We start from the raw sequence: 72,089 nt of genomic DNA, 5'->3' as shown, positions 1-72,089 counted from the left end.
ACATGCATTGATTGAAAACGCTTTTGTCCTGCAAACTTATTTTTAACGATTATCTTTGGTTTTAAGTCGTCCTGCGTGACGCAACTTTTGATTAAAGGTTTTTACGCTTCCGCATTTAAATTACTCGTAAACGTTTTCATGGTTTGAAACTTTATTTTATGGTTTGATTATAACTGATGATTCCGATCCTTCCAGTTCACACCCTCCGACGGTAAAACTCCGTTAGTGGATTTTGAGGGTGTGACATACACACAAAGCGTTTGGGACGTTGAAGAATGAACGTAAGAATTCATGGAATGAGATGAACGGTAACGCTATCGACACAAGCATTAGCCATATCCTATCCCTACAAAGACAGAACCCTAACACGGTCAAGCACATGTAGCGTTTAGAACATGGAAGGTAATGGTAAACTGCTAATAACGTTGATCAAGTGTTATTAATCGTTTACTTTACCCGCCCACCCTAAGCACCCCCTGCCCCTAACCATATTAGTATCCTATCTAACACTTAAACAAGTACGCACATATTAGCTTATAAAAATGAATAAACAAATATAAAATTTACCTCTTAGTGTGCAGCTACTCGCGGTTGGCATTCCTAGTCTTTTCTTCTACAGTTCGAGTCCAAGCATTCGGGAATGCTCGGATCCCTCGAACCAGGGCTCTGATACCAACTTGTAAGACCCCGAATCCCGGGAATCCCACAGTTGGTAATCATGTCAAAAAATTATAAAAATTTAAAACCAAGAAAAATTTCATTTTATTTAAAAGCGATTCAGAGTAAATAACAGCGGAATAATAAGTGTCAAGATTCCCAAAAGATTAACAAAATTTTAACCCAAAGCAACTCTTTTTGTTTGAAAACCAGTTCAGAGTATAAAATCAGCGGAGTCATAAGTATCAAACAAGTTCCCAAAAACCGGGAAATATGCCCAAAACAAAATTCAAATGCGTTGAATAATAACTTAAAAAAAATAAACAGTCTTCATTATTAATTTTCCCGACTAGCTATGCCTTCAACCGACTGAGTAGTATCGAGCACGTTCAAGCGGTAAGCATCCTCCTCATAACCTGAAAACTCACACTAACATGCACACAAAGTCAGCTTAAGCTGAGTGAGTTCAAGTTTTAGCAAAGTTTTTGTGTGAACATGTCCAAAGTGTTGGACAAATGATTCTGTATTTCAAACCTAAATTTTGAAATGGTTGAAGTGTTTTCGAGCATGAACCTATGTTTAACACTATTTCTGTTACTTATCGAGCACACTGAAGTGATGTGAAATTTAATGTAAGTCATTCGAGCATAGATCATGCACTTCGAGCACTGTGAAAGGTACTCTAAGTTATTCGAGCACAGATTCACTTGCTGAAATAAGAAGTTACTTCACGAGCATATACTCTGTCTTGATAAATATCTCAAGTGTTTTCGATCATGCATGTACTTCACGAGCATATATGTTGCTATGATAAATCTGTTAGATGTTTCTAAGTGTTGTCGAGCATGCATATACTCTACGAGCATAGGTGTTCACAGGAAAATCTGTTAAGAATGTTCGAGTAAGAGTTGAGTTGATGTTTTGAATGTGTCTGGAGTATGAATGATTGACTGACTGATTATTTCTTATGTACTTCGAGCACGAGCGTTGAGGGTTATGATTGAAAATATTTTTAAGTACCTTCGAGCATGCTACATATCACGAGCACGCTAGTCTGAATTACATTGAAGGTGACCACTCTAGAGTATGACCCAATGCTCAAGCATGTGTAATGATTCCTTTTAATTAACATTTGGCTAAGGTATCGAGCACGAGTATATTCGAGCAAACTATCTCGAGTATACTGGTCTTGCGCCAACTCAAATGAACATAAGTACATCGAGCAAGAATTGGGATAAGTCTTCGAGTACAGTGGGAGACAGCTGTTCATTTGGCTGTATGCTCGAGCAAGGGAGGTACATTTAATTTGAATTAAATGACAACTGTAGTGCACTAGACGACAAATCCGGACGATACTGACCAAACGTTAGGTATAAAAGGGGGACATAGAAACTTTTTCACTCATTTCATTTCCCTCTTTCATCCTAATCAGAAAACTCTCTTCCTCGTGTATCCCCTGCTCACTCCAAAATCTTATCTCTGCTCCATACTTTTTCGAACATAGCCATTAGCTTTGTTTCGACCTTGGTAAGATATCGATTATCATTGTCGTATCCCCAAGTTTTGAAATTAGGGTTTCTATTGAATGTTTATTGATTAATTTCTTGTTTTTTGCAGGTTCGCAAACTACTACGGAACAGGTTATCAAAGACGCCATTCTTCTTTAACTACTCACCGCTATCAATTGTGCATTTATGGGTACTGATTATTTTCTTATTTTGCAGAACTGATGACAATGAGGTTTGAATCTAGGCACAATATGTGCGCACTGTTGGAAGTAAATGATGACAATAGAGAGTTGGAGTTAATCATCAATTTCCTCAACAACTCCAACTTGCGAGTGGCATTGACAGAAAGCCCAACCATATACAGGAATCACATCACAGACTTCTAGAATTCTGCTACTTATGTTAATGACATCAATGGGAAGAGAATTGAAGCCTCTGTTTTAAATCAAGACATTGAAATGACTGAGGCATCAGTGAGAGAGGCACTACAACTAAATGACAATCATGAGGTGTTGTCTTTGTACTCGGTCCCAAGACCTATGAGAATATTTCAAGAAACTATGGGATTCAAGGAGGTGTGAGTGAGGGACAGTTTTAGAAGGGAAGCTTTCCCCTGATTTACAGATTCTTGATACATCTTGTTATCCAGTCCCTATCTACAAGAAGAGGAACTTGGACTTTATTGAGCAGGGAGCTGGCTACCATGACCGTAGCCATCTTATATCAGCAACCATTCAATTTTTCGAGATTTATTTTTAATGGTTTGGTGTCTAATGCTGAAAAGGGGGTAAATCAGAGATTTCTTATGTACCCAAGAATCCTTCAAATACTCATTAATAGGTCTTTGCAGAATCTGCAATTAACAAGGGAAGTCCTTAGACTGCAAGACCCAAATATTTGTCAAAGGATCAAGGAAGCAAGGAGTAAATTTAATGATAATGTAGACTGGGATATTCTCCCTTGGTTGCTTGTTCCGGATATAGGAGTAGTTGATGTACCTCTCACACCTGGCCACAATGAAGATAATGAAGAAGTAGGTGAAGATGATGAAGGACCTGATGATGATGATGATGATGATCAGGATGATGGAAATGACTATACTGGTGCTAATAATGAACTCATTGTTGAACCAATTGCACATGAGGCTAAGAATGTTGATGTTATGGAACACAATGATGAAGTAAATGAACCAGCTCATCAAGTTGTTGGTAATGAAGTTGTTGATTTTGCAGGCCCTGCACCAGTTATTGATAGCCCCGTTAATGAACCAACTCATGATAACATTCCCTCATCTCCAGCCACCACAGAACCAATATACTCAAGTCTTGAACCCATACACCATACAACATTCCCAACACCACCAATCTCACCTATCCATGAACCTTTTCATTTCTCACCACCCGTATCACCACCTGTTCAATCTCTTCAACAAACACATATTCATACACCACCGACCTCCCCTGTTCATGAACCTATTCAAGATACACATTTCTCTCATTTTATGTCATCCCCTGAAACCTCTTCACCAGAACCACAATCTGAATCTGACTTTCCACCCACACAGGAAACACCAAATACAAGCCCAAATATGTATACACTTATAAATGAAAATGCTGAGTTGGAGCTTGAGAATGTGATGTTGAAAGAGAGAAATGCCTTTCTTGAGCAGAAGAACATGGCCCTCGAGCAAGCTCTGCAGCACGCATTAATCCGGATTCAAACCCTGGAGCAGGCTGAGGTTGAGAAGACCTCAGATGCACCAAAACAGAGGGAGAATATAACTCAACAAGCAGATGCTCTTAAATTCCTAAATGAACAATATGCTGAGGCTAGTGAAGAAGAAACTGAAGTGGGGACATCCAATGCTCTTGAAAAGATTAATGAAGAATATATTGAAGACGCTTTGGATGAGGAGGAGTCAGAGAAGGAAGAAGAAACTCAAGAGCAGATTATAAAAAGACAACAGAAGGGAAAAGGGATCGCACTCACTGATGAAGATCTACATCCCAAATCTGTACACAAAATGCAATCTGGAGATGATATGCTATAAAGGGATGATGTGGTGGATCCAGACATCGCTAAAGTTGAGTCTGTTCAAACTGTAATCAAACTTATCAATCAAGAAAGAGATAATGTGGTATTTGGAGAAGATGAAGATGAGGTTCCTCAAGAAGTGCTAGAGGCACTGATTAAGATGAAAAAGAAGGAAGAAGAAGAAGAAGAGAGGCTGAAAAAGCTAGCTGATGAGGCCATAGGGGCTGCTATGGAGTCGTTGGAAAAGAAACAATTTGAAGAACAAACTCCAATAGCACAAACCGTAGATGAGCCCGAGCCTGAGACAGAGCCTGAAAATGAAACTGAATTTGATCTGGGCGTCAGAGATGAACCAAAAAGGAATGAAGGACCAAAAAAGTTGTGGAACACATATGTGAAATTCATTGCCCAACTGGTCATGCTCAGAACTCATTATGATATCTTGTTGAATCCAGATGAGCATGCACCGGAAACTGTGGCAGCGGCAAGAAGGGCTCAAGCAGCTGAACGTGAAGAATAATGGAAAGCCAGTCAGCTGCTATTGACAGACAAACCAGAGCCCAGGATTGATGAAGTCATTGACAAAGAAATCCATATTACTGAGCCAAGAATTGAAGAAATATTTGATGATGAACCTATAAATGTGAGTGAAGAGCCAACAATAACTGAGCCAGAGCCTGAAGTTAGGGGGTCTTCGAAAAGAAAAGAAAAGAAACATCTGAAATTGAGACCCACAAAGTTAAAAGACAAAAATCTGTGAAAGTTTACAAAATAAGGGAAACACAACCAAAGTTGTTGAAAGGCCTCAGATAATTCAAGCTGAAGAACCCATGATTGGAGCCCTTCACAACTTGGATGAGCATGTGGAAACTGATGAAGAAGAAGAGCGAACAAAGAAGAATGATGACAAAGAAAAGGAGGATATAGCCTACCTCATGAGCCTCAAATATAACTTAAAATACCTTCAGAGGATGTCTAAAGAAAATATTACACAAGAGGCTGAAGGCTGGAGGAAGAGAAAATCCCAAAGAGAGTTTTTGTTGAAAGCTGGACACATACCTGCATTTCTGAATCTACAATCATTTGACACATTCAACCGAATGTACAAAAATACTCTTGTGGATGATGTTGCAAATTTCATAGAAAAGGTGAGCAAGAAAAGGGATGAAGGAAAGAAAGTTTTTGAAGAGTCTAAGAGGTACAAGGGAAGAACTGAAAAGGAAGCCAGAGATGAAAGAGAATATGAGTCATTAAAGAGCAAACATAAAGACATCAAGTTTTTGCAATTACATGGTTACAACTACAACTCTTTGATTGATCTGTCTCTTGAAGAATTAAAGAAGAAAGTGCAATTGGTTAAAGACTCTCATAAAGATTGGAAATGCACTGAAGATTGTATAAGAGAGAAAGAGTTGAGAATGAGATTGGAAAAGGAAAGACAGGAAGAAGAAAGCAGAAGTGATAGAATGGTTAAAGATCCTCAGAGAGTGCAAACATTGAAAGATATTGTGATGGAGAAGGGAATGACAGAAGATGAATTTGATAGCATGCCTCATGATCAACTACATGAAATATATCATAGAGAGCAAAGGCTATATCTAGAAACTAAAAGGAAATTGTTGGACGCCAAGTTGAAACAGCAAGAAGAAGAAAGGGCAAACATGATCAGCACACTCTGAAAAAGAGGTGCAAATGTAGGGAGATTAATTATGCAAACTGATGAAACCATCAGAAAATGGTTTGAAGAATCAGAGATAGAGAAAGCAAAGAAGAATCCTCTAATAAGAACAAGCAAAACTACTATAAGGTCAGAGATTGTGAGGCCTGAATCTACAAAGAACTTGAATCTGCTCACACATCTTTATTTTGATAAAAGATCAAAGACCTTAAGAATAATAACTGAAGACAATGAAGAGAGCTTAATAATCTTCAAAGATGACTTGAGAAATTTTTCAAAGGAACAACTGCAAAGAATGGCTCAGCTGGACCTTCATGATAATCAACAGAGAAGTCAACTTGTAGGACAACAAAGACATGACCTCTCAAAGTTCCTAAAAGAACAATCTGAAAGAGGATTTCCGTTTCCAAAACAAATAAGGAGAGAAGCCCACAGTGAATCTAAGAGAGAAAGGAGAAGAAAGAGAATAAATGAAGTGCACATTTTAGAACTCTCCTTGTGGAACTCAAGGAAGGGTAAGACTCATCAGGCAAGCAGCTCCAATTGAAAAAGGAGAACTTTGAAGGAGTGCTTGGCCATGAGAAGAAAGATGATGGAGCCAAACTCTCAAGTGCAACAAAATGGCAGAATAGCCCATCTCACCTACAACCGAAACAGAGATTCTGTATCACTGAGAAATGCTTTAGGAGGAACTATTGTAGTGGTTTAGTACGATGAAGATCTACACTTCATACACATCCAAGATTTACAAGATATTATCAATGCAGAGTTTCCTCTTGATTCTGAAGATGGAGTAGAGTTGGATATGTTCAAAGAAAAGGCTGTCTTGGTAAAACTCAAAAAGGAGAAAGCTGTTGAAAGGAGCCTGGGAAGAAGATAGCAGGATGGAGCTAATGGACATTTAAATTTATTCCTATTTATCTTTGCTTTATTAGTCATTATGTATTTTGTTTTTTATTTTGAACAATGTTTGAATTTGATGTGTAATGCCTAAATGGCAGAATTCCCTTATGTAATGTAATGAAATTTGCACTTAGATTGACTATCATAGGTGTTTGATACATGTGTAACTGTATGCGGGTATGTTTTGGTGCATCTGATCTTGTTCCGATCTAAGGGGAGATTGTTGAGTCAAACATCTACAAAGGAAGATTGGAATCTTCTCAACCTCCTCAAGAAATCGGATAAGTATGGAATACGAGAAAGCCTAGATCATCGAGCATGGTTTACTACCTCGAGCATGGTTTTTCAGTATATTCTTCTAAGTGTTGAAGGCTTCGAGCAAGCTACACTTCTCCGAGCAAGATTGTTCTTCTATCGAGTACGGATTGCCAATTTAGCAAACGACTTGATCATTCAAGTTTTAGCCAAGTGATCCAAGCGCAAGTTGTTCGAGCACATTGGTGACGAGCATGGATGCAATAAGAAGATGTCAAATGTTCAAAGTATAGACTTCGATCATGGTTCAGTTCCAAGCAAGCTTCACATCCGAGCATGCTAAAGATTGCTAAATAAGTCAAGGCAGAACTGAAGACATCAAGAAGAATAGGTTTGCTTGAAGGACAAATTCGAGCAAAGCAAGGATTAGTCAAGAAGGATGAAGCATGCTAGAGAAGAATAATTTCTATCATAAATTATTCTAAGTAACGTGTGCTCGAAGTCACTCATCGAGCATGCACTGCATAACAAGTCTGCTCGAGCAAGATAGATATCATGCTCGAAGACTACTACACTTGTATTTTACTTTGTCACTCATTATGTAATAAATACGGAATTCTAGAAGGAATGTCAAGGCTATAAATAGAGTCCTAGGTTTCCATTTTATGCACGATGGATAAGAACGGATTACGAGGACACAAACATTCCAACGAATATTCTCTTTTGTCTCCTAGTACAGCCGTCGCCGCTAACACGAAACCCTAGACATTCATTTCACTGTTTCATTGAATGATGTATTAAATGCAGTGAATCTTTGTCTTTGATATTGTTCTTACCGACTATATTTTATTGTTTCGTTGTTACTATCTAGTACCTTCGTTCAATCCGTTGAATAGTCTGATTCCGTCGGAATATTCAATAGGCCTTTTGGTTATTAGATCTGTGTGCTCTTGTCAGCCTACTTAAGATTTGCACCAGATGTTGAACACAAAATAATAATATAACCGAAATACAACATAAAGTGAAAGCACTTTAATAATAATTCAAATGGATAAATAGATGGCATCTAGACATCAAATCTTAACGTGTTATTATCTTCAACACTTTTATCATCGGACAGGAATCATCTCAATGATATCATTTTAGGTTATGTATTGATAAATTCTCTCAAATAGAACTCCATTCACACATATCCTCATTCTAATATTAAAACTATACTCTTCAAAAAATATGTTCAAAATAGCCTCAAGTTGTTATAATTACTACATTAAAGTCATGAAAGTTGAACAGTTAATTTTGTTCACACAACACGAAGTTGTTTTCACTATAGCATATCCTTGAAAACGTTATCTTAGTTTAACATGAACTACTTTTAGCATGGGTAGCAAACCATTTTGAATTATCTAAAATATGCAAAACTTTGTTAAAAAAAATCATTCTAAAACATTTCTTTAGTTTTGCAATATATTATATTAATAATAACAATAAGGGTTTATAACATCAAAAATCAAAACCTAAAATATCAAATGGTTTCATACGGTTTAGATTTAATACCCATATACTAAAATGGTTTCTAGCACGCAAGTATATATATATATAATAACGCACACGTTATAACTTGAACGCTTACACAAAATGTTTTCCAAGGATGGAGTCTATAAAAGAAACCATTTCTAATTTTTTCTAACGCACATGCTAGATAATTGAATGTTTACATAAAACATTTCTGGTTAGTATGGTTTATAAAATAAAAATCTTCTAAAAAACATGTTAGAACTTAAACGATTCTAACACGCACGTTAGAGGAAAACTATACACACATGAAACATTACACGTTGAGACAAAACCTTTAAATTGTTCGTTTTTCTAATGTATAGCCCAAAAGTCGCTCCATTAACGCCGAGGTAATGCTTGAATTATTAGTGTCTTAATGGGAAGAATATGAATAGAGACATGTGATAGCTTTTGTGCATTATTTCATCAAAATACACATGTACGTCTCACTACACTATTTTCTAACACGCCCATTAGAAAATGAACGTTTACACAAAACATTTTAAACACATATGTTTATATAATAAATCGTATCTTACACGTATGTTAGATATTTAAACATATGTTGTATACCAATACACCCGGTCTAACCCACAAGTTAGAAAAATAACCGATTACAAAATTGGTTTTAAACGGATGTTTGTTTTGTTAATCACCGTTTCTAACACAATTTTTAGAAAACAGACGATTACAAAAATCATTTTAAAATGAAAGGTTTAGTAAGAAACATTTCTAACACATTTGTTAGACAATAAAACCTCAACGGTTATCCGAAAACCGTTTCTAACACTGCTGTTAGAATACTAACGATTACAAAAATCGTTTTTTAAACCGAACAGTCGTATCTAACATTTTATTATGTAACACAATATTTTTTAGATATAAGATTGTACTCCAATCTTTTAAAATATCTAAAAACGATTTTGTACTACAAATCATATTTCCCAAAAATATTTCTAAAGTTTCATGAAAAATACTTTTTATATCAATTCTTTCGTGAACCCAAAATCCTTATAAATAAGGTTTTAAAATTGTAGCAACAATCTCACAAAATATGTTTTAAGATTGTAGGACATGGGTCACATTTTAATTAAAATAAAATAAAAACCGCTAATGATACTCTCGTTAGTAATGAGAAATATTCTAGTACGACACCGTTTACAAAATTGAATCAAGTGAATATAAAATACAATTTTTCATATTCTAAAATTGATTCAAACCGGTATCTCTAGAGGGTACTTTAACGTATGGATGAGCAAAAATCTGTATGGTACCGATTTGGTACCGTCGGTACCGAATCGGTACCAAGGTTTTGAGTTTTCGGGACCGGTACGGCACCGGTATTTCCCGAATTTTACCTTAAATACCGGTACCGGTACCAAAAATTTGCGATTTTCGGGATTGGCATTTTCGGTACTGGTACCGGTACCGACCTCATCCCTACTTTAACGGGTCTTCAAATAATATATTCGTCTTGAGTTATTATCACATTATCACATTTGGTCTTCAACTAAACTCATATGGCGTATTCTTGAACAATCTTTTATATAGTCTTCAACGAAATTCGCATCTTCTTGTATGACGAGTGCTTGAGTCATGCCTTAAAACAGATTTCGGGGCTGAGGATTCGTGTTCAACACGGGGCCCTTAAAACAGATTTCGGGCCTCTACTAAAGAGCTCGACTGTCTCCCAGGGTACAACAGCCGCAGCAGTATGTACTACTGGGGAAGGCCACGCGCTCGATGTTACACCGGATAGTTTAGTGTGTTAGAACTTGGAAATATGAAGATGAAGTTTAGAGAGTACTCATATCCAATAGTTCTTATAAAGAAATATACTAATATTTCTTTTTGATGATCATCCTTGTTATTTAAAACTTCTCTTATCTTTTTCTTCTCTTTTAACCAAGGCACAAAGCCTCAAATTTATATATAAACATTAGAACTCATGAAGAGTTCTTGGCTTTATAGGGAAGGGTGTGAGGACTTGGTTGCTAAAGTTTTGGAGGATTGTGTGTTTTCTAGATTTTCAGATATGGTTTTATTAAAGAATCTCAAGAAACTTCGAGACAGTCTCAAGAAGTGGATAAAGGATACCAAAGTTAAGGAAGGTGAAGAATTTGCTAAATGAAAGCGGAAAGTGAGGAGTGTGAGTTGCTTATGGAGAAAAGAGAGCTAGAGGAGGATGAGGTTTGGGTGTGGGAAGAATGTATAAAGGGAATTAAGGAGGTTGAACTTCTTAAGTCTAAAGATATTAAGCAGAAATCACGGGTGAAATGGGCGAATTTTGGTGATGATAACACGGCATACTTCCATAGTGTGGTTAATGGAAGGAAGGCTAGGAATTCTATATCGGGATTGGAGGTGGAAGGGGAGTGGGTTTCTAAACCTACTCAGGTAAAGAAACATGTTTTGTGTTTTTTCAGGGAGCATTTTAGAGAGAAGATTTCAGTTCGTCTGTGCCTTGAGTGTGAAGTTATTAAGTCTATTCCGGATGTGGTCAAAGATGGTTTGGTTGCTCCCTTCTCAAGACAAGAAATTAAGGAGGCGGTTTTTGAATGTGGTTCGAACAAAGCTCCGGGCCCGGATGGGTTTAATTTCTTGTTCATGAAGAGGTTTTGGAGATTCTTGGAAGATGATTTTTTTAACATTCTCACGATTTTTCATGACTCAGGAGTTATTAGTCGCAGTTGTGGTTTTTCGTTTATTACTTTGATTCCCAAGGTTAAAAACCCGTTGGGTCTCAAAGATTATAGACCGATTACTCTCATAGGGATTATTAGCAAGGTGGTGTCTAAAATCCTTGCTAATCGGCTGAAAAAATCTTGGGGTTAGTGATTTCTGAGACCTAGTCAGCTTTCCTTCAAGACCGATTTATTTTGGATGGGACCATCATTGTTAACGAGTTAATGGATTGATTGAAAAAACATCACAAGAAGGTTTTTCTATTGAAGATAGACTTCGAGAAGGCGTATGATAATGTTAATTCGAATTTCTTGATTCTATTTTGTTACAGATGGGATTTCCGGTGAAATGGTGCAAGTGGATCAAAGGGATTTTGGAGTCAGCTAGGTCGGCGGTTTTGGTCAATGGTTCTCCCACGTTTGAATTCAAGTGAAAGGGACTTCGGCAAGGAGATCCTATTTCTCCGTTCCTTTTTTTTATCGTGATGGAGGCTTTATCTTGTATGTTAAACAGAGCTAAAGAGATTGGTAGGCTGCACGGTATTCATATTCCGAACCTTGAGCATAATATTAATCACTTATTTTACACTGATGATGCTTTGATTTTGGGATAATGGTCTCGAGAGAATTTGGAGAAGACGGCTTGAGTTTTTAGATTTTTTTACTTGTGCTCGGGTCTTAAAATTAATCTTCACAAATCGAACCTATTCGGTATTGAAACGAGTAATCAAGAAGTTGACGATATGTTGGGTATTTTGAGGTGTAGAAGAGGCGTTACTCCGTTTACATATTTGGTTATTAAAGTGGGCGCGAGCATGAGCCGCATTAATAATTGGAACTCGGTGATGGAAGTGGTGGAATCCCGACTAGCATCTTGGAAGTCGAAGATACTATCTATTGGGGGTAGAGTTAAACTCATAAAATCGGTGCTCGAAAATCTCCCTATATATGCCGGGGACGGAAAATGTATAAGATTTTGGTGCTATCCGTGGCTGAATGAGCAACCGTTACGGTACGTCTTCCCTCACCTTTTTAGGTTAGAATCCGATAAATGGGTTTGTGTGTATGAAAGAATTAACAAACACAATGGTGTTACTGTGTTGAATTGGGATTGCCGTTAACTGCCTAACTCCCCATTTGAGGTTTCAAAGTTGTTCAATTTATTAGATAAAATTTATGATTATAAGTGGGGTGAGGGCAAAGACATCTGGAAATGGACAGGTGATGGGTCAGGTTTATTCTCGGTTTCGGCAGTGAGGAAACTAATAGTCAACAGCCGTAATTATCAACCTTTTTTTAAGCTTAAATGGGAGAACTGGATTCTGGTTGTTGGGTTTTAACAAGATTATCAACGTCATAAAACACCAATTTTATTAAAAACGCAGCGGAAATTAGTTTTAAATCTTGTTAGTTTATAGTGTATAAAACCAATTTTATACATGCAAAACCCAATCTCGGATCCATATACGAAATACATACTATCTAACACATGCATGTCACCATAAGTTCATGCATGTTAAGATTACCTTTCAAGTAATCACAACCGGGTGAATGAGAGGATGGTAGGAAGGCAAGAACTTCAAAGAGTATTCCCTCAAGCTTGCATACCCCAAGCTCCCGACAATACCCCTTTAGCTAGGATTTTCACACTTGAAAAACTCTCTTGCTTCCCTTGGTTCCCTCTTGGCCGAAAAAATGAGAGAAAAAAATAGAGGAGTGTTTTTTATTACTTGTGTTAATCTTGTGAGAGAAAGAGTGTTTTTTTTTGTCTTTCAAAAAACACCTCCCATGTCCACCAATAGAACCCTTTGCATGCACCCACTTACGTGAACATAATAACAAAATATGAAAAGGGAGAGAGGGGGGCAGCCACCCTCCTTCCTTTCTTGTTTTTATTATTTTGCACTTTCCAAATATATATAATATATATATATATATATATATATATATATATATATATATATATATATATATATGTTTAATAACTATAACACATTTTGGGTAACATGCTAGGAAATCATTTTCACATATTGTTATTTAACCACCTTAAATAACACTATGGAATGTTCTCTCTCAAAATATAAATCATCCATATGATTTATTCATTTCACAAGTACATTTTTATTTAGAAACCTTTTCCAAATAATATAAGTGTCAATATTTATTTACTTATGATCATATCATATATAAACAAATATAATTGGTGTTTGTCTAGCTTGTTATTGGGTATGACCCGACTTGGATCATAACGTACTAGCCACATCAATTATACTATGTGTCTTGGGCAGACCGAGTCCAACAATCTCCCACGTGCACAAGATACATAGAAGATTGATGAAACTAGCAAATACCGCCTAACTACGGTTTACTACCCCTAATACGCATGACGAAGTACCATTCAATAACATCATCCCCTTCAAGTCCCTTACTTGAAATAATTTAGGTGAATCTATCATTTATCCTTTTGCCACAGATGTCATGTCAAATCCAGAGACACAGAGTGATCATTCTCTGTTGATTTAACTTAGCAGGCCTTAGACATCTTACTCTCAATGAATAAAAGGGACAAATCCCCTTTAGACTACATATGTCTCTCACAATCACCTTGTACCATACTTGATCTTAGCCTTATGTACTGTCATGTTTCAGAGCAGCAAAGAACTAAGTCAAAGTATAATATTTGGTGAATATCAAGACCCAATATATATCTCAGGTCGGAGGATACTATGATGTTCGCCTTTACTCAAATTTACTTATGATCAATCACAAAGATTCCATGTAGTAACATTTGAGAGCGGGTCAGTCCAATATTTATATCCCATAAATATCTATGAACCTTGGTAGCAACCTTTTGCTCTATATTCATACCTTATGAATATCCACCAATCCAAGTTCATAGTAGCCTTACCTTCATGTTTGTTCCCACAAATATGAACGACTACGGATATTTAGAATAAGTAACTTATTCATGGATTTAAACATGCTAAAATGGAACATAACTCAAAATGTCATAATCATAAACCATAATCATATGAATGAGTCAAAATAACAATTGTTCCTATAACCAAATATAAAATTCGATCATACCCAATCACTAGAATATCGAAGTCCTAAGGCACAAGTGTGACCTTCATGCTTTGGCCTTTCAAGGAGCTTCGTGAGTGGATCCGCAATGTTTTGATCGGTGTGAACTTGGCAAATACATATCTTTCCCTTTTCAAATTCATCCTTTATGTAGTTGAACCTCCGCTCAATGTGCCTCGTCCTTTGATGTGCACGAGGTTCCTTGATTTGAGCAATCGCACCCTCGTTGTCACAAAAGATCTCTAGAGGGTCCTGAATGGTACGGACCACCCCTAGATCGGCAATGAATTTCCTTATCCACGCAGCTTCTTGAGCTGCCAATGAGGCGGCGATGTATTCCGATTCTGTGGTGGACAATGCTACCACATCTTGTTTCGAGCTCTTCCAATCGACTGCCCCACCATTAATAATGAAAACATATCTTGATTGTGATTGAGAATCATCTCAATCGGTTTGGAAACTCGCATCCGTGTAACCCTTTACAACGAGTTCCTCCTCACCCGAACCGTATATTAGAAACATGTCCTTAGTCCTTCTAAGGTATTTCAATATACTCTTAACCGCCATCCAATGGCTACTTCCCGGATTATGTTGGAATCTACTTGTCATGCTTAAAGCGCATGACACATCCGGTCTAGTGCATACCATTTCATACATGATGGATCCAATAGCCGATGCATATGGGATTCCATTAATTTTCTCTTGCTCATCCTTTGAGCTTGGACATTGAGATGCACTCAATATCGTTCCTCTTTGAATAGGTACCAAACCTCTCTTAGAGTTCTCCATCTTGAACCTTTTCAAGATTTTGTCAATGTATGCACTTTGGTTTAAACCTATCAACCGCCTTGATCTATCCCTATAGATCTTTATTCCCAAAATATAGGCGGCTTCACGAAGATCTTTGATGGGAAAACAACTTCCAAGCCATGTTTTACACCTTCCATGGTTGGAATGTCATTTCCAAATAGTAGTATGTCATCAACATACAATACTAAGAAAGTGATAATGCTCCCACTAGCTTTCTTATACACACAAGCTTCATCACCATTCTTGATGAATCCAAATTTCTTAACTTTTTCATCAAATCGATAATTCCAACTTCTAGATGCTTGCTTCAATCCATAGATTGATTTCTTTAACTTGCATACTTTATTAGGATGTTGTGGATCGACAAAACCTACGGGTTGAACCATATAGACATCTTCCTCAAGATGCCTATTTAGAAAAGTGGTTTTGACATCCATTTGCCATATCTCATAGTCATAATGTGCGGTTTTGGCAAACAATATCCTAATAGACTTTAGCATTGCTACTGGAGAGAAAGTTTCATCATAGTCAACCCCTTGAGTTTGAGTGAAACCTTTTGCTACAAGTCTTGCTTTATAAGTATCCAAGTTTCCGTGCATATCGGTTTTCTTCTTGAAAACCCACTTACTTCCAACCGGTTTGGAATTAAGAGGTGGTACAACCAAATCCCATACTTGGTTGTCATGCATGGATTGCATCTCAACGTTCATGGCTTCAAGCCATTTGTCACAATCGGATTGTGACATTGCATCACGGTATGTGGTGGTTTCATCTGAATCTACCACATAGCATCCATCCATGAAAAATCCATATCTTTCGGGTGGATGACTAATTCTACCGGATTTGCGAACGTTTTGTGTATCTTGATCAACTATGATCATTCTCAACAACCTCTTGTTGATTGCTAGTATCAACCAAATGTTTATCGGCTTGTGGTTCTCGATCCTCCTCGAGTTCCACCATTCTATTAGTACCTTCCATAAGGAACTTAGTTTCCAAGAACTCGGCCTTTCGAGCAACGAACACCTTTTGTTTGGTTGGGTTGTAGAAATAATATCCCATAGAATCTTTGGGATATCCTACAAAGATACACTTAGTGGATCGACTTTCAAGTTTGTTTTGGATGTTGTTCTTGACATAAGCCTCACAACCCCTTACCTTTAAATATGATAACGATGGAGCCCTTCCATTCCATATTCAAAAGGTGTCTTGTCCACTTTCTTGGTTGGGGCCATATTTAGAATACGGGCCACGGAGAGCAAAGCAAAACCCTAAAATGATAGAGGCAATGGACTTCTAGCCATCATAGATCGAACCATATCCAATAGAGTTCGATTCCTCCTTTCGGACACACCATTGTGTTGTGGTGTTCTGGGTGGAGTAAGTTGTGAGATAATCCCACAACTTCTAAGATGATCTCGAAAAGCATCACTTAGGTATTCACCTCTTCTATCCGAACGAAGTACCTTGATTGTTTTATTGAGTTGATTTTGTACTTCATTTTGGAAGATTTTGAACATTTCAAAAGCTTCATCTTTGTGTCTTAACAAGTACACATACCCATAACGACTATAATCGTCAATGAAGGTAATGAAGTATCTTTCACCATTCCTTGTCATTGCCTTAAAAGGACTACATACATCCAAATGTATGATACCTAATAAGTCTTTTTCCCTTTCGTTTGTTCCACTAAAGGGGTCCTCGGTCATCTTTCCTAACATTTAAGACTTGCATTTGTCAAATGAATCATCACTTGGTTCCAAAAGACTATTCTTTTGAAGTGTATGTATGCGATCTTTGTTTATATAACCAAGGCGACAATGCCAAAGATAAGTCTTCCTCAAATCCATTTTGAGTTTCTTGGTGCTTGATTGGTACAACGTGTTATCATAAGATGTGTTATCATGAACTAATTCATAAATGCCATTAGACGGCATTGCTTTAAAATAAAAGACATTATCCATGAAAACACAAATACAATCATCCATAAATTTAAAATCATAACCATATTGTCTTAGAAGTGAAAAGGAGATAATATTCCTAGTCAAACTAGGAGCATACAAAACATCATTTAAAATAACTTCCTAACCATTTGGAAGCTTCAAAGTGTAGTCTCCTCGGGCTTCGACAACAACCTTTGCTCTGTTTCCCATGAAGAGACTAATATCTCCCTTCTTGAATTCATCATTTCCTTTGAACCCCTGCAACAAATTGCAAATATGAGTCCCACATCCGGTATCCAATACCCATGTGTTAGAGGAAATAATATTAAGATCAACATGAATCATGAAAGTTGTACCCGAGGTTTGCCCCGCATCCCTCTTAGCTTTCAACTCTTTTAGATTGGTTGGACAATTCCTCATCCAATGTCCTATCTCCCCACATCCAAATCATGGATCCTCCGCACTAACCTTTAGCTTCTTTGGTTTGGGTGGTTCCACTTTTGCCTTTCTCTTGAACTTGCCCTTGACTTGTCCCTTACCTTTGGCAACCTTTTCCTTGGGTTCCGGGTGATGCCTCTTCCTATTTCCACCTTCATTGATCGTGAGAATGGGTAAAACCTTCTTACCTATTCCCGTCTCGGCCGTCTTGAGCATTGCGTGAAGCTCACCAATGCTTTTGTCCCATCATTCATATTGTAATTCATTACAAAGGTCTCAAATTTCTTGGTTAGCCCATTTAGGATCAAATCCGTGGCTAACTCCTTTGAGACGGGACAATTAAGGGGCTCGAGACGATCAATGTGGCTTTTCATCTTAAGCACATAGGAGGAAAGGGATTGGGTTTCTTCCATACGACAAGCATGAAGCGCTCGAACCGTTTCGAAGCGTTCCACCCTAGCTTGTGTAAGGAACATTTCCTTAAGTTGGGTGATCATATCGTATGCCCCTTGAAGTTCAAAATCCTTTTGAATCTCGGGAATCATAGTTCCCAACATGAGGCAAGAAACTTGCACCGAATCCTCATTGTGCTTAACCCAATCGTTATGGTCTTGGACATCGTCAACGCTAGGTTCATCGAGAATAGGCTTTTCTATTACGTAGTATTTATTTTCTTGCTTGAGAACGATTCTCAAGTTACGATACCAATCCATAAAGTTGTTATAGTTGAGACGATCCTTATCGAGAATAGATCTTAGTGATAGGTTATTAACGGGTGGGATAATAACGTTAGGTGGATTGTTGATTGCGGCCATCTACAAATATAAAAAAGCTCAATTTTAGTATTTTCGATATCAATAATTAATTTTTATTGTTAATACCCTTTATGTCTCCTAGACAATTAATGATTAAAATCTAGAACCCAACGTTACATTCAAATAGTAGTTAGGTGACCTTTATCCTACTATTTAAATTAACAAGCTAGTCAACGTTTGATGATTGCAACCCTTTTGCAACTTCTAGTTTTATGGGATCGGTTAAACATCTTATGTTTAGTTGGCATGTTTAATCCCATCAACACCATTGTACGCCATGCTTCGGTGACCCTATTCACATGGTTTCCAATTTAGGTCGTCCTACTTATACACACATGTGAGTTTACACATACAAGTGGTTAGGTGACCTTTATCCCACAAATATGGCAAACCCACCTCAAACTCACAAGTTTCCTCCAACATGGTTAGGTGACCTTTATCCCATATTGAGTTCCCAAGTGATTCGAGTGTTGTATAAAAGGATGGTGTTAGACTTATTTTATACAAGGGATTTCGTTTTCTAAATTCTAGATTGGAAAACCTTTTATGTACCTTCCATTTGCATGCATTCAAATGTATGGTACTTAGTTGAAAAACCCATTTTCAAAGTTCCTATTAATAAAACCACCCATTTTATTATGAAACCATTAGACTTTAATAAAACCAATTTTTTATTACCTAACGATTTCTAAGGAACCAATTTTATGCTAGTTGTTGATTTTAAGTTGTTAGCAAACCACATTGCAATAACACAAACAAAAGTAAATCAACCAAACAAGCATAAAATAAACAACCACATGTTCATAACCATAGCCTCCTATTATTGACCACACTTGTTAATTGAAGACAAGTGTGCCAAAAGGTCTCTCCTAAGGGACCCAAAAGGACATAAGCTTGTGCCGGTGAACTCCCACTTGATCCCGCATCCAAATGCTTCAAGGGCTCATTCCGTGTTGTGGTTTCATCCACTTTACTTGGGCTTCATTCCTTGCATCTTCTTTTACAAAATATATCCTAATACATTTTTCTAGTAAAAGAAATGCAACTAACCTATTTATTATTACAAACCAAATGAATTAAATAAATAGATTACAAACCCAAATTAAATATTACAACCAAATCGAATGAACAAATAACCACTTGAATGAAAAACACATCAACACAAACATTTAACCAAACACAAGGCCATGGCTAGGTTATGAACATCCATTACACATCCATATATGCAATAACACAATAAACAAAAATGGTTTCCCTTTGACCCTAAGACTTTCGGCCAAATCAAGACCAAACCCAAAGTTTCGGGTTTTTGTCCAAACAAAATAAACAATCATCCAAATGAGTTAATTTATCAAGATTACCACATGCATGTAAAGTATAATCTTGAAAAACCAAGGGGTAACCAAAACCCCTAAAATTTTCGCCAAATGGTAAACCCCACTATAAACCCGAAAATTTTTGGGTCTAAAGAAGCATGCATCCGTATAAGCGGCTCTTGATGCCATTGTTGGGTTTAAGATTATCAAAGTCATAAAACACCAATTTTATGAAAAACGCAGCGGAAATTAGTTTTAAATCTTGTTAGTTTATAGTGTATAAAACCAATTTTATACATGAAAAACCCAATCTCGGATCCATATACGAAATACATACTATCAAACACATACATGTCACCATAAGGTCATGCATGTTAAGATTACCTTTCAGGTAATCACAACCAGGTGAAGGAGAGGATGGTAGGAAGGCAAGAACTTCAAAGAGTAGTCCCTCAAGCTTGCATACCCCAAGCTCCCGACAATACACTTTTAGCTAGGATTTTCACACTTGAAAAACTCTCTTGCTTCCCTTGGTTCCCTCTTGGCCAAAAAAAATGAGAGAAAAAAAGAGATGAGTGTTTTTTGTTACTTGTGTTAATCTTGTGAGAGAAAGAGTGTTTTTGTTGTCTTTCAAAAAAACACCTTCCATGTCCACCAATAGAACTCTTTGCATGCACCCCCTTACTTGAACATAATAATAAAATATGAAAAGGGAGAGAGAGGGGGGGGGCGGCCACCCTCCTTCCTCTCTTGTTTTTTTTTTTTTTTTGCACTTTCCAAATATATATACATACATACATATATATATAATATATATATATATATATATTATAACTATAACACATTTTAGGTAACATGCTAGGAAATCATTTTCGCATATTGTTATTTAACAACCTTAAATAACACTATGGAATGTTCTCTCTCAAAATATAAATCATCCATGTGATTTATTCATTTCACAAGTACATTTTTATTTAGAAACCCTTTACAAATAACATAAGTGTTAATATTTATTTACTTATGATCATATCATATATAAACAAATATAATTTGTGTTTGTCTAGCTTGTTATTGTGTATGACCCGACTTGGATCATAACGTACTAGCCACATCAATTATACTATGTGTCTTGGGCAGACCGAGTCCAACACCGGTTAAGTGTGGCATTTTGGCGTGGCTCGCAGAGCAAGATAGGATTCCTACGAAAGATGCTCTTACTAAAAGAGAGATGGTTTTTTTGGATGACTCTTGCCCGTTTTGCGAGTCGAACCAGGAATCTTCGAGCCACATCTTTACTGGATGTATTTTTCGCAGCAGAGGTTTGGTCTAGGATTTCAGGTTGGTGTCGGTTGAATCTTATTTTCGCTTTTGACGTCCGTTATCTTCTTATGCTTGTTAAAGGCTTTAAAATGGGGAAGTATGAGAAACAGTGATGCATGGCATCATTTTAACGACCCTTTGGTGCATATGGATTGCTAGAAACGAGCGGATCTTTCAAAGGAAAACTATCAAAGCTATCGAGGTGATGACCAAGATCAACTCGACTTCTTATTTTTGGATTAAAAATAGGTTGAGACATAAACATTTAGATTGGAATGGTTGGTGTATGTATCCTATTGGTTTGATGTAACTTGGTTTCCCTTGTGGTCCTTGCTTTGAGGACTAGCAAGTGCCGTTTTTGTGGTTGAATGAAATTTACCTTTCAAAAAAAAATCTCACTTATGTACATTAATTGTAACTTAATTCTCATTATGGACATAATTAAGAATAGTTTCACAAGATGTACATGAAGAGTCTTGCATTGATCTCACATTCAATACAATATTTTCCAACACTTATAACATTTCTGCCTATGGCTGTTATTAATTATATGTTTGTAAAAGGTTAATTAATCCTTTGAAAACTAATGGCACCTCGCCCTTGTGTTTGCGCACTGAACGGTCCGTAGCTTTGCTATCTCATGTAAATCCTACGACGCATTTCATGGCTTTATATGTTATAATTATTATGCATTCTTGGTGAGACTAAGAGATCATTTTCTTTAGGTTTGCGTACCACTGATTTAAAAAAAAGTATAAGACGCATAGTTAAGCCTACCTAATAAGAAAGATTAGTTTGTTTTCAAATTTGTTTGATTATGGGGTTCTTCGGTAATGATTTTTGATTGCTCCAACTCCAAATACCAATTTCGGAATAATACGTGAAAGGCACAAGTGTTTTACTATGTTGGTTCCATTATTTGGAGGTAGTTATGTAGAGGGCTGGTTCAAGCCTTTTTATATACAACATAGTATATGTTATGTTCGGCTCGGTGCAAGCCTTTAATGAAAATATATCTATTAGCTCACCTACTCTTTTATACAATATACTTTTAATTTGCGTCATTAGCTAGTTTATATATAAAAAGCTTCAATATGTCTATAAACTTTCCAAGTTTTATGCGATACCCTCGACTAGGATCTAAGCTATGAATTGAAACAACATAAGCATAACTCTTACCTTAAAATGGGTATAACGTTTAAGGACGAACGAGGAGTATTTCAACTATATGTAGGGTGTTGGGGTATGAAACGTCGAAACTCTAGAGTGGCGTTGAGACTCCAACTCGGTGACACAAACTTCGAGAAAGTGAGAGTGGTTTGGTGTTCGGGATGTCACAAATGAACAGCCCATGACCACTATTTATAATTGTTCACTCACACCCTCGGTCGGACCGTCGCTCGCCACCACTCATTCTTGTGATGACATATGTCCTTTCAAGTTGACATGTGGTGACACATGTCATTCCATTTGATTAGTCATTGGAGACGTGTCGCTTTATGAGCGTTTTATTTTTTTATTTTAGCTAAATGACTAATGGGTCCCTCAGCTTCCTAAATTGTCAAAATTGGTATGAAATTTTTAAGATGTTACACCTTATTAAGAACCCCGTAAGATCAAAATTGGTTCATGTTTCTTTTGTTTGGTGGTTGGGCATGTGCTAATTTGGTGCATGTTTCTTTTGTTTGGTGGTTATAACTGGCGGTTTCTAGCGCCTTGCTAGAGTTTTAATAAACTTCGTTGGTCTTTTAAAAAAAATTAAAATCAGGAACATAGTGTGTAAGGGCGACCAATCTTTGTTACCGGATCAAGTGACTTCCGTATTTGTTGTTTTGACTTAATTAAAAAAATATACGATTAAAGTGATTAATCTGACCTCTCTTGAATCAATTGACCAAATGCAAAACTATGTTGATGTGTCCATATGTTGCATACCTTTTTATGACTTCTTTTTACATGAGAACCCTATGTAATTACTGTCCGTCGTCATTCTTCTAACCCACATTTTTATTTATTCTCAAAACCCCTCTCTCTTTAAACGGATATCTTCATTTAACTTCTACCCTAAATCGATTTTGAGGTTGTGTTTCTTGCTTGTTTGAGTTGTTGGAAAAGCTCACCAAATCGTCTTTGGCCATAATCTCGCTTTATCCCTTCTGTGCTTGATATTGTTGATTACTGGACATTTCACATGGGTTCAAATGTGGCTTTTAGTTACAGCTTAATTAGTCTCACTATAATTAGTTACTGTTGGCCTGTTAACTTTGTTGGTTACTTCATTTGTTACATAACTAACAGTCTTGGCTAGCTATATTATCAGATTATATATAGAGTTCTTAACTGTTAATAGTTAGCAACAAAGATTATAATGAGATCTATCCCGAAAGATGTTAACTTTTTTGCACACTTTACATGGAGATCTTACACGGATTCATATTTATAATATATTTAAAAAGCTACTGTAGCAAAAAGTACATCTTCTCATATAGATTGTGCAATGCAGCATTATTTTGCCATGTGTCTTACACGTGGCTATCATTAGGGTTTGTGAAATGGTGAATTATTTTTCTTCGTTCGTCCTGTTTTCAACAAAAAAAAAACTCCTAATTAGTCCAAGTTTGTGATTTAACATTAGTAGCTAATTTCAATCATCACCGGAAACTTTATATCTCAGGTATACCCGACTATTTAGGCTATGGCTCCTTTTATCGCAGCTTTTTTTAGCTTATTAATCTTCTAATTGCATGCGTCTATCATGGGTTTTGTATAATCAGAACCTATTGAGCTAAATTTAAGTTAATGGAATGGTAATTTGATGTTTATTAGGTCTTGACAGTTCCCCTAAGGTTTTGGTTAGCTTAAAACACAGATTTAATATATGAGGTAAATCTGGTGACACAACAAAGTAGCAATGCTGTCATACACATTATAAAAGAAAACAAATATGAACACAAAAGAACAACCGAGCCTTTAGTACTCATTGGTTATGTATGTTTGTTGGTACTCATTTATAAGCTTAGTTTACCTATCGTTGAAGCCATATGCTGCCAGGAATAAGCTAATACGTTTTTGAAGTCGCATGTGTTTGCCGGTTGTTCACTTTTTGATGAAATCAAATAGCCCATGTCTTCATTTGTGCATTCTCCGTTTGCTCTAGGTTTGTACTCTGCATCTGTTCTTTGTTTCAGATTAGGTATCTAGGTATCGCTTATGTTCTATGTTTCAGATTGGGTCTCACATTTCCTTAATTGTTGCATTTATTTGAAATTTTCGATTTGCAGCTTTGGTTGGGCGTCTCGGATTCTTGATCTAGCTCTGTGTTACGCTTTATGATAGGTTACTTCTAAAATCAGGATATGTAAAGTGTGCTTTGTGTTTAATAATTTGCAAAAACACGGTTTCTTGGTTGAATGTGAAATGGATACACCTTTTTGAATCATGTACCGCCATAAGCTCAATGGAAACTCCTCTGTTATTATGCATTGCACCTGTGAAGGTCTGTTCGGTTTCATATACTGTCATTTGAATTTTATTTGGAATAGAATCTATAATAACTTAACCAAGTTGAACTTTTTTTTCAGTTCGAATATGAATATGCAAATTAAAGCAATCCAACTACAACGGTTCCTTTATCTTGTCTTTTGTTTTTGTGTTTGTAAGTTAATTAATTATAACCTTATTAATTTCCAAGTGTCTTCGCAGGTACATCCATTCAGCACTTCAGCAGCAAGATCTCAAACTAAATCAGTCCCATGTCATTTTAGTAATTATATGAAGAGTTGGGTAAATGTTCTCTTTTTTTATGTGCATTCGAACATGTATTGCGTTTAACTCGGATTGATGTTTGTTGTTCACCATTTTATGTTTTCATTCAAAACTTTGTCATGTTGACTTTATGTGCATTCGAACATGTATTGCGTTTAACTCGCTCAGTCGCAACACACGGGTTACTTTACCAAAGATATGGTTGTTCGAATTGAATAATCTTATCATCATGTCTAATACATACAACACGGGATTGACTTGGCTCGCTGCAACGCGCGGATACGATTACTAGTTCATATCATAAGGAAAGATTACACACAATTAATCTTTTTTCAGAGTATAGTGAACATGTTCATGCTACCTTCAAAATAGGTGATCCAAAAACATGTCAAATAACATATAAAAGTAGACATAACATTGAAAAGCAATAAGCATTCTCTTATAGGTTTCTTAATTTGATTCGTATTGTAGTTTGTTTATTTTAATACCACTTTCTACATTATACCTGCATGATAGTACTTGATTACAAGAATCAAGATGATGTGCTATTATAATACAACCGAAACTAAAAGTTAAGAATGTATCGGGTGCGGTTACATATCTACTTCAAAAAGCGGGGCCGGGGCCAGCTGCCTTAAACGTCTAAGGCGGCGTCTTCGTGAATAAAGGCCGACAAAGTACAAGCTGAATGAGAGGGCAATAGCAGAACAATCAAATAAGTCTATGGCATCAAGGTACCGCCCTGCACACAATCATATAAGTATAAACAGCAGCAATAGATCATTGTTGTTGTGAGAATGAAACAGCTTACTTACATCTGGGTAGAAAGTCAAAAGGACTAAGTGTATAAAGAGCACCAAGAAGCACCTGCAAACCACCAAATTGAAGTAACCATAAACAATTAATTAAGAAGTGATTAAGAAGTGCTTACTGCAACCAAACGCAGTCTGCTAAGGTAAGCAACAGGGCGATCAGGATCCATCATTGCTTGAATCAACCTCTTGACAAACAAGGGCAGTTGAAGAACTTGCTGTTAACAAATCACATGATTACTTAAAAAGTCACATAAAAAAAAAAAGAAAAAAAAAAACCTACGAGAATGAAGCCGCGGGGGCCACCAAGAAACAAGCAATTGTACTGGTTAACATTGTTGATAATGTGACGTATCCCTTGATCATGATGCTGGTGGTGATATAGAGTAGATTGAGGAGTCAGCTTTGTAATGGGCCTAGAACACATAGGGCAGTTGCAGGGCTTGAAGGCTGCAACATGATTCCAGTACTCAAGGATACAAGCGCCTGTACAAGTTTCCAAATGTTAGGAAGAAAGAAAAGGGAACTGGAAGTGAAGATACCGACCGCAGTACCAGTGGCCGCAAGGGCCTTGGAAAGGAGCGGAGAAGGAGCCGAAGCAGATAGGGCAACAGTCGTCTGCCGGAGGGGAAGGTGACTGTCTTCCGGATTCTTCTTCCATCTCAGCTTGGTTTTGTGTTAAGGTTTCAACCGACACAAGAAGAGTGAGTGAGACTTATCTATTTCTATTTCTTTTGTTTGGTACGATTCACGGCGGATCCTCAAAATGTCTACTTTGTCCCTCGATTCGATTCGATTCGATTCGATTCGATTCTTTCTGCCTGTTTCGTTTACGGACAAAATATCATACCATATTAAAACAACCACCCTACTTTTATCCGTTTCTTATTAAACTCAACAAATAATAATAAGGGTAAAGTTAATATTCAAATGACAACAAAAATGAGAAGGGTGAGAATGAATCTAACTCATTGATCTTAGATTTGAATGATGGAGATTAATTTAAGAAAATAAATTGATGAAAAAGACGTAAAGGTAATAACCCACGTTCGTTGAATTTCTTTTTTCACATGCAAAGCACATGTCAATTCTGTCACACCCCAAAAACCTTAATTTAACAGCGGAAGACTTAGTCAACTAATTTTGACGATGACAGATGCCGTTTAGCCATCAGTATTTAAGCACAATATATTAACATATAAGTTGGTCTTTAATTCATTACAAAATGTCATAAATACACGTGTCAAAGTACACGTTTTGTTTAAAATAGAAATCCAGCACTCAAGTATTTCACAATTGTTTTTCCCACATCATCCTCACGAAGCATTCGCTTTTCATTACCTAAAAACACGTTTAAAATAATTTTGTCAACACAAAAGTTGGTGAATTCTCAATTTAAAAACCATGATGTAACAGCTTTCGGCTTTTACATCAATTATTTCTTCATTTTAAACAATGGGAATATCATCAATAACTTTTGTATTTCACTTCACATTTATTTGATTGAAACAAAGGTTTTCTTTGTTTAATTATTCACATAAATACCACTTCGTCCATACGGACCAAAGTCAATGCATTACCTTGCCTTTACTTGGCCAAGGTCTACTTTTATTTTACACACAAAAGTTATTTAAATTTTCACACCGGTCATCGCTTTACCACGAGAGACCACATGGTCCCCCTTTCACTATAAAAGCGAAAGTGCATAAAATTCAACATTTTATTTAACAAGTGTGATAGTTATAAACTAGCTAAAAATATAACAAATGTATGACTCCCTTAAATCTATAATCAAAGCGTACAACAATCGAAATATTTATCACTTACCCCACTGGCACGACCGGTGATGATAGGGCGTCACCCCGATAGATCTATCAATATTTCTAGGCCTGTTTAACAATTAATGATTATAAGGCAGTGGAAAATGATCTCGATTTATGCCCCTCGGCAGCCCAACCATATCAGTTGAATTTAAAGTCATTCCAATACCACAGTTGTCAAAATAAAACACGTTTTGATCCAAACGTGTTTTCCCCCAAAACATTTATAAAATCATTTAATTACGTTAAAATAGTGGGGATTTATGAGAAACTCACCTTTGTCTCAGCACAATTAACACATACGAGATGATACACAACCAGTTGATGCAAGATCTTAACAACAGTCATCCAATGATAACTAGATTTCCTATGTTTAATACAAAATATATTAACACATAACACATACACAAGTAGCAACGTATCCTAACTTAACTCGTTTATCCTCACGTGTCTTATTTATCATAATTGTAATGATTAAATTACAAAGTTCTATCGTTTTAGAAAATCGTAACCGACCTGGATGTTTCAAATTATCATATAATTATAAACATAGTTCCAAACCATTTTTATATAAGCAATACATTTCTCGAAACTAAAAATGGATGTTATTTAATAAAAAGTATATATATTTATTGTAGAATTATAATACCCTTTTATTAACCGGTTATCTGAATAATTTATATGGTCCAAATATCGTATACATATATATATATATCATAAATTTATACGAAATTGTCCAAGTCTCGATTATGTCGTTTTTAACACTCGATGTTAGCTAACGGTTTTCTAATTAATTATGAACAATCTTTTCATTGTCCAAGTTCTTTCCGGTAACGATATTTATAATAATCTCTCGTTATATAACTTTTTCAACACTTAAAGATATAAAATATATACCTCCTCGCGTACAGTTCGAGTCTAGAAATCTGCTCAACACCCGCATGCAATGCGATCCGGATACACCAACGCGTTCGTTTTTGGGTCACGAACATTTTTCCGGTCTCGGATCGTCCGTACGACACCTCAAAACCTACATGCAACCCGTTTTAATAAACTATTTTCGTTATGAAATCTGACCAGTAACTTACAAAGTTTATAACTCACCATCCAGACATCTGATCATCGATTCCTTTGGTGGAATAAAATATATATGTGTTAGGAAGGTTCACCAAAAATTTCAACCCGATCCGACGGTTGGATCTTCGGGAATCTGCATTTCTTTAAAGCTACGTTTTCAATATCCGCCCAGCGAACTGAGTCCGAAAACGAGCCTATAAACCCAACTTAAACTTCTCCGATCCTCATCTCCACCATTCAAATTGATTATCTATGGGTTATGAACCCTTTGTAAACAAAATCAAGATGATCGGACCGTTAGATCTTCGGTTATGGAGTGATCTTTACAGACATGCAAAAGTTATACAATCTGTCCAGATTTTAAAATGCGTTTTTAACAAACTTAAGCTCAAAATTAGGACGATCGAAGCTTACCATCGTGTTCGGGACGTCGAAAAATGGTTCCGGGTAGAAGACGGGCTTCGGCCGCCACCGGACCACCGCGCCAGACCACCACCGGCCACCGGGCACCACCTCCAGACCGCCGCCGGCCTCCGGCCACCTTGCCGGAATTCTCTAACCTCTCTTTACCCTCTCTCTCTCTCTCTAATAATGCAGAAGTGTGATGTAAAATGAATGGAAGAGTGAGGGAAGCCCACTTATATAGGTGCGGTTTTAAACGAGTTTCACGATCGCGTTTCGGTCTCTCGCTTTCACGATCCCACTACTTTAAGTGGTGTTGTATTTTCTGAATACATTTCGTCAAAATATTTATCCCGTCCCCAACTTAAATTTGTCTCGTTAACTTATTATTTCTATTAATAAGTTATTATCGATCGTTTTCCGGTGTCGGTGTCGGTTCTGTGTTACTCCAAACTTATGGTCTCCATTCGATTTATTTTATCCACATAATAAACCTTAAAATATGACGACGGTATTAATTTTTGCAAACTTACCGGTATGGGTGCTTTAACGACCGTGTTCGAAAATACTAATTTGCATTTTCCCGCTTCGTTATAACTCAGAATTGAGTCACGTTTTCGCCTTCGGTCTCGATTTTCAATCCTCTACACTATTCAGTTGGATCCACCCATGGATATTTTCTCGAATATCGGGTTGAATATTCGCACGTTTAACCGAAAACATTCGTTTCTTCTAACTTATCACCAAAATTTCCTTATTCGGTTTGCCTTCTCACGTGCATTCCTTTATATATATGACCTTCATTCTTAGAATAAAATAATATTTTAACTTGTGGTCTTAATTTCTTACTTAACCCGGTCTAAACATGTCTTAATCTCGATTAAGGAATATAATAATACTTTTTATTTTAGCGGGTGTCACAAATTCCTCCCACCATTTTAAAACGTTCATAACTTTTTCATGCAACATTATTTTTTTTTTTAAATTTCACCATAATAACAAGCGTTTTTTTATCTTTAATATGAGTACCATATTGTTATATAAAAATAAAAAAAAATTAGTGGATTTTTTATATTGTGTTATTGGTTGTTTATTATGATTTTTAAGTGGGTTTTTCTATGCATTGTGTTATAGATTTTGGTCATTGTGTTATCAATTGATACTCATATTAAAGATAGCAATTAAAACAAAGATTACGTCATTGTGTCTTTTTGTTTGCCATTGTGTCTTTGTGTTCACCGTTTGTCTTTCTACTTGTTATTGTGTTTTACGTTTCAGGTCATTGTGTTATATGTATTCACCATTGTGTATTACGTTTAATGTAATTGTGTAATATGTATTCATCATTGTGTTTTATGTATTAGATAATTTATTGTTATTTTATCATTATATTTGCGTATTATTATTACACAATCATATTATTAGCATTTAAAAAAAACACAATAATGATTTGAAAGACACAATGACAAAAAAAAACACAATAACAAACAGAAAGACACAACGACGAAAAGACACAATAACGAAAAGACACAATGACGTAATTTTTTTTAATTTTTATATAACAAAGTCATACTCATATTAAAGATAAAAAAAACGCTTGTTATTATGGTGAAATTTTTAAAAAAAAATAATGTTGCATGAAAAAGTTATGGACATTTTAAAATAATGGGGGAATTGACATGTGACTTGCATGTGGAGAGAGAAAATATGTACTATTACTTTTATACCCTTTTACCTTTGGTCCCCACTTGACACATGTCAATCAACTATAGCTTCTCACACTTCTCATTTTAGTTGACTTTTGTAGAATAACTCAACCCATAATAATAATAATAATAATATAATCAAAATGCCCATTTTCATAATAGTAATAATAATAATAATATAATCAAAATGCCCATTTTCACGATCGACTTCAACCTTTTCTCCATTTGACTATGCTACCCTCAAAATGTCCACATGCTATATCATCGGAGCCGATCTTATTTGTTGTCGGACGACAATCTTTTAACCCAACCATTAATTGTCTTGTCACTTGTGTATCACATAGACTCGAATCGCCAGAAAATTTAACAGATGTATCGGTTTCTCATAGTTTCTGTTTGCCCATCGTATTTTCTGTTGGCCTCCCGAAGAAATTAAAACTCTAGCGCCCTCAGCGTTATATATGGTCGGATTTCCCTATCGAACCCGACAGTCTTCACAGATGGGACTAACAACAACTAAGAAATGGTGCAAGCTTTTGTGGTATTGGCACGTGGTGTGCTCTAAGTGGTTAAAAAAAATCGTCTGAAAACAAATAAGAAACAGTCCGACGGTATAGATAATGGACAGTTGAGGAATTGTAAAAGCCTATAAACAAAACTTTGATGAGGGCAAAGAAAATGGGCATTTTCAAAATTTTCGCTAAAAATAATCGTTTATTCTAATACGTTATAACAATTTACGTCGCTTACTTTAACGAGCGTTAAATTTTTATGTTAACTTCAGTCTATGCAATTATGCATTACATGTGACTTTGTGATAACGGTTTTTGTCATTTTTATTCTTAAAGTTACTATTTGTAGGATCGATAACCCGAATCTAAGATTTGTTAAATAACTCAAACATGTACAGAAGATTAATAAATAAAACCCTTGAATTGATATGGAATTAAAATAATCCAATAAGTCCCCCATTTTTTCTATAACCCTTAAAAATGTCTTTCTATTTATACTTTAGATTAATTACAATCAAGTCTCTAGTGTTTAAGTAACGAAAATGAAGCAAAGAAACCTAATCAAACGATAACTGATTGATGATAGAGAAATTCAAATTTGTACAATCAAAGGAGCATTTGTCCAGCGTTTGTTTTGTTTTGCACTAGACATTTTAACACTGCTGTTACATATGATTGGATTTTGTTGATAGTTAAATTACAAGTATTATTATTATTATATTATTTTGTAAGGGAAAAAATGAAAATAACAGAGTTGAGAAGGGCTGTAACGGTTCATTCGGCCGTACGTACACCTGACCTGAGCCATCGCCGATGTGGCCCACTCTCATTTGACATTTCATCGCTGGTCTTCGCTTCCGACTATGATCATAAGGCACCTCTACCTCTACGCGCATTTTCTTTCTTACTTTATCACGAAATCTAGCTCCACTTTATATGTTGCTCATGCTTATCCACAATTCAACTTCCTATCGTGTTAGAAGATTACATGCATAGCTCAATATTAGGGGGTGGATGATGCTGCTTTATTATCAAATGGTGGGATGGATTTATCATTAAACTTAAAACGATTACAACAAAGTGGCAGACAAACAGGCAATAAAGTATGCAGGTCTCCTTATCGTGTATGGTTGTTAGCTTGTTTACACTTATCCTTACTTGATGTGTATTTGCTTCTGTTCTGCAGAGAATATTATTGTAGAAAAGACTAGTGTTTTGTCAACTTCAACTCCAAGGTCTTGCACTTTAAGCAAGCTATTGACCATAACTATTGGTTTCAATTTTCCATTGGTATGCGTTGTTTTATGTGTTTTTCTGATATCATTTTTCTTGTCTTTGATGTACCGGTGAACACGGACTCAGATGATCTACCACTGTGGGCTATGGACTTATCAAACTCTTCATTTTAAGTTTTTTAATTAAAAGTAGGTTACTTATTGTCCTTTTTTACTGGTTTTGTTTGCGTGTTACATTCTGACAGGAATAGTGATAGTAAGCATATGCTGTTCACACATAAAAATATAACTGTAGAGCACAACAAAGATCAGCTGGTTTGAATATTCCAATTGTACAATCCCTATAATGGATGTCATCGTCACCTTGTTTTTACATTAGTGCTTTCTTTCTATTGCAGATCATTCATGTTGGAAGCTGGGAGAAAATTAGACTTGACATTTTCAGTGATATGGAGTGAAACTGACATCGCTTTTGGTCAACGTTTTGATATTTACCTGGACTGTCATTTTTTTGAGCATCAGGTGAACTTTTTTGGTATCAATTTCAATTTGGGTTATGCAATGTTATATCTCTAAAGGGTCAAATGCGTTAAACTAAGATTTAACCAACACAAAAACTGGTAAAATTGATCAAGCATGTCAAACAACTCAAAAGTCATCCGTGATGCATTCAATTGCATATTAACAAATAAGTTTAGATCTTTATTGTGATAATATGGTTTGGCAATCATGTTTAATACATAAATCTTTTAATAAATTTAAAAAGAACTAATTAAAATTAAATAGGTTCCCGGGCCAACCCAACCAGATTGATTTCAACCCTTAGTAACAGTTACCCCTTTGACCCTAATTTGGCACATTTCAATCCAACTGTGTATTCACTAATTGATATATGATTATAATGTCATTAATTGTTACTCATGCAGATTCATTGGTTCTCCATATTCAATTCATTTGTGATGGTTATCTTTCTTACTGGGCTGGTTTCAATGATCCTGATGAATACTCTTAGAAACAACTATGCCAACTACGCCCGTGAAGATGATGATCTTGAAATTCTGGTAAGACGTTTGGAAGTCACTATTTGTTAATTTTAGTTATCCGGTTAAGAATTATTGTATTACCTTTTCTTTTGCAGGAAAGAGATGTAAGTGAAGAATCTGGTTGGAAACTTGTTCATGGGGATGTTTTTCAACCACCTCGCAATATGGTGTTGCTATCAGCACTTGTTGGCACAGGTGCCCAAATGGCATTATTGATACTTCTTGTCATTTTGCTTAAAATTGTTTGAATGCTGTATGTCGGGTACGTAGTCACGTTAGTAAAGGTGGCATTTTCGACCCATTTTCTTGTGAATGAATCGATTTAGTAAAGGAGTCATTTTCGATCCCGCCTCACAGCTTCACCTTTCCCATTTTTATGCTTTGGGATCGGTTTTTCTCTTAACACGATTGCCATATTTTACGGGTCTCTAGCAACTATTCCATTCGGCACAATGGTGGCTGTGTTCGTAACATGGGCTTTCATATCTTTCCCTCTTGCTCTTCTCGGTACGGTTGTGGGACACAACTGGAGTGGGGCTCCAAATAACCCGTGTCATGTGAAAACAATTCCTCGCCCGATTCCCGAAAAGAAGTGGTATCTTACACCGTTCGTGGTTTCTATAATGGGAAGATTGCTACCTTTTGGTAGTATTTTTATTGAGACGTACTTTGTGTTCACATCCTTCTGGAATTACAAGGTAAAACATCTATGTTGTTAAATACACGCTTGTAAATGAACCCAACGAATACAAACAACTAACAAACGGGGTTTTCTTGTTCATGTTTGTTTGCTAAGAAAATGAGCAAGTTCGTGTTCGTTTGTTAACAGAATAAATGAATGGTTCACGAAAGTAGACGAACGCACATAACTGAACATGGATGAATGGACATTACTGCTAGAATTAGTTAAAGTAATGTGAAGAACCATGTGTTGGATCTAAAAGGTTGTTAAAACTTGACTAAGTTGTAATGGGCCCACAAAATGTTAAATAAATATATTAAGGACGAAAACGAACGAGCTTAAACAAATGTAAATTAATGAACATAAACAAACGAACAAGAACGAATATAAATGAAAGAACATAAACGAAAGAGACATGTCTTCATGTTCGTTCATTTATTAAATAAACGAGCTTCTTGGTGATTGGTTCACAAACTGTGCGCTGAACTTTTCACAGGCCTAGTAAAATTGTTGGTTTGCATTAAATTTCCTAAAATGATGATTCATGAATATAATACATTCATAACCACATATTTTCTAAAAAGAAAAGAAAGGTTTAGAGCGGTAGGTTCCAAGTTCCAAAACAGAATGGCCAGTCAAAATGAAACAGTCGTGTCGGTTTCAACGGTCTATGAACAATCCTAGTTGGATTCATCTATCAATTTACTTGAACTAGGTTAAATATGAATATTATACTCTCTGCTAATACTTGTTTTTATTGTTGAACGTGACAGGTGTACTATGTCTACGGGTTTATGCTCCTTGTTTTTCTCATTCATATTATTGTGATTGTTTGCGTGACGATTGTGGGAACTGAGAACGTATTTTCTGTTAAACGCGAAGAACTATTACTGGCAATGGACTTCATTCTTCTCTGCAGCCTCCACAGCGATCTATGTGTATTTATATTCAATATATTATTATCATGTCAAGACTAACATGTCGGGATTCATGCAAACCAGCTTCTATTTTGGATATACAGCCATGTTTTGTTTCGGGATAGGAATTCTCTGTGGTTAGTTTTATGTCTCTCTTTGTGTTCGACGTTTTGTTTCAAAGTTTAGCATTTTTACAACAACTATATTCTAATCAGGTTCTTGTTTTCTTATTTTCAGGAGCCGTTGGTCATTTAGGTTGTAATCTTTTTGTTAGAAGGATATATCGGAACATCAAATGCGATTAGAAGTCTTTTGCAGTGAATTTTTGGATCTTTTGTGACTTATGGATGTATCGAGCGGATGATGTGTTGATGAAAGATTAAAAAGAAGGGTAAATCACAAGGTCGGGTGAGCGGTTGATGCGTTGTAACTTGGTGAGGAATTGGCGAAGCTTGTTTAATTTCGTTTCCTTGTTTTTCATAGAATGTTGATGAAAGGAACTTTGCTTAATTTAGAGAAATGGAGAGAGCGCTTTGCTATCAAAATGCACTGTTTTCAAAGGGAACGTGGTTTTTTCATCGCAATCTTAACTGATTGCTTGAAAAAGTGGCTGATCCGCCGCTTGTACATCAATACACGAATTGCTCGGTTTGGACAAAAAGCCGACGTAAAAATTGGACCAGGTGTAGATTGTGTAAGTGAACCATTGAAAGCTTTGGTACTAGTTAGTTTGATTTTGGTATCTTGAGTTAAAAGCGTTAGTAATGGTTAAAAACAATCATAACTATCGTTTGAAGTCCAAAATTTATGAAAATGATAAGAGGTTCGCTTTAAGGGAATATTAAATGTAGAAAGTAAAAAGTATGATTTGTTTTAACATAAAATTTGAAGGATTTTATTCTACTAGATAATGAATTCAAAAGTTATAATTAATTATCATTCAAATATATTTTTAGATATTTTGGCTAATTTTTATCCATTACAACAAAAACCTATGGATATCATATCTTCTTCCTTGGGCAAATTATCCATCCCTTTGCGCTACAGGAAATCAGGGTTTGTATATTTTCTAGATTTTGTATCCGGGAAGGTAAGTTTGGATCATATATATTGGATTTGGGAGGGAGTATTAATTAATATTATTGTTCATTTTTGTCTCTGTTAATTATTATTGTAAGGGATCAAAATGGAGAAATACGAGGTTGTGAAGGATATAGGATGTGGGAATTTTGGGGTTGCCAGGTTGATGAGGAACAAGGTCACCAAGGAGCTTGTTGCTATGAAATATCTTGAAAGAGGCCATAAGGTATCCCTAGTATGCATATTAATTATTATCTTCTATTTGGTTGCTACTCTTTGCAAGATATATATATGATTTTCTTCAAATATATTTATTTATATTTTGCTTCTAGATCGACGAGAATGTTGCTCGAGAAATCATAAATCACAGATCGCTCCGACACCCTAACATCATTAGGTTTAGAGAGGTTAATTACTTGCCTTCTTCTCTACCATTGATTTCCGTCATAATTATATCCGTCTATCTATTCTATAGGTAGTATTGACTCCCACCCACCTTACTATTGTCATGGAGTATGCAGCAGGAGGTGAGCTTTTTGAGAGGATTTGCAATGCTGGAAGATTCAGTGAGGACGAGGTCTGATTTATTCAAATAGCATAAAATATTCGTTTAATTATTAGAATGCGCCCGCCAATACATTTCTCCTTCTTGATACTATCTTTCTTATGCAGGCTAGATACTTCTTCCAGCAACTTATATCAGGAGTTCACTATTGTCATTTCATGGTACATGCAACTTTTAAAAATTTTATTTTTTTGCATAGTATTATATAAGTATATATCAACGTCGTGCAGCAAATATGCCATAGAGATTTAAAGCTCGAGAACACTCTTTTAGATGGGAGTCCAGCACCGCGCCTGAAGATTTGTGATTTTGGCTACTCAAAGGTGAAATTCCATTATCTGTCAAATGTTAAAATTAATTTGTAAATACAAAATTCAGTGTTATGAAATAATTCTTGATTGCTTTTCATTAATCACCAAGGTGATATATATACATCCAGCTAACAAACTTTCAGTTAACAAAGGAAATACAATAAATACATTTAATACAATATTAAAGTTAATATAATTCCCATATTTAGAGGTTGACTAAGACACCCCCTCAGTCTTAGCGGTAGGACAACGGACGCAAAGACTGGATTTAAAACGAGTGAAGAGCGGGCGAGGTAGGCCTGTGGTGAATATGTCGGCATATTGGTAATCCGCCGGAATATGCATTACACGAATGTCTCCAACACGTACTTTGTCACGAACAAAATGTATATCAATTTCAACGTGTTTCGTTCGTTGATGTTGTACTGGGTTTTCTGAGAGATAAACCGCCGAAATATTATCACAGTAAACAATAGTGACTTGACGGGTTGGAACTGATAGTTCAAGAAGTAGATTTCTTAACCAACTTGTTTCAGCGACTGTATTGGCAACCCCACGGTATTCGGCTTTGGCACTAGATCTCGAGATGGTAGCTTGACATTTTGATGACTATGAGACTAGATTTGTTCCCAAGAAAACACAATAACCAGATGTGGAACGACGAGAGTCGGGGCATCCCCCCAGTCGACATCAGAATATGCAGTAAGCATAGTGGATTTAGATGGGGTAATATGCAGTCCGTGTGATGTGGTACCCCTAATGTAACGAAGAACTCGTTTAAGGAAGTGAAAATGGGGTTCTCGTGGGGAATGCATGAAAAGGCAAATTTGTTGCACAGCATACAAGATATCCGGTCGTGTAAAAGTGAGGTATTGCAAGGCTCCGACAAGGCTACGGTAAAGTGTGGGATCCGAGAACGGGGGACCAGAGGTAGCACTTAGTTTAGAGGTTGTTTCAACGGGTGTGGCAGTTGGTTTACATGAGGTCATGTTGGCCCGCGCTAAAATATCTTCGGCATATGCTTGTTAGGAAAGAAATAAGCCCCCATTTTGGTGTGTGACCGAAATGCCCAAGAAGTGGTGAAGTGAGCCTAAATCAGACATTGCAAATTCACGAGATAGAGAGGTGATGATACTTGTTAATAAGCTCTGATTTAGTAGTTTGGTGGGAAGAATGTTGAAGAGGTATGTACCCGCCTCAACACGGAGCAAGGCGGGTCAACCCACAAGATAAAGACAAGAAGCTTGAAATCAAGACATTATGAAGGCACTAAGCCAAAACCTACGCGCATGGCGCATATCACATATGCTCAGGCATCATATGCCCAGGCACCACACATGCTCAGGCATCATATGCCCAGGCACACATATGCTCACGCATATCACATATGCGCGTGGCGCATCAGCGCGCGGCGCATATCACATCTGCGCATGAAACATCTGCGCGTGAGAATAAAGAGAAGACCTCGCGCATCCTCAGGATTGGCGCATATCACACATGCACATAATCAACCTCGTCCTTATCCAAATCAGGATTAGGGCAACCCTGATTGTGCACGTCAGACAACCTTCCAGAAGGTATCTTTTTAAGGAATAAGAATATGCTGATGTTGACAGCTGCCAAATGAAAGGTGGACAACTCAGCATGACACATGTGCTACCACGTGATTACAACCAATGAGAAAGCACCAGGTGTCCCAGAGGACACGTGGCGCAAAGCAATTGGAGGAGGCCAACAAGGCTGAGCCCAATCAGTGGAAACCCTAGCACTATAAATACAGCATCAACTCCACAAGGAGGGACACTCAATCATTCACAGTTACAGCCAGTAACATATTCAATTACATTCAATCACAGACAGTTACATCCAGTAACACAATCACACAGAGTATTCAGCTATTAAGCAATACTCTCCAGATTTCCTTAATCTGTCATTATTATCTTCTCCCACAAAATACTTATTCTCACACCGGAGGGTTACCCCAAAGAGGACCCCTCTGTCCCTTTCTGAGGGGTAAGTTGGCGGTGCTGTTCATTTTGTAGGTGGAAGAACCCAGATCCAAAAGAAACCATCGGTGAGATAGCATAATCACACCCGAGGAAAGTAGATCGTCTACCAGTGAGTCGATCCACGTTTTTTCATTGGCGCCATCCACTGTTACAACGGCAACAAGATCTACTCAGATCTATATAAAAAACCAATTTTCACCATGGTTTCTGGCGTTCGTAACGTTGATCAAGCTCTGGAGGATATTGAACGTGAGGATGTTAATGAGGGACAACATTTTCTGAGGGCGCAGCGTGATTCTACGCGCGCCACCAGTAACCGTCCTTTCATCACAACTCCTCATGGCCAGACTGAAACTCCTCCAGACGATCTTACGTTACAAAATCTTGCCGGCGCGAAACAAAAAGGACCAATGGGTCCAGAAGATGAAACAAATGATCCTAACGAATGGCTCATAAACGAGCAGCGGCGTCTAATGGACAAGTTCAATGAGATGGTCAAACAGAAAAAGCTAGCCGACTTAACACAAAGGCAAGCGTTTGATAAGCAAACTGTTCATGGAACAAAAAGGCCGCGCGCGCCGGAAGAAGGACATTCTGTTCACACTGCACACACTGAGTTCAGTGATGAAGAAGTGCACAGCATGAGGAAGACGCGAGATACTCATGCAGGAGGCTCACAGCTCCGCGCGCCTGTGAACATGGCGCCTGGAGCCAGAGCCGATCTGGATCTGCAAATACCGTACAGCCCACCAGTTAGAGGGCAAGTGGACGTAACCACACCGTACAGACCAGCCATCTTGGTGAAACATTCAAAGTTCACTGAGCGCATCGCGAAGGCTCCCATCCAGCACAAAACCAAGATGCCAAGTGGTTTGGGCAAATATGACGGCACAACAGATCCAGACGATTTCTTGCAAGGTTTTTACAACACAGGAAACCTAGAAAGCTGGACGATGCCAACATGGTGTCACATGTTTGCTCGCTGCCTCACGGGCGCGGCGCGTGTCTGGTTTGAAAGCTTGCCGACTGGGCAAATCGATGGGTTCGAGGAACTGTTGGAAAAGTTCCAAGCCCACTTCGTACAGCAGCGCAGACACACGCGCGACCCTGATGACATCATGCACTGCGTGCGCAGGAATGATGAAACGATTGAGGACTACATCACTCGTTTCAATCAGGAGTCTCTGGCAATCGGAGGTATCACTGAGCAACTATTGCGCGTGGCCTTTATACAAGGCGCGCGCAGTGATCAACTCCGCCGAGCTCTTGTGAGCAGAGATGGCATGCCCACCACGTGGGCCAAGTTAATGGAAGCATCGCGAGTTTTCGCGAGAAATGAAAAACAAATTGCCCAAGATAGGGCAAGAGAAAGAGCGCATCAAGGTGAGTCACCGCGCAGCAAAGAAAAACGGGGCAAACAGAACTCTGTATGGTCCAGGTTGCAACCAACCAGTTTTTCTTCCACAGAAAAGCAGGCGCAACCAAGCTCACCCCAGCCCCAAAAAGACGTTCGTAATCGCGGGGAGGGTGACAAGAGGGAGGGCGGCAGAGATCCTAGCAGACCTCTGCCAAGAATATGGACTCCCCTCACTAAAACGCCTTCACAGGTGTTAAGCAGTGAGAATGTCCAATTCAAAAGCCCTAAGCCACTACACTACAAGGGACCATCAGACAGTGGCAAGTACTGTGAATTTCACAAGTCCACAGGGCACAACACTGATGCATGCCACTACTTGAAGGATGCAATTGAAAAGGACGTGAAATCAGGCAAGCTGGCTCACCTGGTGAAAGACTCAAGACCAGAAAACGAACAACCAGGAGCCTCAGCCAGCAAAAAGTACAAAAGAATTTGTGTAGCCGAGGGAGGAAGGCAAGGGCAAGTGTCAAGAAAGAGAAGCGCGCAAATCCAAGGAGATTGGCGCGAGCAACAAGTCATCTTCCTAAGAATCAGGGGAGGCCCTTCAATTAGCAGTCCTCTGGTCATCACTACACACATTGCTCATTACGAAGTGTCAAAAGTCCTGGTGGACACTGGCAGCGAGTCAGACATCATGTATGAGCAATGTTTCAGGAAACTGGATCCGGCAGACCAAGCAAGGCTTGAAATTGTGAATGCACCAATCTCTGGTGTTTCAAATGAAATCATTCATCCCCTAGGTCAAATACAATTTGAACTAACCATGGGGGATGAAAAACACAAGCGAGCCGAAGTTGTCAACTTCTTGGTCTTGCCCACCACTTCATGCCACAATATGATCTTGGGTAGGGAAACGATTGCCCAATTCAACGCCATACCGTCGCCAGCGCACGGCGCATTGGGGTTCCCAACACCAACAGGTGTAACTTTTGTATACCGAGATCATTTGTGCGCAGTGACAAGTACTCCGCGGGAGGGGAGAATGAAACTTCCAACGGCAGACAATGCGCCAGAGGAATGGTTCTAAACCCAAAATTCCCGGAGCAGAAAATCACAATTGGCGCAACAATATCAGACGACACGAGGTTGAGAATGAAAAGGTTGCTCACAGCATACATGTCGGTCTTCGCGTGGCAACACTCTGATATGACTGGGGTTCCGCGAGACCTGGCGCAACATTCTCTCAACACGTTCAAGTCTGTAGAGCCAATTGCTCAAAAGAAGAGAGTCATGGGGGATGAGAAGGCGAGGGCCATGAATGAGCAGGTTGAGGATCTACTGCGCGCAAACATCATCCGCCCGATACGATACCAGACGTGGGTAGCCAATCCTGTGATGGTAAAGAAAAGTAACGGGTCGTGGAGGATGTGCATTGACTTCAAAGACCTCAACAAAGCGTGCCCAAAAGATTGTTACCCCCTCCCAAACATCGACGCAAAGGTGGACTCCGTGGCGCCATTCAAGCTAAAATGTTTCCTGGATGCCTACAAAGGCTATCACCAGATTCAAATGGCACCACAAGATGAGGACAAGACCGCCTTCAGAACCGACAAGGGTGTTTTTTGCTACACAAAAATGCCCTTTGGTTTGAAGAATGCGGGCGCCACCTACCAAAGACTTATGGATGCCGTTTTCAGTGAGCAAATCGGGAGAAACCTAGAAGTCTATGTGGATGATCTGGTGATCAAGAGCAGGGAGGAAAAGCAAATGCTCAAAGACATCGAAGAAACCCTTGGACGCCTAAAGGAAGTTAACATGAAGCTCAATCCGAGCAAATGTACTTTCGGCGTACTAGAGGGAAAATTTCTAGGTGTAATGGTCACCAAGGATGGTTTCAAGGTGAACCCTGAGAAGGTGGAGGCCATCCTTGACATGCCCTCGCCATCCACCATGAAAGAGGTCCAGAAGCTGAATGGTAGATTGGTTTCAATCAACAGGTTCCTAGCGAACCATGCAACCAAATCTACCCCATTTGTCAATACATTGAGAAACTGCTTAAAGAAAAGCCAGTTCAAATGGACTCCTGAGGCTGAACAAGCTTTCAGTGAGATTAAAGAATGTTTGATAAATCTGCCCGCGCTCACAGCTCCACTTCCTGGTGAAACTTTGACATTGTACCTATCAGCAGGAGAGCGCGCCATCGGCGCAGTATTATTGGTGGATCGCAAGGGAATCCAAACGCCAATATACTATGTGAGTCGGGTGCTGACAGATCCTGAAACGCGCTACTCCATCATGGAGAAGTTAGTTTTATCACTAACACACGCGTCGCGCAAGCTTCATAGATATTTCAATGGTCATCCCATTGAAGTTCTGACTGGTTACAACATCCAGCAAGTCTTGCGGCGCCCCGCGCTCTCGGGAAGGCTGACAAAGTGGGCGCTTAAATTAGGCGAGCACACGATCGCCTATAAGCCCCGTCCAGCAATAAAGGGACAAATCTTGGCTGATTTCATTGCCGAGGTCCCCGAAGGAAAAGTTGAAGAGGCTCAGCGCGAGGTAGACCCTCCGCGAGCCAATGATGAAGAAAATGTTTGGAGATTGTTCACTGACGGAGCTTCAAACAACGAAGGGTCCGGCGCAGGCCTAAAACTGGTGGATCCAGAGAATCATGAATATACTTACGCCATCAGGTTGGACTTCAAGAGCACCAACAATGAGGCTGAGTATGAAGCCCTGCTGGCAGGCCTGCGCATCGCGCACAAATTCGGGGTTAAAAAGCTAGAGGCCCATGTTGATTCATACTTGGTAGCAGCACAGGTCAATGGCCTTTATGATGCCAAGGAGAACACCATGCCTCTATATCTAGAGCAGGCGAAAAAGCTCATCGAGCAATTTGACTGCTTCAGAATCATTCATATTCCGCGCAGTGAAAACAAATCTGCAGACGCGCTGAGTAAGATGGCATCAACCAGTTTTGATCACTTTGGCAAAGATGTCAGGGTAGAAGTAATGAGCAACCCGTCGGTGGTAGCGAAGTCTGTCCTGATAACTCATAAAACACCTTCATCATGGATAACTCCAATAATGGAATTCTTGAAGGAGGGAAGAGTACCAGATGATCGCGCGCAAGCGAGGAAGATAAGACACAAGGCGCAGAACTATGAACTGCTTGACGGTACATTATATCGACGCTCTTATCTTGGGCCGCTCATGAAATGCCTAGATGCTGAGGAAGCGAGCTATGTGATCAGAGAGATACACGAAGGAATCTGTGGAATTCATGCTGGCCCGCGCATGGTGGTTGCCAAGGCAATGAGCGCAGGCTACTATTGGCCAGGCATGTACTTGGACGCTTTAAAAGAGATCCAAAAATGCAAAGCATGTCAGAGCTATGCGCCAAACACCATGCGGCCAAAGAACAACTTGATTCCGGTGACATCCGCATGGCCTTTCCATAAATGGGCAATCGACATTGTGGGTCCCCTACCGCAAGCGCCTGGTCGAGTAAAATTTTTGGTAGTGGCAGTAGACTATTTTATAAAATGGGTCGAAGCCAAGCCACTAGCAAAAATCACAGCCGAAGCGATGAAGCAGTTTATCTGGAGCCACATCATATGCCGTTTTGGTTTGCCCATGGAAATTGTGAGCGATAATGGCAAGCAATTCACTGACAAGAAGATATCCAGCTGGCTCAAGGAATTGCGCATCAACCAAATTTTCACTTCAGTTTATCACCCTCAGGGGAATGGACAAGTGGAACGCGCGAACCAAAGCTTGTTAAATGGGCTGAAGAAAAGGTTGGAGGGAGAATCTCATTCTTGGGTCGAAGAGCTACCTAATGTCCTGTGGGCACACAGAAGATTAAGCAAAACCAGCAATGGCGAATCCCCCTTCAGCCTAACCTATGGAATAGAGGCAATGATTCCAGCGGAAATTGGATGCCCATCCCATAGAGTGCTCATGATGAGCAAGATTGATAACGAGCGCGAACGAAGGTTGGATCTCAACTTACTTGAAGGGCGCAGAGAGGCGGCTATCATCAGTGAAGCCAAATACAAGAAAAAGCTGGAAAAATATTACAACCAGCGTGTGAAAGAATGCCACTTTAAGAAAAATGATTTTGTCCTTCGCAACAATGAAGCTAGCCGCGCGATACCCCCGGGAAAAATGTCCCCCAATTGGGAGGGACCTTATCAAATCTCAGAAGAATTGGGGAAAGGCGCATATGCTTTAAAAGATTTGAATGGAAAGAAGATCCCGCGCGCATGGAACGCGGCACAGCTTAGAAAATGTTTCATGTAAATGTCAAGTTTGTAATCAAGGCTTTTTAAGCCATTATGAATAATGATACGCGCTATCTTCTCTTAATGTGGATTCTGTTACCTTTTGCATACATGTTTCACACTTCCCTTTATTAGTTTTGAGCAATATGACAACATTGTATTGACATCAAAACGACATAAAAACGAAGTAAAACATACATGCGCGAGCTTCAAGCTCAAACACGTTAACGAGTTTTAACTCTAAAACGTCAGGGCCCTAGCCCAATTCTACTACCTTTTGCATACATGTTTCACACTTCCCTTTATTAATTTTGAGCAATATGGCAACATTGTATTGACATCAAAACAAAATAAAACGAAGTAAAACATACATGCGCAAACGCGTTAAAGAGTCTTAACTCTAAAACGTCAGGGCCTTAGCCCAATAATGTGAGCCTTAGCTCAAATCACTTACAACATCCATCCTACATACTGCGCACCCTGACCATAAAAATACCTAAACACAACTAAGGCAAAGCAAATGCCAAAACATAGTTGTTAAGGTCTCAGGTCGAGGTCGCGCATGAAAACGTAATGGATATCTGAGTAACACATATTGACACGTAAAGGCTAAAAAATTCATAATTCCATGCGCGACAACATCGCGCAAAGGAGGAATAATGAAAACGCCAAGGCGCGTATCAACATAATCAAGATATGGAAATATCACTTACAATATGACAAGGATTAAGTATAATAAATTCCTTACAACCTTGTTCTTATTCCAACGTGCAAGCATATCTTATATAAAGAGATGAATGGGAATGCGCAAGATGCGAAGAAGGGAAAAACATAATTTCATTCAAAAGCATTGAAATTTACAAGTTTACAAGATGATGAGATACAAATTACAAATAAAAATAAAAAACATGAAGGGCTTCTCAAGTCTCCACGTCGACGTCAGCCTCTTCATAATCCTCATCAGCGCCCTCAGCATCTGGCGCAGCCTGCTCCTCTTCATCTCCAAACTGACCATAGTCAAGTTCTTCATCTTGAATGGAGTCTTCTAGCACAACAGTGTCAGGAGCGGATCCTTTGGCCACGCCAGAGCCGCTAGCAACGCCAGCATTCCCCGCGCCATCATCGCCGCCACCAGCCCCTTCGCACTCGTCAAGTAATTTCTTTAGCGCGGCGAGATCGGGCTGGTCAGCAAGCGCGGATATCTGCAAATCATAAGCAAAAATATGAGTACAAAAAGACTTAGAAAATAAGTCAAGGCAATCTTATTAAGGTTAAAATACCTGCGCAAGGATGGGAATGGGAGTGTTCATGTACTTCTCCCCCATCGCGGTCATTTCAGCGCAGGCAGCGTTGCTCTGATAAGGGTACTCGGATGGGTTCTTCTTCAACATGCCATATTCATAACCATCCGTGAACCCTTCAGCTCGGCCCACCAAGCGCGCGGCAGCGTTGCAATCCATCACCACGGCCTGAAACTCGTTTGAGTATTTCATCGCGTAAGCGCAACGAGTCATGCCCTGTGAGATCAGCCATTGGCGATCCTGCGCGAGGCCAGCAACAGACGTCTCGAGGGCAGGAACCTGAGAGTTTAATAACTCAACAGTTTCCTTAGTCCTTGTTAGCTCCTCTTTGTCGGACGCTGCTGCCGCCAAGATTTCTTCTTTTTCCACCCGCGCAGCATCAAGTGCTTCCTGGCTAGACGCTGTCGTCGCCAGGGCTTCATCTTTATCGGCCTGCGCGGCCGCCAGCTCCCTCTTCAGGCGCGCAACCTCACTCTCCAGTGATGATTTTTCAGTTATGGACTGGACAAGAGCTTGGTCACGCGCCTCCGCCTCAAGCTCCAACTCGCGCGCTCGGCGCGAGTACTTGGCCGCGTCCGCCTCCGCCGCCTGCAGCTTCTCCCGCGCAGCCTGAAGCTCATGACCGCGCTTCACGAAGGCGCTGTTGGCACTGGCTCTGTTCTCACTGAGCTCGGCTTGGAGCTTCTCAGCTCTCTCGCGAGCAGCAGACACCTTAGCCTCTTGCTTGGCTTCCGCAAGAGCATCACGTACTTTTACGTAATCAGAGCGAAGCTCTTGGGAGGCAGCAAAGAAGGCCGACCCAGCAAACATGTGGTCGTTGAGCAGGTCGTCGCGAGCGCGGTCCTCCTGGAACCTCCTTTCAGTTGGAGGCACAGCATGAGCCCAGAATTCCGCACACACACCCATGGACTGAAAGGTGCTGTCTTCAGTTATATTCCATCTCGGGCGGTAAATGTGATCGGATTCCTGCAAAAGCAAAGTAATTATCTAAGTTATCAAAACACTAAGATGGAAGTCCGCGCAGCGGAACAAAAAATAACCTATACCTGCGGGGATGAAGCAGAAAAGTCATCGCCAGCCCTACGAGAAGGCTCCGCCGCGAAACCTCGTGGCGCAGCAGGGCTGGCGCGGGCGCCCGCGGAGTCTTCAACTTCAAACTCCTCACCCTCCTCTGAAATAGGCCTCTTCTCCTGCGACCTAGAATCAAAATCGGTCTCGCGGGGAGGGCTGTGCGCAGGAGGAGGTAAGGGAGGTCTTGACGCCGCCAAGTCAGCGCGCAAAACGGCCTCCTGCTCCTTAGTAATGCCGATGAGGGGAGATTCATCGCTTGCAGGAGCAGGAGCAGAGCCAACGGCGCTGGGAACGGCGCCAGGAGTGCCGCCAGAAGCTTGTGCACCAGCTACGGCTTCTATGAAAAAATCAACAACAACAAATGGTTCAGGACTTGATCTAAAAGAGTCAGAAAATAAGAGCGCAATACGTACCTTGGCGCAACTCCGTTCGCGCTGCAAACATCGCCATGAAGTCCATTCTACCCTTCTTTGAGGGTAAAACGGGGGACTTCGAAGCGACCTCCGGCGCAGCCTCGGCATCTTGTTGCGCTGTCGCCGGCTCTACAAACATTTGAGTAAGACAAGATTCATTAGTAATCCTATAAGGATCGCGCTCGTAGAAACATAAAGGATAAGCAAAGTTTACCTGTCGCGGGCGTTTCAGCCGCGCGAACGGAGGAGGTAGTGGCACCATGCCTCAGATGGACAGGAGGTCTGCCCACTTTTTGAGGCAGGGAAGACAAGGAAACCTTGGTGGTAAACTCCTGGGTTTTCCCAAATCCTCCCGCCCGAGTAGGAGGATCCTGAACAACAGGGGCAACATCTTTCTTCTGTTTCTTACTGGCCCCTGCGCCAGTTTTCCCCTTAGCTTTACGCTTTAGTTGGGGCGCCTCCTCCTCCTCCTCCTCTCCCGCGAGCTCCAGCTCGTAGTTCTCCAGCGCATCTACAATACACGCAACAGAAGTGTTAGCAAAATTTGGTATTATAAAGGAAAATGCATAAGTACAAAGGCTTACCAGGCGCATCGCTGTCGAAGACAAATCCCAGATCAACAGGGATGAACATGTCATCAAAGCGATCAGGGAAACCAACCTCCCCAGCGCCAAGCGCGACGGAGCCACCCTCCATGTGCTCATCATAGGCAGCATGGATATACTCCTTGGTGACTGCACAAAACAAGTCAAATGAGTTCAGCAAAAAGAATTATATTCGCGCAGAAGTAAAGCAATGAGATAAAACTTACATAACCCGTCGACTTGGATAACGGGCTCAAGCGCGCTGTCCGCCCACCTCTTGCTCATACCAACCCCCACCAGCGCCTCCTCACAAATGTTCTTGGCGGGGGATGGTTCAGCGGTCAGCTTATTAACCCAGGCGCCAGTTGGGTTCTTGAGGACACCCACATCCGCAGGCGCAGAAGAAATCGCGCGCATGGTCATGCGGATGGGGATCACACCAGCCCTTATGTAAAAGAACCTCTCAGACCAGTCATGAAGGCTCTTGAATGAAACAGTGGAGCACTTCACCTTCTGACTGCGAGGAATAAAAGAGAACCAAGAGTCTTGGATCTTGGGCTTGTAAAAAAACTGAAAGCGCCGAGGGGTGGGCTCCTCGCGCTGGGATTTGCACATGAACTCAAAGTGAGTCATGCGCACAAGTCCAAACGGATGGACTTGGGATATATGAATCCCATAGAACTGAAGCAGTGCACCCACAAACCTTGTCATCGGGAGACGAAGGTTGCAGTGGGTGAAAAAATGGCTATATAGGGATATATAGCCGGTAGGCGGGTCCGCCGCCGTTTGCCCGGCCACAGGCAACATGCAGCCAAACAGGGTGGGAAAACCCTGAGAGGCGATAAGGCTGTCAAGATCAGCCTGCCTCAATTTGCAGGGGATTTCATTCCACCTCTTCACCGCCTTGGTCCTCCCTACCTCCTCCGATGAGCCCTCAGCAGCCTTCTTCCCCTTGCCGGTCTTCTTCAATGTAGACATTACTAACGATTTTCTACGGCAATGTATGGGGGTGATTGTGTTGTCTGAGCTATCAGACATACAACGGTGACAAAGAACAAACGATGCTTCTGAACAACAGATATTTGGGAAGCAGAACAAAGAAAAGCTCAGAAGAATAAACAAGAAGATGAAGGATAAAAAAACTCTAAGGGCTGGCTTTTATAGGCCCAGGAGAGAGAAAATTTCGTGCTGATCGGACTTCACGCGCCCCCACTCGCAGGTTTAAGCCAATGCGAGCGCGACACGTGTCCCTGACACTGTGTGAGGGGACATGAAAGGAAACTATACGGCTGCTGTCAGAGTTCACGCGCCACCACTCGCAGGAACGGACCAACGCGAGCGCGACACGTGTCCCTGACAGCATGAGAGGGGACACGAAAGGCAACTGTAGCACCTCGAGCACACGAAAGGCCTGACACGCCTCCATCACTGGACCACGTCAGCAACAACCAACCACGTCCAGGGACGATTCGTTTGCAACCAAGAGGATAGAATTTCGCGCAACGGTGAATAATAAGAAGAAAAAGACAAAACACCTATTAAAAGAGCAAACTATTTAGTCTAACATCTATCTTACCTCGCTAGCGCGAGACAAGACACACATTAGACTGGGGGGCTTGAAGAGGTATGTACCCACCTCAACACGGAGCAAGGCGGGTCAACCCACAAGATAAAGACAAGAAGCTTGAAATCAAGACATTATGAAGGCACTAAGCCAAAACCTACGCGCATGGCGCATATCACATATGCTCAGGCATCATATGCCCAGGCACCACACATGCTCAGGCATCATATGCCCAGGCACACATATGCTCACGCATATCACATATGCGCGTGGCGCATCAGCGCGCGGCGCATATCACATCTGCGCATGAAACATCTGCGCGTGAGAATAAAGAGAAGACCTCGCGCATCCTCAGGATTGGCGCATATCACACATGCACATAATCAACCTCGTCCTTATCCAAATCAGGATTAGGGCAACCCTGATTGTGCACGTCAGACAACCTTCCAGAAGGTATCTTTTTAAGGAATAAGATTATGCTGATGTTGACAGCTGCCAAATGAAAGGTGGACAACTCAGCATGACACATGTGCTACCACGTGATTACAACCAATGAGAAAGCACCAGGTGTCCCAGAGGACACGTGGCGCAAAGCAATTGGAGGAGGCCAACAAGGCTGAGCCCAATCAGTGGAAACCCTAGCACTATAAATACAGCATCAACTCCACAAGGAGGGACACTCAATCATTCACAGTTACAGCCAGTAACATATTCAATTACATTCAATCACAGACAGTTACATCCAGTAACACAATCACACAGAGTATTCAGCTATTAAGCAATACTCTCCAGATTTCCTTAATCTGTCATTATTATCTTCTCCCACAAAATACTTATTCTCACACCGGAGGGTTACCCCAAAGAGGACCCCTCTGTCCCTTTCTGAGGGGTAAGTTGACGGTGTTGTTCATTTTGTAGGTGGAAGAACCCAGATCCAAAAGAAACCATCGGTGAGATAGCATAATCACACCCGAGGAAAGTAGATCGTCTACCAGTGAGTCGATCCACGTTTCTTCAAATGTTATGAAGGTAAGTAGCAACGTGAAGTGCTTCTATCCAATATGGCGGGGGTAAGAAGGCATGGGTGAGTAGTGTGAACATGATTTCATTAATGCGACGAATCATGCGTTCGGATTTTCCGTTTTGTTGTGAGGTTTGGGGACACGAAAAACGGAATTGAAGGCCTTGGGAGGATGCAAAACTTTTGAAATTTTGATTGTCAAACTCACCCCCTAAGTCACACTGGAAAGACTTGATATAAACTTGAAATTGGGTGAGTATATATTTATGAAATTTTGCAAATTTTTCAAAAGTTTCGGATTTGAATTTCAAGGGGAAAATCCAGGTATATTATGTTTTATCATCAACCAAAACCATATAATATTTATAACCTGAGTTACTAGGTATGGGTGAAGTCCACAAATCACAATGAATAATGTCAAAACGGTAATAAAGTTTGCGATGTTGAAATAGAAAAAGGTAACCGTTTACTCTTAGAGAGTTGACAAGAATGACAAACAACGTCCTTGCTACGTTTATTACACGAAATAAAATTATTCAAAATAAGAGAATTAAAGATAGATAATCCCGGGTGACCAAGACGGTTGTGCCAAAAGTCTTGATCATGCGAGAAATGGAATGCGGAAGCAGTGTTTTCGGTGACCGGGTAAAGATGACTGTCACTATCATGTCTCGTTAGGATCTTCCCATCCGTGAAATCCTTCACAGAAAATCCAAAAGGGTCAAATTCAATAGATGTCCAATTATCAATATTAAATTGACGAACCGATATAAGGTTTTTAATTATTTGGGGTGTGAAAAGGACATTTTTTAGGTGTAATGGTTTGGTGGAAGTGGGTAGGGTGCTATTGCCCGATCCAAGAATCGAAATTCGCCGATCATTTCCAACAAGTATAGAACTAATTGAACTTGACAATAATGGGGAATTAAGTTTACCTTGGTCATCGGTTATGTGAGAGGTGGCACCGGTATCCATGTGCCATGGACCATCCTGCTCATTGGTGTGCATAGCGGCGAACGCGTTGCTTAAGTCAGTAGGGTCCAAAGCGTCATATTCTGCCAAGTGAGCTTGGGCAGATGAGCTTGAAGAATTCGGAGTAGGTTGTTGCTTTGGAACGTGCCTAGTTGCTGATTGACCATATCCATTTGCTGGTTGATCACATGCAGGGGAAGCAGCCCACCCAGCTTGAGTTGGATATGGGCTAGGTGGTGGTGGAGGCTGGTTCCAATAATTAGGTTGTGGGCCAAAAGGTGGTTGCCAATATTGTTGATTAAAGTTACTTGCACCAGAAGCATTTCGATGTGAATCCCAATTGTCCAGTTAATGTAGAATGGTTTCGGTAATTTGGGCTGTGACGTTTGTTTTGACCGCGTGGGCCACCACGAGAGGAGTTTGGAGCGGGAATTTCACAAGCTTTCTGGCGATCACGATCAGATTCGAGCATATTGCATGATGGTATAGACTGATTAATTAGTGCACCAGTGACATTAAACTCGGGCAGTAAGCCGCGAACCAATTGTAGGACCAACCGTTATTCGTTCATTGGGGCATCCAGATCGGCAAGTTGGGACCCAAGCTCTTTGAGGCGTTGACAATAAGCCTCTAGAGAGGGCATGTCACGAAGTTTGAGATTCACAAACTGAGTTTCAAGAGCCGCTACACGAGGACCTTTATTATTATGAAAAGTGCGTTTGAGGCGGCTCCTTGCTTCGAAAGCCGTGGATTCGGCTTCGAGAACCCGTTCGAGAAGATCGCCGGAGAGGGTTCCATAGATCCATTGTAGCACAATGGAATCAATTTTCTGCCACGAGGAGAAGGATGAATCATCCTTGTCGGGCGGTGGTGTACCATCGATATGAGACAAAACCTCATATCCGCGAGCGTGAAGCTTGAATAATTTTACCCACGAAGAGTAAGACACATCCTTGCCATCCAACACTCGAACTTTATGTTGGATGTTTGTAACCGTATACACGGGGTGAAGGGCCATGGGTTTGGCAGATGCTTCAGGTTCGGTGTTAGTCATGAAGACAACTAGAAAGGGATGGTGTGTGGCAGTGAATGACCGAAGTCAAAGTAGATGATGGTGAAAGACCGAAGTCGGTGATATATATACATCCAGCTAACAAACTTTCAGTTAACAAAGGAAATACAATAAATACATTTAATACATTTAATACAATATTAAAGTTAATATAATGCCCATATTTAGAGGTTGACTAAGATTCAGATGCTTAAGATTCAGATGCTAATATTATCTGTTGTTTTGCAGTCGTCTTTGCTGCACTCGAGACCCAAATCAACGGTTGGAACTCCTGCATATATTGCCCCAGAGGTTCTTTCACGTAAAGAGTATGATGGCAAGGTATATATTTTCGGTTCGTATTTGAATTTATCTTACATACTAGTTGTAAAAATATATGATTTGTGTTTGTTCAGCTGGCTGACGTTTGGTCTTGTGGAGTGACATTATATGTTATGCTTGTGGGCGCATACCCTTTTGAAGACCAAGCAGATCCTAAAAATTTTAGGAAGACTATTCAAGTAAGTGGCTGCTTCTTATGTAACATAACATGTTTTTTGTTGGTTGACTTTGACTTTTGATTCTCGTTTTGGCAGCGAATAATGGGTGTGCAGTATAAGATCCCGGACTATGTTCACATATCTCAAGACTGTAGGCATCTCCTTTCTCGGATATTTGTCAGCAATGCTTCAAGGGTACGCACACGCATACTGAATTTATGAATTTTATTTGATTTTTTTGAAGTTATTAGCTTTTAAAAATATCACTTTTGACTGAGGATTTGGTCAATTTAGTGCATTATCCACTTCCCATTTTGTGGATACATGCACATTACAAGTCAATATTTCTGCTGGCTTTAACTTTGTTCATACTTAAAAGTCATAAGAGTTTAGATTTATGTAGCATCCAAGTTGTATCTTTTTATTCAAACGAAGAACCACCGGTGGCTGAATTGAGTTGCTCTTTGACTATCCATTTTCCGGGTCCTATCTCTATATCCAAGTTGTATCTTTATATCTATTCACAACATCATATACCAAATGAACACATTAAGTGAACAAGAAGAATTAGAAAACTCATTTGGTTTGCTAGTTTATACCATTTCCATTATGAACACCAGATGGATGTTTGAAGTTATCAACATAGGTAGAACTGTAGCAGCATCCATTGTGTTGAGTTCGTGGGTTGATGGGTTTCCTGTTGAATTCTTCAACCCTAACCCGACACATGTAGTTATTCGTGTCATGATGTGTCGTGTCGGACCCACTTAGCAACAGTTTAAACAATCAATTATTCCCAGTGACGGCGAAGCTTGGACGAAAACGTCGGGGTGGGTTGAAATGAAATAAGAGGGTTAAGTAGTGAGTTGGACCAGGTCCAGGTTGAAATGGGCTGGGTCGAATTGACCTGGAATCACTTTTTTGTCCATATTAAGTTTTTTTTTAATATTAATTAATGCATTAAATATAGGTACAAAACAGATTGTCACAATTATAATTCTTATAATGTTTCAATAAAGCACTTTTAAGAGGTTGTATGTGAACTTTGGATGACTTTCAATTTGTTAATCTTATCTGATGTAATAGACCGGTTTCATTTTCAAATCCAAATTTAGCCCTCTTTTAAGTTAAGTTAATGGGTCGAAATTGCCACCTTTATTATCCGTATATTAGAAAATTTTCGTTCGTCCTCTTAATAACTCCATTTTGCTGCACATACTCGAATTTCTTGCGGTTTTCTAATCGCATGTCTTCTAGTCAAGTGCCATTTACACTTCTTCACCATAACATGTAACTTTTGACAACATGATCTCTATTAAATTTGAATTTATTTTTTGTAGAGGATAAGCTTAAAAGAGATCAAAAGCCACCCATGGTTTCTAAAGAATCTGCCAAGGGAATTAACAGAAGCAGCCCAGGCGGTGTATTACAGGAAGGAGAACCCGACATTTTCTCCACAAAGTGTGGAAGAAATCATGAAGATAATGGAAGAGGCAAGATCTCCTTCTGCATCGCGGTCCATTGGAGGCTTTGGATGGGGCGAAGAAGAAGATGAAGACGAAGATGAAGAAGACGAGTATGAGAAAAGGGTGAAAGAAGCTCATCAAAGTGGGGAAGTTTGTATCACCTAAAAGTTTTCTTTTCATTTTTTAGTTTAAAAGGTGGATTTTACTTGTGAAATGACTGAAATCTCTATGGTATGCTGCCATGTGAAAATATTTAGGTGTGCTGATGATATTGTATACTTGAATACGGTTTTGGTGTAAGTTATTGTTTAGGAAACAAATTAAAATGCGATGTTGAGTGGTAATCTGCAAAATGATTACTACAAATAAATCAAAGGGCTTTTTAATTACTCTGTAATCCCTTGATAATTAGGTGAAGGGAGTTATGTATCGGGAAACATGGTGTGAGTAAGAATTTATCGAGGGGTCGCTAACAATGTTTTGACGATGGACCTGATATATCATTACAAGCATCACGACTCTATGCGTATTTCACTGACAGATCACCGAGGGATTAGTTTGCACTGTGTTTGCAAATATGACAAACTTTATAAGAATTACAAGAACCACAAAACCGATAATTTTTTTAGTGTGTCCTATGTTTTCTTAAATCTATGATGCAGTTTCGGAAGCGATCAATGGCTCGAGAGACTCATGATTAACAAAGACGATAAAATCGAACCAAAGGTTCTAAGAACAAAGTTCTATTCAATTAAAATTCAACCAAAAACTGAATAATACATAATATTCAACCTTAACTTATACTAAAATAAAATGAGATAAACTTGGAAACAAGATATACACAAAATATTAAAAGAATAAAATCAGAATTTAAAATTAGAAGATGCTCCTGCATCATACTCTCCCTCTTCGAAAAAAATACTCGTCCTCGAGTCTTGCCTTCGAACAAAAGCCACCCGGATCAAACGGAAGATCGACCCGATTTCGGTTTGTTATCACTAACTTAAAAACGTGAACTTCATGTGTTGTGCCTCTCGACTTTAGACCAGTACCACATGGATCAAAGGAGCGCTGAAACATTTAATGTTCACCATCGAATAAGCCCATTTAAATAGTTCGGTTACAACTAGATGACCACATAAGTGTAAATTATAGACCTCGTTGCATTCTTTTGGTTGTTTATTAAGCGACTCCATACTATAAATATTGGTAGGCCCCCCTCTTGAATTAAAATGTGAACTTTGTTGAAAAGCTGGCTTTTCCACCTGACTTCAGATTGAGTATCTATTCTATGGGAGCTATGCATGGACAACATAATGTCACCCGTATTTTCATCAATAATTTCCTTATTTGTATCATCTGCATATGCCTATGAAATATTTAAATTGTACCCATAATTTTAGTAACCTCTATCTCCTCAACAATTTGAAAATTTGCATTCCTAGTATCCTATTTGTTGCGAGTTAATAGGGTCTTCCACGGTATACCGCAAACTTATTGAACTTTTCAAAGCCTACTCCATACCACCCGTAGCTATCCCATCATCGCCCTTAACCACCATTACACCACCACAGACCACGGTATCACAAAGAATCCCGCTAAGAGCTTGTTCCACAAATAAACACTCGTCTTCATGGAAATCAAATCCATCTTCATCGAACCTCGGCCCGTCTTCATCGAACCTCGGTCCGTCTTTATCAAACTTTGGACTGTCTTCCGATACACACTCATAATAGATCGATTCATAGAACCGAGGTGGGTGATTTCTAAACGGCTGCTGCTCTCCGTCGCCACCTTCGTCCCAGACGACGTGTTCGACTCGGTTTCCGCCTTGCGCATCTCCCGTTGTAATTCGAGATCGCGAACTCGTTTTCGGAGTCGTTCGATCTTTTCAAGATCCCGGACTCGTTGTCGAAGTCGTTTGATCTCTTCAAGATCGCGGACTCGTTGTCAGATTCGTTTGATCTCTTCAAGATCCCGTGGGTCAGGATAGACTCCATCGCTGCCTCGGGCGGCGAATCTGCGAATAGGGCGTCAATCTTCTCCATGAGCATGTGAACAGAAACCACTTCTATCGTTGCCTCTGGCGGCGAATCTACGAGCAAGCAAGTATTCATCCTCACGTAGAGCCATTTGAGAACCAAAAGCTCTGATACCAAATGATGCAGTTTCGAAAGCGATCAATGGCTCGAGAGACTCGTGATTAACAAAGACGATAAAATCGAACCAAAGGTTCTAAGAATAAAGTTCTATTCAATTAAAATTCAACAAAAAAACTGAATAATACATAATCTTCAACCTTAACATATACTAAAATAAAATGAGATAAACTTAAACAAGATAAACACAAAATATTAAAAGATAATAAAATCAGAATTTAAATTAGAAGATGCTCCTGCTTCAGTCTACTAATTCATCGTATCCAAAGAAGATAAATTTTACATCAACATTTCACGATCACCTCGATCCCTCAAAAATAAAAATGATGATTAGCAATAAAACTCGACGGACATCACATCATAATTAACTAATAGGATACATCATACATGCTCAAAGTAGCCTAAATCATTATGAAGGTAGTTTCAGATCATATGCATAATTGTTAATCGTCTATAACATTTCCTAATATCGACACTAAGTTAGTGTTTGTTATGGGGGAATGAAAGGTGGAATGTAATAGGTCATTCCAAAGGAATGAAAAAAAACATTTTTGGTTACCATGCATGAATGAAATGGATCATTCCACATGGAATGAAACTCCTTCAATTTTTAGGATTTTCATTCCTTTGGATATAGGTGTTTTTATATGTATTTTCATTTTCAGGAAGTTCTCTTGGTATGAGAGAACTTCGGTTTTAATCCATGTGGTTTCTTAAAATTATCAATTTTGGTCCAATAGTTTATTTTAGGCTTTTATGGTACAATAGTTCAATTAACTATCAGTTTTAGTCCAACCCACTAACGTTATCCACCAACTGTTAGTTAATACAACTTTGAGAGGCTTTTTTATATTTTTCACAAACTTTTAATTCATATGAATTTTTTTTACTAAATATAAGTTTTATATTTTTTGTTATTTTCTAACTATTATGGTTTATTATATTTGTTTTTATATATATATATATATATATATATATACTTTTTTTTATTTTTTTAAAGTATGTTTTCTAAAACCGGGGCTTTAATGTAATTGTGTATTTATTTATTTGTATTTGAATACTTTTATTTTTACTTTTTATAGCCGTAATAATATTTAGGCTTTAAAAAATAGAATATTTATTTTTTTTAAGTTCCATTTTAATTCTACACTTCTACTAACTATAAAATAATTTAGAAAACTTAAATTTTCTGCATTTATTTCTCAGTGGTAAAAAGAGCATATATTTATTTTATACCGTTCTTTTTTTACTATTCAAATGACGGAGGCTTTTGAAAATCTGTGTATTAATTTTAATTCTTGGTTTGTATTTTTTTTTTTGAACAATTAATCTTTTGTACTCTATAGAGTTTGTAACAATTATTTCACATCTTAATCACCTTGCCAACCCATCAAAATGGGAATTACGTCTCGGTTTATATTTCTTAAAAATATACACTTGCATAAAAGCGTCGGTTTCAAAATAATTATATTTATTAAAAATAAAAAGTGTATAGATATTTGTATATAAACAAATATAAGAAACCATAATACTAAAAAATAACAAAAAATATAAAACTTAATTTTGGTAGAAAACCCAAAAATTCTTATATATAAAGTTTGTGAAAAATACAAAAAATCCCATCAAAGTTGTATTAACTAACTGTTGGTGGATGATTTTAATAGGTTGGACTAAAATTGATAGTTAATTGAAACTATTGTACCATAAAAGCCTAAAACAAACTATTTGACCAAAATTGATAATTTTAAAAAACCACAAGGACCAAAATCGAAGTTCTCTCAAAAAATATATTAGTTAGGGTTGATTGTTATATCACTATTATAATTAAAAGATATGATTTGATTAGTTTCCTTTGTATCTTTATATGTGGTTCATCAATAATACACGATACTTGCAGGGTTTCATTATTCTATAAGCTGAGTTAGAATTGATTTGGTATGCTTTTTACAAACTCAAAGGTTCATTTTCCTTATTATTTTAAACTTACAGGGTCTATCGGTAACCTGCTAACTAGCAAGACCAAGTCAATACAACTTTTAGTGACACATGATCTTTAAGGATTACATATCTCTGATTTTAGCTTTTGATGTCATTAGAGTATTCTCATCCAACCCCTCATTTTATGTGAGGGGTGTTTTTACAATTTAGAGAGTAATTTTGGGTGTTGTGAGTGAAGAGTTTTTATATTTTAGAAAAAACAAGATATTTTTCTGTATTCTCACAACTACTTTCAAAATATATTAAAAAATTATAGAGGGTGAACAGTAACTTTTCAAATATGCAGAAAAATCACTACTTTTTCTAAAATATAAAAACTCTTACTCACAACACCTTAAATCATTCTCTAAATTATAAAAACACCTCTCACATAATATAAGGGATTGAATGAGAATGCTCTTAGATGCATAGATGGTACATAAAATCAAGAAAACAAATCGCTATACCATCTCCATTGTGGTTGTGAAGGAGAAAGGAAGAAAGAAAGAAAGAAATTAGTGCGATGAGAAAAAGAGAGTGTGTCCATGCGGTCTGTCTTGACAGCTCAAATGTGACTTCATCCGAAGACTCGAAGAGCCCAATAATAGATGCTCCTAGTAACAAACACAAGTCCTAAAGATTTCTTTTCTAAATCGATTATTCATTTACTTACTACTATATACATAGAACTCTTTTTTAAACCTCTTTAATTCAATTAATCGGTCATCATTTGTTTACCTACTGCATTAGAACGCAAGAGCTGCTTGAAAACCATTTATTAAGAAAATACCTTTAAATAATATGAGAGAAGGGATATAAATGAAGTTTTTGATAAATAATAAAATATATACATTATACAAGTTGTAAGAATCACAGTTAGGCGCATAACGCAGTGGATTAGCGCGTCTGACTTCGGATCTGAAGGTCGTGGGTTCGAATCCCGCTATGGTCGTTTTCTCCCTTTCGAGGTTGCACCCTAGATTAGTTTTACTTGTACCACTTTTGCTACCTTTATTTATTATTTAGAATATTTTTATTAAAACTACCATTTCACATTAATTAATTACATTAATCTTATAATAACTACCATAATTAACATTGCATTATTCATTTATAGATCTTTCTTCCATTGTTGCACTCTAGATTAATTTTACTTGTACCACTTTGCTACCTTTATTGGGATTTTTTAATATATTTTTTATGTGAAATATTCTTATTAAATTAGAAGTAATGAAAGAGTAATTTTAGAAAGAATTAAAAAAAAATTAGTGGTAGTGAATGAAAGGAGGATCTAGAAAGGAATATAGAATGTTAAACTATGGTAGTTAGTACAAGATTAATGTAATTAATATGAAATGATAGATTTAATAAGAATATTACATGTAATAAATGTTTTTTACGTGCGCTTTTAATGCATATAGTAGAAAATCTGTTACTTATTATTCTTCTCTTATTTTCTTGTAACTTGCAAAACAACGAGCATGTTACTTACAATTAGAAGTGTGTTAGGATATTACTCATCATCTTCACAGACAACTATGAATGTGATGGCGACATAGCATACACTATGTTATTTAACTCGTGTACTACATGGGTGAAAATTAGTAAAATCGTCAAGTAAACATATATATGTTTATTTATTTAAAGATATATAAAAGTTTGTATTAATATGATAAGGTAAAGTTTATAAACATGGATGTTGAGATCATGAATATCCTTTGCTTCTTTTAACAAAGTTTATGTGAAAACTAACAAAGAATTTGAACATTATCTTTTGTTTATATGTAATATTCATATTGAATGATTTATGTGTAATTTGGATTTTTATGATGCATTGTATTTTCTTTTATAATTATTTATCATTTGAACATTATCTTTTGTTTATATGTGATATTCATATTGAATGATTTATGTGTAATTTGGATTTTTATGATGCATTGTATTTTCTTTTATAATTATTTATCATTAGGTATAGTCATTCACAGCTTTGACTAAACAGAAATATTATATTCAACACAATGTTCGGAGAGGTAAAATAGTCATTGTACACTATCATTCAGAGGTCCAATCAAACAGCACTTATTGGTTTAGAGTCTCTTAACCATTTAAACCTCTTACCGGTTCAACACTTAATAACTCAGCAACCCAACTTCATAACTTCATTTGAAACGTAGTAATCCTAATGAATGTAAAGTGTGGATAAAAGTAGTGTCAATGGGATCCTATCGATATCATAATATAGTGGTAAGAAACTCGTATATCTGATCATAAACTTCATTTGGTTTGAATACATTTTCAGACAACCAAACCTAGACGTGCACAAAAAAACCAGTTCCGTACCCGAAACGGTGGAACCGGCCCGGAACCGGTTCTGGCTCGTACCCGGTTAGGGTATTATTATACCCAGAAAACCCTACCCAAACCCATATATTTTCCCAAAAGTCGGTTCCTACCCGGTTCCTACACGGAACCGGTTCCAACCTGGTGCCGGTTCCTACTGGAAATAACCGGTTCCCCCAAGTTTTCTTTGAAAAAGAGCCGTTGTAACCGGTTCCATAGGTAATATAGCCGTTGTAACCGGTTCCAGCGGTAATATAGCCGTTCATCCCGCCATCTACGACCATCAAGCTTTGTTACCGGCGACGGGGGCTTGATTGTAGAGCCGGACGACTCTCCGGCTTCTCCTTTTTTGGCATCCAAATGCTTTTTTTCCTTGCAATACTTATTTGTATGCTTTCGAAGAGTGGAATTCGATCCAGCCTTCAAAAACTTGCCACAGTATTTGCAGCGCGCCATCTCGGGGGGTCGATAACCATAACAACTTCGTCGTTGGTTGCCATTGGTAATGGTAAGTGGTTTAATAAGTAATGGAAGTGTTTAACAAGTTAGGGGAGTTGGTTAACAAGTTCTAAACCTAGTATGTCTATATATAGTGTGTGTGTGTGTGTGTTTGAACATTCAAAACCGGTTCCAACTGTCTAAAAACATTAATATAGCCGTTGGAACCAGTTTCCAACGGTCAAATTGGCTTAAATAAGGAAAACCCGGTGAAACCGGTTTTCGGGTATAAACCAGACCCGGTTCCACCGGTTCCTGATATTTGCCTACCGGGTCGGGTCCGGTTCCTACCCGGTTCCTGACAGGAACCGGTTCCATTTTGTACCCGATTCAGGGTTTTAATAATACCCGATTTGTGCACGTCTAACCAAACCAAGTTCAATGTTGTCAAATATATGTTTCATCAAGCATCATCGAATTTCTCCTCTCGTTGCAACGACACTGATGATAACTATAGTCTATAACCACCAAACAACACGAGATTCTTAAATAAAAAACAATCTATAATTCATAATTCAAACAACCAAAAATAACTACAAACCAACATCTAACCAACAAAACAATTATCAAATACCCGACCCCGGAATAGGCTTAACAGCGGTCTGAATCCTTCTAAACGCCACCTTCACCCGTTCCTTCAAACCCTCGTTTTCACCCTCAACTTCACCCGTTTGTTTATCAAGATACGCGACGCTATCATCAACCGTTATAACCAACCTTCCGTCTTCCCCATACTTGACATTTCCAAACAAATTTAACAACAAAGCATGGATTATCTTCTCACCTTTCTTCACTTCTTCAACCCCTTCATCTTTAACCACTTCTTCAACCACTTTAGGCATTTCCCGACTCGCATTCAACACCAAGGCTACAACCGAATCCGACACCATATCACTTATCGGGTCAGCTGTCCACTGCAACGAGAGATGATTCTCTGAATCTTGCCTCACTGTAACCCGTTCATGCACCCGCAAAGTCAACACCCCTGTTTCTTCATCCGGCACCGAGTCAACACTTTCATAAATCTGTTTCAGTCTGTGTTTTATCACACCAAATGCACCCGAATACGGGATCGTTATCCTTTGCGTGACATTAGCGGTCAAAAGCTGAGAAAAAACGTGGAGATCGTCGGGTGCGATTATCTGATACGAAAACCCTTTTCTCACTAACAACCCACTTACGTTCTCACCGTTATCCGGGGTCTGTTCGGCTAATTTCCCAATAGTTTTCGCCATTTTCTCTACGTTAAATGGCATTTCTACCGACTGACAGTTTTTTGGAGTGTAGAGTTTCGTGTTACGGTCCGTGAAATGTGTTACGAGTTTTTGTTTGAGCCGACCCATTTCGTTTGCTTCACCGTGAACGAGAATAATATTCGGTGGCATAAGTTCTTCTAGAAAAGTAGTCGTTTGTGCTGAGTCAGCATGAGCCGAGAATGAGATGTAGTGAACCTGCATGTTAAGTGGTGCGGTCAACCCGTTCATGAGAGTCACTTCTTTCGGCTCGTTAATTATAGTTTTCGCTAACGTGCCTTCGACAACATAACCGGGTATGAGACATGCGTTTTTCTTCTCGGCACACCACTTGTCAAATAACTGTCGGGATAACCCGCTTTGAAGACTACCCGGGCTTGCCATTACAACCGAGGGTCCCACATCGTTAAACTCGTCAATACTTTTTAACGGTGAAATATGCTTGAAATCAAACGGATTTGAGTTTGCAAACTGGTTACGGATACGTTCATTCATGGCGTTTATGTACGTTTGATAAACCGCCATGCAACGTTTCGCAAGCGGAGACGCGTAGTATATCGGGACATTGTGTAACTCGGGGTGGTTTGACCAGTACTCGTCAAGAATTAAGAGTAGTTCTTGGGATCGACCAAGGGCAAAAGCAGGAATTAACACACGACCGCCTTGGGCCACGGTTGAATGAATGACATCTGTGAACCGTTTCTCACGAATGTGTCTCGGTTGGTGAAGTTGAACCCCGTAAGTTGCCTCGATTATGCATACGTCTGGTGAAAATTGAGGTAACTCAGCGGCTCGAAGATGGCGGTCTTCTTCGCGTGAGTAATCTCCTGTGTAAAGTACACGCACACCGGCTATGTCCACCATGAACATGGCTGCACCGAGCACGTGACCGGCTGTGTAACACCAGAACCGGATGCCGTTGACTTCTAGTGTTTGATGGAAGTCGATAACCTGGATAATGTAGACATTAAATTAAATGAAAGAATCTTACAAGTCAGCTCAGATTTTCATAATATTACCTAATAAACTTAATATATACTTAGGGGGTTTTTGGGATTCCTTATTTCAACCTCCTTATAACTTATGACTTATTCCCGTCACAACTTTTAATTTTGCCAAACAACTTATGACTCTTTGAAAAAGTTAGTCATAAGGAGGGCAAAATAAGTATCCCAAGCACCCCCTTAAATATAACCTGTGAATCTCCAAAACATTTTCATAAAATTAACTAATTAAAAAGAAAGAGTATATCAATTCACTATTATGTAAATTCTATATATATATATATATATATATTGACGTAACTTCAATGTAATCAATAAAAGAAACACTGTTATGTAGATTGGAAAAAAAGAACAACATAACAGATTAGAATATGAAATATGTATCATCATATAGCTCAGATTACATATATGCCCGTCCTAAAAAGCTTTATTACATATTTACTCAACTCTTAAAATCAATTACATATTTCCCCTTCCTAAACCATATATATTGCATATTTATCCATTTCAATAAAAATTACTAATTAAATTACTGTTTTGCTCTTAATAAACTAATTAAAGAACTATTTACATATATCCCTCCTAAAAACATCAATTACATATCTCCTCAATTTCAACCCAAACCGAGTCGATGTAAGACGAACATATCGAATGCTAATAAATCCAATTGAGGAATTAGGTAAAAATGTAGACATTATGCGGCAACCATAAAAATCTCTAAAAAAAGACAGTATATTGTAGAATTAGAAATATGGTTTACTTTGTGTAAGCAATATAGAATATTGCATTGTTTGAACATAGCCTACAAAGTTTAACAACTATTATGTGCAGACCAATATGGATTCATAATGTGAAAACATAAAAATTAATAATAATAATAATAATAATAATAATAAAACATAAAAAGATAAGATAGTGAAGACACACTGACGCAATATAGATCAACTCATCAACATAGACACAATATGGACTAATAATATAAAAACATAAAAAAATAAAGATAGTGCAGACACAATAAGAATCGACATACCAGACACAAAGGAATTGACTGCAAAACTGGAAGAATCAAAGTCTGGAGGTTGTCTAGGGCTGTTCATTATGACATGCAATCGATCACCGTTCTGGTGAATGGAGACGCCAACGTTTGGTTTTTTACTTGGGTATTGTAAATTGAAACGGGTAAGAGTGTAATTGGATGTTAGAAGGGGAAATATGTAATTAAAGAGTTAAGAAGAGGATATATGTAAAATCCTTATCATATATAATCACGTAAAAATAATACAAAAGAGAAGACACTATTATATAGATTAACATCAGAATAAAGTTAACATTTCTTATTATGTACATGTAATAACATATAATCTTATAAATTTGATATGATAAAAAAAATATGCAAATTGTATTTGTACATGTTACACATATTTATATATAAAAACGGCAAACCTGGTGCGGGGTCCGACGGTGTCGGGCTATAATATAATATATGTATATTATATATAATCAAATGAAGAAATAGTAAACATTCAAATACAACATGTAAACTAAAACTGTGACGGGTATTAAACCGTCACTTATTAGGTGAGCAAGCATATAGATTGTTTGCCACTTCACCAACTTGTTTCTTATCAGTTTGTTCAAATCTGTGTTCATCATCGATATATTTCAGTATGCAACAAGTAACAAGCACCAAGATGCTCCAATTGTTTAAATAAATATTAGCATGTTTTCTTAAAGCATTCAAATTGTCTCCTTTAAGGGTACACATAGTAACTGTGATTGGAACATACCTCGATTTTATCCATGGAACGTAGGATGTCTTGCTCATCAAATAACATGTCTTCAACTGAAACTTTGCTGACTTTGACAAAATCGGATAAAAGGAGCTTGTAAATAGCCTTTGTTGCGTGCGTCATGAAGACCCGTCCCTTAAAAGTAGTCTGGAAAACAAACAGTTTAGTTGGCTAGGTAATATCTATACATAATAACATTTAAAAAGTAACAAAAACCTTTTCGAGAAAGTAAGGAAGAGAGGCGGCATGATCCAAGTGAAAACTGCAGAAAATAATTGCAAAACAAAGTTAAAAGAAAAAAAAAGGAGTGAATTGTAAAGTGAAATGCAGGTGGTCTTACTGAGTAATGAGAAGAAGATCGATGGTAGAAGGGTCGATTTCATCAAAGTAAGGTAAAGCAGCCATACCAGAAAAGCCGGGATGAATGCCACAATCAAACTATCAATCAAGGGGAGAATATGTAAAAATCAGAAAGTAGGAACAATGAATTAGAAGTAGTAAGTATTCGTACCATGATGGTTTTGCCTTTGAAGGTCATGAACACACAAGATCTTCCAACCTCGCTGCCAGCGCCTAAGGGAGTAATGGTCATGACATCGGACTCTCTGGTGAGAGTGGAATCACGCCTCTTCAATGATTGCCCCCCGCTTGAACCCATTATCACTGAAATTTCAAAATCAAAACTCAAGTTACCCCTTACCAATCCAGTAGTGGGTACCAGGGTATGCCTAAAAGTAAAACCCTAATTTTAAACACTGCTTTGCTACCAGCTAAATAAATTTATTTTACGACTTTCTGCTTCTCACTTACCATTTTTATCTCATCCGGTTTACAAATCTAAAATTACACTGAAAGTCACTTTATTTATTCTCTTTATTTCAATTAAATAATAATTTTTATAACAGAAAAATCACTATTTTTTCTAAAATATAAAAACTCTTTACTCATAACACCCTAAATCACTCTCTAAATTATAAAAACACCCCTCACATAATATGAGGGGTTGGATAAGAATGCTCTTACTTATGTAATACAAACGGAGGAAATTAAAAGGATAGCACGACTCACAAGTCACAAGTCAAGAAGTTACAAGCCTTAAGTATAAACCTCGACACGACGGCTTTTAAGCTTGGTGGTGGGGTGTTCTTCGGGGTTTTCCATGTTTCTTGGGTCGGGTTTCAAAGTTTTAGTTTTAGACCCGAAACCTAACCCAAATCTCTCACGGTTTTTTCGGGTCACAGGTTATTTGGGTTTGGGTTTTTCTAGGTTGGGGAGGGGAAGGAAATGAAAGAAAAGGTTGGAAAAGTGATGTTCCAGAGATTTTTTTTAAGGGGGGAAGGGGAGGGGAAGGAAGGGAAAATGCTGGAAAAAATGAATCTGTATCCATCCTCCCAAATTGGAGAGATGAGGAAGGAAAAGATTTCTGGATAAGTTTAACTCAAATATCAATTCCTAAATTACCCCACATCAAAACTTTTATAAAACACGTTTCTCTCATATCCCTCACGTTCTCCATACTCTGCAGCTTTTTTTGGCGCCAATGCAATACTGCCGCCATCAACAATATGATAGCATCTTCATCGTGAATCTTCTTCCTGGAATTGTCTTCAAAACTTCATTCTGAATCTGGTTAGCTTGGTTCCTATTTTCCATGTTTTGCCCTAGTTTCAAATATATGATGATATATGTGCAACTTACTGAATTGATATAATCATCAAACATCTAATGATTTTTCCATGTTTTTGCCCTAATTACAAACCTATGCAATTACTCTAACTAACTTACTGCATATTCTAATTACCGCATAGTCTGATTTCTACATATATTGATACATGCCTACATACTAGTTGTGTACTTTATGCTGTGCAATAATTGGTTTTTATGAGAAATATAATGATTGACATCCGATCAAAGGGTGTGAGAAAATTTGCAACCGAAAAAATGTTTATTTATTTTTTTAGTTTTGTAAATCTTTTTTTGTATAAATACCCAAAACTATTCGGATATGTTTGTCAAAGTTCAAAATTTTAAAAACAAATTGGCATAGATTAAACATAATTGTTTAAAGCAAAGATTTAAAGTATTTATGTAGAAAATTAAAATGATTTTTTTATTGGTTAAACGGGTTGTGTTTATGCCAACTTGCAAATACAAGTCTCATATTTGAGTTCATATGTGTGACATGAGTTACATGCTCGTGTCGTGTTTGGGTTCGTGCAAATTTCTTGGTGTGTTGGGTTTAACTCGTTAACCGGTGAACACGACCCGCGAAGCAGCCTTAGAGATGGCAAGTTGGTTGGGATGGGTAACAAACACGCCTGAATCAAAATGGGTATTTTTTATATGGGTTTGTCCATAAATTTTGTATATATAGTTAGTGTGGTAATACATGATTACTAAAAAGCATTTGATTACAACACCAGTATGCTTTTTTTTTAACAAACTCAGTTTGGAAGCTGTAGACCTTTGATCTGTTGACTTGAATTTGTGAGAAATTTGACAACCGAAAAAATGTGAGCCTATTGGAAAAAAATCCCTGGGTCCGCCACTGATGCATTGTATGTGCCATCACTTTTATTAAAGTTGTATGTGATATGAGTATGGATAATTAACTGTTTATGTTGTCATTTGTATGTTGAAAAAATGATTTGTTTTTCTTTTTTAAATGATATTAGTAGCTTTCATTATGTTAAAAAGATGTTTTGTTTTTCTTTTTTAAAGTGAATTTTGGCACTTTGCTATGGATGTTCGTGATCAAATACTCCGTATTATTCATGTTGTGCGAGTTAGACGATTGCAAGCAGCTAGCCTAATTTGCTTATTGGTAGCTTTCATTACACGACATAGACTGTCTACCAAAAAACATGCTAATATACCTACTAGAGATGTAATTTTGCAACGACGATATGTACGAGAAGAGATGTTACACGACCTTTCAAATAGCGGTAAATGTCGTGAACTTATTCGTGTGAGTGAGGGAGCTTATATGACATTATGCAGTATCTTAAAACATGACGGTGGTCTTCGACCTACTCAACGAATGTCCGTTGAAGAGCAAGTTGCAAGATTTTTGCATATTATAGGTAATGACATGAGAAATAGGTTAGCCTCTTGGATATACCGCCGTTCTAGATCAACAACCAGTCGGTGCTTCCATAGAGTTCTGCGAGCGATTATATCATTAGAAAGTCATTATATTCAACAACCTAAAGGTGATATTGTCCCGAAAGAAATTCAAGAGAAAAGGAGATTTTATCCTTTTTTCAAGGATTGCATAGGGGCAATCGACAGAACACATGTTCGTGTCAAAGTACCAAACAAAGATGCCTCTAGATATCGTGGTCGTAAAGGATACCCAACAATAAATGTATTGGCTTCTTGTAAGTTTGACTTAAAATTTACATATGTTTTAAGTGGTTGGGAGGGGACCTCATCAGACTCAAGAATAATAAAGAACGCACTTACTAGATATGATAAACTAGTAATTCCAGCGGGTATTTCTCAAACCGAATTTAATTAGTTCTTATAATATTTTAGAATAATACTAATTAATTTAATTATAGGTAAATATTGTTTAGTAGATGCGGGTTTGCCTCATACAAGTTCACTGATGACGCCATATAGAGCGGTTAGGTATCATTTGAAAGAGTATTCCACTCCTTCCGCTGAGAATTCAAAGGAGTTGTTCAACCTTCGCCATGCATCATTACGTAATGCAATTGAACGAGCATTTGGTATCCTAAAAAAGAGGTTTCCTATCATTAGAAGTACAACAGAACCATTTTACTCTTGTCAAACACAGTCAGACATCTTTTTGGCATGCTGTATTTTACATAACTTTTTACTAAAGGAAGATCGTGACAAAGATCTTGAAGATGAGGTCTTACATGAGGTGTTAAATGGACCAGAAGAGGAAGAACATCATAGTACGAGAAGCATGCGAAAGGGTAATACCGAAGCCGACCAATTAAGAAACTCGATTACAAATGAAATGTGGACTAACTATTTGATGTTACAAGAAGATGAAATAGATATGTCAAATTAGTTTTAGAACAGTCCATTATAGTAGTTCGTTTTGCCATTGTATTGATGACTAGTGTTTGAAATTATTTATGTCATTTGGTATTTGTATTAATAATTATTAATATGTTTATAAATTGCAAGTTTTTAATTACTAACAATTTATTCTTGTTGTATATGTATTATTAACTATTATTATATTTGCCTATTGCAAGTCATCATGAGCAAACATGACGTCAATGAAAATACCAATGAGAAGGAAAACTTAATGTGGACAGAAGCCATGGATAATGCGTTCATACAATCCATGATAATGCAACAGATTAACGGATATCGGATTAATGGAAATTTTACTACACAAGCATACAAAAATATGGTTGAGGAGATTAGCACAAATCTTCAAATGACTTTTACCAAAAATCATTTGAGGCATCGCCTAAAAACGTTGAAGGGCCGGTTTTCTAGCTGGTATGATATGTTTCAGGGAACATCATTAAGTGGGTTCTCATGGAATCCTGAAACTCAGCTAATTGAAGCGGAGGATGAAGTCTGGCAAAAATTAATAGACGTAAGTGCTTTAATTGTTTACTTGAATATTTAGATTATTGTTTATAATACTAATTATCTTGATTTTGTTAAATAGTCAAAGCCAAAAGCTGCGGCATTGAAAAAGAAGAAAGTGACAAACTATCATGAAATGATAGAACTATTTTCAAAGGATAGGGTATCCGGTGCACAAGCTCAAACTGCTAAAGAAAGAAATGCCAGGTTGCAGAACAATGATAACATTAACACAGAAGTGGATGAATTCTTAGCTGCCAATGATGTAATTCTAGAGAGCCAATACAATCTGGATGATGATGTTCATGTGGTAGATCTTACATCATCTCTACCTGAGCAGTCTTCAAGTGCAAAGAAATATAAGAGTAGAAAAAGAAAAGTCGAACAAGAAAATGATGGTGTAACCTCAATGATCATGAATGGTGTTAGTAACATAGCTAATGCTATTGCTGAAGGTAATAAAATTATTCAGGAGAGCAACAAAATACTTGAAAGAGTTAATCATCGCGAGTACACGGGTGATGAAATTATTAAAGAATTGGAACCGATGGGTTTGGAACCTCATGTAATACCACTGGCTTTCAACTATTTGGTGGAGAATTAAGCTAAAGCAAGATCATTATTTAGTTGTTCTCCTAATATGCGATTGATGTTGCTGAAAGGTATGATGGGTTTAGGTGATTAATGTAGTTAAAGGATGCATTTATCTAGTAAAGATTTTTCTTTTTTGGTAACTTAGTAAATTTATGGCCTTTTAATTTCTTTCTTGTTTATATGACCTTTTGTTCATGGATCTTGAAAACAATTATTGGTTAAAGTTACCTTTTTAATGGTTGTTTGTGTTTATTTGGTTTTAATGTCTACTTTGATATCGTATGTCATTTCTGTATTCGTTAACCGAAAGCTTTGTGTTGAAGGGCAGTTTGGGAACTACTGAAAATAAGATGAAGTGCTTGAAACTGCAGGTCAAATTAAAGTCAAAATTGTTGTTGGTTGGAAAGTTTCATTTCTTTTGCTGCTAATATTATACTTTTAGTTGTTGGTTAGTTTAATTAGATATTTTTTTGCAAAATTATGGTTTTAATATGGGAAAGTTTTTATTTTCATGTTTTAAGTCAAACTTTGCAGAACATGATTTTTGTTATTTTGTTTTTGTTTTTTTGCTATCTGGGTGCTTGAAATGTAGCATTTTCTTCATCTTTTTGTTTGGTATTTTTGTAGTTTGATTAGCTATTATAATTTATACATAAGCATTTGCATGGTTTATGTGTGTTTCAAGATAGCAGTAAACATTTAAACCAATTATGTATGAAACTTAAATGCAGCTAGGGGTGCGAGCGAGCCGATCTCGGCTCGTTTAATTTACACAGAGCTCGATATCGGCCCGTTTTGATCTCCGTGTCTAAAGCTCGAGCTTGGCCAACGAGTAGTTTTTTAAGCTCGGGCCCGGGCTCGTTTGTTAAACAAGCTCGCTTTTAGGCTCCATCTCGGGCTCAAGTTCATTTAAGATCGACTCAATCGGGCTTTTTTGCTACTAACATTATACTTTTAGTTGTTGGTTAGTTTACTTAGATATTTTTCTGCAATATTTTGGTTTTAATCTGGGAAAGTTTTAAACTTTGCAAAACATGATTTTTTTTTTTTTTAAATGGACTAGTAGTTTATTAGTGCTTCTGTGTGTTTTATGGACTCCAGAGATTATATTTGGTAGAAATCGAAGTACTTCAAAATTTGATATTGTTATTCTTTATGTGTGTTTCAAGACAGCACTAAATATTTAAACCAATTATGTATAAAACTTGAATGCAGCTAAGGGTGCGAGCGAGCCGATCTCGGCTCGTTTAACTTACACAGAGCTCGATATCGGCCTGTTTCGATCTCCGTATCTAAAGCTCGAGCTTGACCAGCGAGTAGTATTTTAAGCTCGGCGCGGGCTCGTTTGTTAAACAAGCTCGCTTTTAGGCTC

At 38.1% G+C, this 72,089-nt stretch overlaps 3 protein-coding genes, 1 long non-coding RNA gene and 1 pseudogene across 5 annotated transcripts; 3 read left to right on the top strand and 2 right to left on the bottom strand.

The window, feature by feature from the left end:
• Window positions 1-23,614: 23,614 nt before the first annotated feature.
• On the top strand, window positions 23,615-24,352 carry LOC143529384 (uncharacterized). The gene is made up of 3 exons (XR_013134646.1): window positions 23,615-23,673; window positions 24,075-24,156; window positions 24,281-24,352. It is a non-coding gene; the product is annotated as an uncharacterized LOC143529384 (long non-coding RNA).
• Window positions 24,353-25,302: 950 nt separating this feature from the next.
• LOC143529380 (uncharacterized) lies at window positions 25,303-26,237 on the bottom strand. Its single transcript, XM_077025192.1, has 5 exons — window positions 26,123-26,237; window positions 25,860-26,062; window positions 25,696-25,794; window positions 25,580-25,631; window positions 25,303-25,506 (listed from the first exon to the last, which is right to left on the bottom strand). The coding sequence occupies exons 1-5, from the start codon at window positions 26,235-26,237 to the stop codon at window positions 25,358-25,360; spliced, it is 618 nt and encodes a 205-aa protein (XP_076881307.1). The 3' UTR covers window positions 25,303-25,357.
• A 2,673-nt stretch (window positions 26,238-28,910) lies between these two features.
• On the top strand, window positions 28,911-35,490 carry LOC143529379 (transmembrane 9 superfamily member 1-like; annotated as a pseudogene). Its single transcript, XR_013134645.1, has 8 exons — window positions 28,911-29,072; window positions 32,101-32,188; window positions 32,280-32,366; window positions 32,522-32,850; window positions 33,255-33,389; window positions 33,467-34,069; window positions 34,827-35,107; window positions 35,208-35,490. The product of XR_013134645.1 is annotated as a transmembrane 9 superfamily member 1-like (transcript).
• A 662-nt stretch (window positions 35,491-36,152) lies between these two features.
• On the top strand, window positions 36,153-54,686 carry LOC143529383 (serine/threonine-protein kinase SRK2A-like). The gene is made up of 9 exons (XM_077025196.1): window positions 36,153-36,276; window positions 36,383-36,457; window positions 36,526-36,627; window positions 36,723-36,776; window positions 36,846-36,938; window positions 52,805-52,897; window positions 52,972-53,076; window positions 53,152-53,250; window positions 54,396-54,686. The coding sequence occupies exons 1-9, from the start codon at window positions 36,157-36,159 to the stop codon at window positions 54,684-54,686; spliced, it is 1,032 nt and encodes a 343-aa protein (XP_076881311.1). The 5' UTR covers window positions 36,153-36,156.
• A 7,375-nt stretch (window positions 54,687-62,061) lies between these two features.
• On the bottom strand, window positions 62,062-66,200 carry LOC143529385 (cleavage and polyadenylation specificity factor subunit 3-I-like). The gene is made up of 5 exons (XM_077025197.1): window positions 66,054-66,200; window positions 65,883-65,980; window positions 65,759-65,804; window positions 65,540-65,689; window positions 62,062-63,699 (listed from the first exon to the last, which is right to left on the bottom strand). The coding sequence occupies exons 1-5, from the start codon at window positions 66,198-66,200 to the stop codon at window positions 62,062-62,064; spliced, it is 2,079 nt and encodes a 692-aa protein (XP_076881312.1).
• Between the last annotated feature and the right edge of the window lie 5,889 nt (window positions 66,201-72,089).

This window comes from Bidens hawaiensis, unplaced genomic scaffold (assembly GCF_021521415.1).
Source record: "Bidens hawaiensis isolate Kalapana, Puna unplaced genomic scaffold, B.hawaiensis_p1.1 tig00008537_1, whole genome shotgun sequence".
NCBI classification, from domain to species: Eukaryota; Viridiplantae; Streptophyta; class Magnoliopsida; order Asterales; family Asteraceae; genus Bidens; species Bidens hawaiensis.
This window is presented reverse-complemented; position numbering and strand designations above follow the sequence as displayed.

Bases quoted from the DNA above. Each gene is read 5' to 3' on its own strand.
- LOC143529380 (XM_077025192.1), bottom strand. From the start codon at position 26,237: ATGGAAGAAGAATCCGGAAGACAGTCACCTTCCCCTCCGGCAGACGAC. The intron at 26,063-26,122 runs GTCGGTATCTTC...AAACTTGTACAG, and splicing joins TTGCGGCCACTGGTACTGCG to GCGCTTGTATCCTTGAGTAC. The intron at 25,795-25,859 runs GTAGGTTTTTTT...ATTTGTTAACAG, and splicing joins GCCCCCGCGGCTTCATTCTC to CAAGTTCTTCAACTGCCCTT.
- LOC143529383 (XM_077025196.1), top strand. From the start codon at position 36,157: ATGGAGAAATACGAGGTTGTGAAGGATATAGGATGTGGGAATTTTGGG. The intron at 36,277-36,382 runs GTATCCCTAGTA...TTTTGCTTCTAG, and splicing joins ATCTTGAAAGAGGCCATAAG to ATCGACGAGAATGTTGCTCG. The intron at 53,077-53,151 runs GTAAGTGGCTGC...TCGTTTTGGCAG, and splicing joins ATTTTAGGAAGACTATTCAA to CGAATAATGGGTGTGCAGTA.
- LOC143529385 (XM_077025197.1), bottom strand. From the start codon at position 66,200: ATGGGTTCAAGCGGGGGGCAATCATTGAAGAGGCGTGATTCCACTCTC. The intron at 65,981-66,053 runs GTACGAATACTT...CTTGATTGATAG, and splicing joins TCAAAGGCAAAACCATCATG to TTTGATTGTGGCATTCATCC. The intron at 65,690-65,758 runs GTTTTTGTTACT...TTTGTTTTCCAG, and splicing joins TTCCTTACTTTCTCGAAAAG to ACTACTTTTAAGGGACGGGT.